The sequence below is a fragment of the Mya arenaria genome, chromosome 12 (genome assembly GCF_026914265.1).
Source record: "Mya arenaria isolate MELC-2E11 chromosome 12, ASM2691426v1".
NCBI lineage: Eukaryota > Metazoa > Mollusca > Bivalvia > Myida > Myidae > Mya > Mya arenaria.
In genome coordinates, this window is record NC_069133.1 from 67,625,955 (window position 1) to 67,698,043 (window position 72,089).

Genomic DNA, 72,089 nt, shown 5'->3' on the forward strand with positions numbered 1-72,089 from the left:
TAGTTCTTTCAGAAGTTCAGCACTTGGTTCTTCATAGGAAGCATTTAAGACCTCTTTAGCGGCATGGTTTTGGACTTGTTGTAATTTGTTTTTCAATTTAAACATATTTTATTGCCTTTTTTCTTTCAACATAATTGGTATTTACAACAATAATAGAGTATACAAAAAGCAAATGGGTTGGACACAAGTTCTAACAACATTAGTAACGTCTTTCCCATGAGCACATAAACTTGATAAGTATTTGGCGATAAATATGAATAAGATAAGAAAAAGGTAAGGAAATGGATAAGTGAAAAAAATGTTAGTAAAAGACAGGAAGTAAAAAGAAAAGAAGAAGCATTCTGACTCACTGCTACACAGGTGATATGTGGTAAACTGTTCAATAAAACAACCTGGTTCAGTTATATTTAAAGAACGGGCTAATCCGTAAACCGTTTAGAGTGTTTTATAAATAAGTGTACATAATGGAATAATACAATATTTTCATCGTCGGAGAGTAAGGGTTTTCCAAATAATAACGACGTAATGCTAAGTGGGTGAAACGCACATGTTCCACGAAACATGGATATTCGTTCCTGGGTATAAAGATTACACCTAAAGAAATAATGCTCTGCATCTTCAACTGGGTAACCACACTGGCATCTAGTGCTATTAAGCAAATGGTTATTATAGAGGTCAAAGTTAAGATTACTACAATGGTTCCTTATACGAGCATTGTAATTTGTTGATTGGGTAGGCTGGAATTTAGGTGAAGAGACCGTTGGCAGAAATCAATGTGAGAGTGAACCAATTTATGCACTAATGATTCCATTCATTTTCTTGTGAGGTGTTTACGTGTAGCTTTAAAGGGGCTGTCTCACAGATGATAAAATAGAGGGAAAAAAAGAAAATTGTCGAAAAATGGCATACACTTGGCATCGATGTGTACAATGCATTGAAGCTTACTTACTGTAGTACCACATAGTTTACAATTTATTTTAGTTCAGCAGTTATTTCGTATTTTTCCATTAAAAAAAGATTACTGGGTATGTCTACCAGGTAGAATTCATTCCTTATGCGTGATTGGCTAGTCGGTGTTATCAGGTGATATTACCGAGGTAGGTATATAGCTTAATTAAGTCTCCCGATTAGAATAAGCCTTAATAGCTCAGTCAGGAAGACGCTGGACTATAATTTTGGCGACACGGGTTCGAACCTGGTCTCCAACACATTTTTTTTTTATATATTTGGTACTTTTTTTTACAATAATGATATCAAAGCATAACACATTCTATTAGATAATTGTCCTGAGATTCGTTACAGAGAAAAACTTGTTTTGGTGCCAATCTGTGACACAGTCCCTTTAAGATTCCGTAACTGCACACGACTTTTGTGCTATTTGACATTTTTTTTCTAATGTGATGGTCAAAGTTAAGCGTAATGGTGATGTGAACACCAATTTCATTATTGTCATTGGTTGGACAATCGGGGTAGATCAATATTGACAGATTTATCTAGAATTACCTCTCTTCGTTTAAAATTAAAATGAATACATCTTTGTAACTAATCTTTGTAAATAATGAAGATACTGATTTGAAATTTCATAGTATGGATTGTCAAATCATAAAAATTCTTTTAAAAGGCATGTATTGGATAGTAATACCAATAGATTAATGTTCACTTTGTATTGTAAAAACATAATTGTAATTTTTCAGACAAGGAGGTCTACATCATCTGAAGATAAACTCCCATCATTTGTCAACATAGTGAATTACTCACAAGCACCATCGAATGACCAAGGGCTGTATAGCTGTTTAATCAGGATACAAAAGAATCCACAATCTGGCCGGCCGCACCTTCTACTAATGCTGTGACCAATTCCCAGACAGTGCCCATTTCTTCGCCAGATCCCGAGGTAAAAGAATGTATACACATATCTTTAATCACTATGCAGAGCACTATGTAGCTGAAATTATTTATTACCAAGACATTGACAAATTTATATTAATGATTTCTTTAAAGGTGATAGCAAAAATTTGATTTGTAAATATCTCAGAAAAGATAAACATAACATGTGGTGGGAATATATCAAGAATGTATGCAAGTTAAAATAGGGCAAATCAACTGACAATACATGTATGAGTTTGAATGTTTTATATGCCTTTTATACATTGATAAGTGTACAGCAGACAATTGAATAATTCCATAATTCACCGATTACTTTAATATACAAATATGAATGTCATGTTTTGAATTATATTATATAGGTGATGTTTCACCCAAGACATTGTCTAAGATAACGCTGGGGTTTGGCAACATCAAACGCATCAATCTCATCCAGCCGCAGTGTGGCAACGACGTATGCAGTTACTCACATGTTCACAAAAGCCCTGTGGTGTAATTGTCAGATTGAGAACAGTTTAAATATAAAAACATAGATTTTAGATATGGTAATTTAAGTTAACATCAAGCTGACAGGTTCAATAATGATTTTAAATGCAGCATGGACATGATTTTATTGTGTTATGAGGATTATATTTATGTTTAAAGCCTGGCTTACTGGTAATCTATTCAACTATCACTATATATATTATTGTCTGAACCACAACTTGGTCTACTTTTTTGCTTTTTATGCCCCCGAAGATGGGCATATTAAAATCGCACCGTCCGTCCGTGTGTCCGGCTCAATAACTCGTGTCCGGGCTGTAACTTTCCCTTGTATGGACAGATTTTAAAATAACTTGCCACATGTGTTTCACATACCAAGACGACGTGTTGCGTACAACTTAACTGACCCCTGTCCCTACCTCTAAGGTCAAGGTCACACTTAGTGTTTATTTACAATGAAGTGCTGCATATAAGGACATAGAGCATAGGTTGTTGTGTCCGGGCTGTAACTTTCCCTTGTATGGACAGATTTTAAAATAACTTGCCACATGTGTACCACATACCAAGACGAAGTGTAGTGTGCAAGACCCGTGTCCCTACCTCTCAGGTCAAGGTCACACTTAGTGTTTATTCACAATGGAGTGCTGTAACTTTCTCTTTTATGGACATATTATAAAATAAATTGCCACATGTGTTCGACATACCAAGGGGACGTGTCACATGCAAGACCCATGTCCCTCTAAGGTCAAGGTCACACTTAGGTGTTTATTCACAATGAAATGCTGGGTATATGGACATAGAGTATAGGTTGTCGTGTCCGGGCTGTAACTTTCTCTTGTATGGACATATTTTAAAATAACTTGCCACATGTGTTTGACATATCAAGAGGACATGTCACACTTTGTGTTATTCACAATGGAATGCTGCATATATAAGGAAATAGAGTATAGGTTGCCATGTCCGGGCTGTTACTTTCTCTTGTATGGACATATTTTAAAATAACTTGCCACATGTGTTCCACATACCAAGACGACATGTCGCGTGCAAGACCCGTTTCCCTATCTCTAAGGTCAAGGTCACACTTAGTGTTTATTCACAATGGAATGCTGCATATAAGGACATAGACCCATGTCCCTACCTCTAAGGTGAAAGATACACTTAGTGTTTATTCACAATGGAATGCTGAATATAAGGTCATCAGAGTGTAGGTTGTCAAATATGGGTGGTATTTTTTTTTACAGAGGCAATTTAAAATAACTTGCCTGATGTATTTGACATGTAAAGGCAAGATCAACTTTTCATGTACTGACCTTGTTCATAAATCAATGTCACATTCGGGGGCATTTGTCACATACTGTGACAGCTTAATGTTTTTTTTCAAATTACTTCGCTCGAATGTTCATCATGTGGCGCACACATGGCTTAGAGCAAGGTCAAGGGGATCAATGGTAAAAAAGCATGTCTCATGCATAAAACAGGTCAATAAAATAGATTCTAAGGTCACACTTACAGGTCAGGACAAGAGCATGCATCTGCATTTGTATTTTTGTTGAGCCCTTTTGTGATGATCTCAAATGTTTACCATGATGTGTCACACACATGAACAATGACATGTCTGTAGTTCAAAGGTCAGACTTAGAGGTCAAATATATAAAACCTTTACTATAATGTTGTAGAGGGCTCAACAGGATTGGTGTTAGCCCAAAACATTTTAGCTTGACTATTCGAAGAATATGGAAAGCTATACTACTCACCCAAGCATCGGCGTCAGTGTCGGCGTCACACCTTAGTTAAGGTTTTGCATGTAAGCACCTTTAAGTTATTATCTCAGCAAATACATCATGTATTGCATTGAAATTTTAGATATGTATTCCCAACTATCTAACCTACTAAATTAATGAAGTAAGTTAACACTTATTTGAATTTAATGCAAATAATGGGCCTTTATTATTTGACTTAGAAATTCTGGTTATGGTTTTGCATGTAAGCACACAGGTTAATATCTCATCAACTACTTGATGTATTGCATTAAGATTTTATACAATGGTACTCAACCATCCAACCTTCCTTATTAACCAAGTTAGATTACTCTTGTTTGCATTTAATGCAAATAACGACCCTTTATTATTCGACATAAAAATTCTGGTTAAGGTTTTGCATGTAACCACATTTAAGTCAATATCTCAGCAAAGACATCATGTATTGCATTGAAACATAAGATATGTATTCTTAACTAACTAACCTACTAAATTAATGAAGTGAGATAACACTTTTTTGAATTTAATGCAAATAATGACCCTTAATCATTCGACTTAAAAATTCTGGTTAAGGTTTTGCATGTAACCACATTAAGTCAATATCTCGGCAAATACATCATGTATTGCATTGAACAATATCCTTCATTCAATTGACTTAATACTTCACACAGTTGTTCAGGGCCATCACATGATGAGGTTAGATAACTCCATATTATTCTGTACACAGATTATGGCCCCTGATTGACTATGGAACTAAATAGGTTAAAGTTTTAGGGCAGGTTGGGATATTTATTAATAACTTCTATACCCTTTGTTCAATTGACTTAATACTTCACACAGTTGTTTAGGACATCACACAATGAGGTTACATAACTCCATATTATCCTTAATACAAGTTATGGCGCTTGATTGACTTAGGTTAAAGTTTTAGGGCAGGTTAAAGTTTTAGGGCAAGTTGGGATTTTCTCTTAAAACTCCAATACCATTCATTCGATTAGCTTAATACTTCACACAGTTGGTCAGAGCCATCACATAATGAGGTTAGATAACTCCATATTATCTTTTATACAAATTATTGCCCCTAATTGACTATGAAACTAAGGTTAAAGTTTTAGGGCAGGTTAAAGATTTTGGGCAAGTTTAGGATTTTCACTTAAAACTCCAATACCATTCATTTGATTGACTTAATACTTCACACAATTGTTCAGGACCATCACCCAATGAGGTTACATAACGCCATATTCTTAATACAAGTTATGGCCCCTGATTGACTTAGGTTAAAGTTTTAGGCAAGTAAAAGTTAAGGGATTTCGATAAAAAAAAAACTTAATAAAATTCAAAATTATTATTTATGTCCATCTTACAACAAGAAACATTACTCCATTTTATCCCTAAAAACAAATTATGGCCCTTGAATTTTTATTTTTTTAAATTTCTTCTGAAAGACATATTTGTATATTCTTAGCCACATTTTCATAATGGGAAATCAAGTTATTGAATGACTTGCGTCATTGTTGGGGCGGGCTGGTGGAAGGGCAGCATCAAAGTCACCTTATGTATCGAATAATTTTAGTTAGGTTTGACATAAAGAGACCAAACTTGGTAATATTACATTGTTATTGTATTCACTTCTAAGTCAAAGCGGCGTAGTCGAGCCCGCTGTCTTAAAGGCTCTTGTTTTTTGGATTTTCTTCACTCATGGTCTCATGGTCTGAAGGTTTGTTTCTATGAAATCTAGGTCAAGTTTGAAAATTAGTCAATCTTAGTCAAGTTTGAAACTGGGTCATATGGGGTCAAATACTAGGTCACATGGTCAAATCCTGGATGTCAGTCTTTCCAATTGTCTTTAACAAGTCCTGCTATACCACTAGGTGGTTTCCAATGAACAAAACAAATTCTTGGTTTATTTGTATATATTGAAAGGATGTTCTGTCAGATTATTTTGGCAGTTTTACCAATGCTCTTAATAGTTTCCAAGTCATTCTCAGGTGAGTGATGCAGGGACATCATGGCCCTCTTGTTTGAAATACTCATATCAAAAGCTATGACTTTTTATGTTATGGCACGGGCCGTTCGTCCTTCTATCTGTCTGTTAGCAACTTCTTGTCTGCTCAACTCTACCTACATGCTTTGAAGGAATTCAATAAAACTTGGTCAGAAGTTTTATTTTGACAATGAACAGTACATTTTCAGCATGCAAAAAAAATTGAATATAACATATGCATACAAAAAAGTTTATTGGGATGGGTTGCCTTTAAATTGGACTACATTTTAATCAGCAAAAATACCAATTTAATTACTTTTTTGATAAAGCAACACTGTGTGTCAATTAGATTCTTCCAAAAAAGTATATATTTATATGTTTTACTTTCAGAGTGATTCAGATACTCAAGAGCAGGCATTTCAAGATAGGTTTATCAAAAATGATCACACAAACTGTGTGATCTCCCGGGCCAAGCCATAAGATAGTTCGATCCGAACATTCGAAAGGAAAACAGTAAATCTCCAAAATAAATTGTTTGTGAAGTTCTCTGGTGAGATAGGCGAGAACCATGGCGTACCTAGAAGAGAATTTTTCAGGTATGCAATAGGTGATTTTGTGACACTTGTGTCCCTATTTATAGTTTATTTTTTATTTAAAAGAAAATTGATTGTGACAAATTCGCAACAAGCAAGATTGTTTTAAGTTTATTGAACAGTGGCCAACGAGCAACCCCAGGTATAAAACCCGATTTAATGACTTTATCAACCAAATATCTGGGCAGAAGGCTAATCTCGATTGGACTCCTTGCAACTTAATAACTTCTTTACATATCAGCACTCCAGACAATTTGATATACATTATTACAACAATTATTATATAAAGTTAAGGTGACATTACATTATTACCCTCTGGGATTGTTGATATTATTGGATGTTCGTGTCATTACTTGACATTATGTTATTATATAAACATGAGTTTTATGCATTGGCCATAATGTATAATTCTCCCCTTCTTTGAAATGCAGTAAACTGTTCAGTACTGAGAACTGACTATGTTTATGTATTGCTCAACGTTAAGGTACTAAGTGACAGGCTGGGTCGAACTGGTATGGATGAAGGGAAAACGTAACACAAGCTTTGAATGAAAGTAGGCCATTTTTTAATGCCATTAATTGCATGTACTAGAATCTACCCACATTATTCAAGTTTAATGCATTTGCAGACTGGCTATACCAGAGCTTTAAAATTCAAATTTTTTCCAAGATATTCTCGCATGACCTCTAACTGTTGGAAAAAGGGCACTACAGGATTGTAGGGAACCTGTTGGCAATGTCACTTTCCCAAGAGGGGCCAGGTTTCCATTGCATGAATGGACAATTGTATTCATTGATGACTGGACAGGCAGTTTAAAAAAAGTTAACTAACCACGGCTAAAATGTTCCATTGAGGTATCCCTTTGATACTTACATATTTGTTTACCAACATGAACCCAATGTGCAAACATTGAGGTATCCCTTTGATACTTACATATTTGTTTACCAACATGAACCCAATGTGCAAACATTGAGGTATCCCTTTGATACTTACATATTTGTTTACCAACATGAACCCAATGTGCAGAGAGGAGATGATCGCACTTTCAAGCATTTTGACTGAATCATGGCTCTTGTTGGACTAAGCATTTACATAGAAAATGTTAAATTTACTTACCACCCCTAATATTTTCTTAGTCCATCGGAATATTGCTTTTATATTTTGCACACTTGTTTACCAATATGACCCCAATATGTAGGCAAGATTAAGCAACTCTAGCAAGCATTTTGTTAAAATAATGAAACATTACTCAAATATATAAACAAGTGAATGCAACTCTAGCAAGGTTTTTGTTAGAATTATGACCCTTTATTCACTTAGAAGATTGATATATTACTGCGACCTTAATTTCCCAAAGATGGATTTTTTTTAACTTACAAGCACTATGAATAGTTGAGCGGTTTGTCGTCCAACAACTCTTGTCTTATCACCTAGATGGTTTTGTGATCCCCACAAACACTTTATCGACATAATAATACCACACAGATACACACATTGGTGCATATGAGCACACTACCAATGCAGGGAGAAAGGTTAATAAGGCATTGAACAAATATTTTAAGAGAAAAACTTTCTAAATGAACATTATTGTTTTTGTCAGTTAGAGGAAATCACTACAATAGAAAGATGAGACCAGTTTCTGTCCAAGTATGGAGACGAGCTAATTGACAGGGGCATTAACGCCTACAGAATTACCCTTGATGACAAGAGGGCTATGACAGAGAGGATTACCAAATATCATGTCTTCTAAAGTTATAAAATAATAACTGTTAAAACTTGTGATTTGAAATTCACTTATTAAGTTCAAACAGTTGTCGATATGTCAATTTGACCAAACAATGAATAAAGTTTAATTTCACTTCAGGCATAACTTACCGGTATACCTGATAATTTATGGTCATGAAATTCCACCTTCAAATTATTGTATGGATATATACATGTCTTAAACACTCACACTTCAGAGTATATACTACTTCTCCAATGAAAGAAATTATTTAAGATATAAATTGCTAGTTTTAATTTGAAGGTATATTTTGACAGTATTTTTTTCAAAAGCTACTGATAATTGAGTTATTCTCTAGAATGAAATATATAAAGGACTTTAAAATGAAATCCAAGTCCTGCCAAGTTTATTTGAGCTTGTGACCGAAGGACAAGGAGAAGGACAACACTTTAACATTATATCCACCTCCAGAAACCTTTGATTTGGGGGGGGGGGGGATATTGTTTAAGCGTTGTCCTTCTGTCTGTCCATCTGGAACCATATCTTGGTAGGCATTGATAAAAAATAATAGTGGGTCACATGGCGTCAAAAACTAGGTCACAAGGTCAAATCTTGGAAAATTCTTAGGAACAAACTGGAGGCATTATTCATGGTCAAATATTTATGAAACTTAATCAAAATGTTATCATTAAGTATGGTCTATTGACATGTTTAAACTGGGTCACATGTGATTGAAAATTAGAAGACTGCCTGTACGAAATTTCCAACTGTAAAAGACCTGTAAAGGACCTGTGATTTTTCATGATTTTACATCTGTAATTCTAGAATTACAGCTGGAATTCACTTTAATCAAAGTTCATTTACAGGTGTAAAAGACCTGTAATACAGGCGTAAACGACCTGTAAAATTGCGCGAAATATTTAAATTAGGCGTAATTCTCAGCAATATTTTACAGGTGTAATTTGAGATTTACAGGTGCAGAATTTACAGGCGTAATTTGAGAATTACAGGTGCAGAATTTACAGGCGTAATTTTAGATTTACAGGTGTAGAATTTACAGGCGTAATTTCAGATTTACAGGTGTAGAATTAACAGGGCTACAATAATGCAGTTAAAACAAAACATTTATTCTTGTCTATAATTAAAAAAACACACACATAAAACATCAACATTACAATTTTTTGCATGCATTTAACAAGAGTATTAATCTTTATTGAATTACAAAACTTAAAAAGGTAAGGAGCTCACACAATGAAATTAAACATCCTAAATTTGTATATGCAAACAAAATCAATGGCATTTCTTATAGTCACTTTTTATAATTGGCACTACACATTTAAACGTTTATCTGAACTATATTTATTCCCCTAAGCACAGCGGATTGAGGCATAACTCATTGGATAATGAAAATGCCAGACGAGATCATTATCAAACAGAGTGCATAAATGTTAAAAAAATGTTGGTCCACTTTTCAGTTGATTATGCACTGTCCTTGCTGCAGAGCACACCTCTCTTTTAAGATGGCCTTTCTTTTAAGATCTCCGTCTATCAGAATATGACTATGGTCCAGGCGTTTGACCTGCGATCACAAACAACAACAATGCTATCATTCCTCATCACTACTCATTTACTGCCATGATATATAGCTAAGTACATAAATTAAAAATGTTATTAAATTAGAAATGTTATTGTTATAAAAATATTTATATTTCTACTTGAATTTATCAGGGTCAATTGTGATAATTTTTTTATGTCAAATCTTACAAAAATCTTGTCCAAAACCATTTCAGGGTAGTGATTGGTCGGATTATGATCATACACGTATGACTGAACACATGATTATACATATATGTATTTAATGATGATTTACTTCTATCAACTTCCATTTTAATCGATTATGATAGGTTTTAATCAATAATCACTCACATGAAGCTCCTATGAGCTTGAGAATAACACACAGTTAACATGATCAACAGGTACCTAGAAATGTCATTTTGCACAATTTACTGTTATAACTTCAGACATATCTGACTTTCACATTGAAATCATTTAAAGTTATAAAAACTAGTACAAATGTTACTCTTTATACCAAACTTTTATTTCAAATACTTCCAAACCCAAACTTATATCCAACATTCACAACGGTCCCTTTCTCTGCAGCCATATAACATGTTAATAAAGGAATATTCACCTACTTTTCATTTCAAATCCATGAACTTTGCCTAATCAGGCGGGGGATATCAATTCAACAAATTTGCTAATGTTTTGATAACACTAGCAAGTATTTAGTTATACACACCAAAGATATCATGAACTTGGGGGTTTCACTGATAGAGCAAACCCCTGATATAACGAATACCTTTGTTTTGTCCTGTGTATTTTCATGAATATAAAAAACTAAAATTTACTGCATCATAATAAAAGCATTTTAAGCTGAAATGTCCTTCAAAGAAGTTAGTCAAAAATCAGACAAAAATCAAAAGCAATATGCAATTTAAGTATGCTTTATTTACAGAACATCAGAGATCACACAATTCAAGGATGGAATTAATGATGTGGGCGACATGTGGGGGCTAATAACGAAGAACGCTGACACCCAAGCCTTTATTTTGCCATCTTTCAAAAAACCTTGGTAAGTAGAGCTACTTAATGTTAATGTAATAGGCATTCAATGCACTTTACAGAGCTTTCAAAACAGTAAAAATACAATCATTTGCAATAGGAAATTGTACAGGATATTTTTGCTATGGTGCCAAAAATAAAGTAATGTGAGATACACCTGTCTAGCTCTTCAGACCTATATATGACTGTAATCAGAACAGCTGAATGATTGGGCCTAGCTTCAAGGGATAATAATGAAATTTCTTACTTCTGAGATATATTTTCACAGAAATAGCCGTCCCATTGGCTGTCAGGCTTAAACAATTTTAAGCCAGTTTCTTATGATTAGCCAAGACAAGAAAATACTAGGCACTTTGCACTCACGCAGGGGAAACAATTTCAGTGTTGCTTTGGGCTTATACTACATTTTTAAAATTAAAAACATCATTTAGATAAATCATTTATATAAGTGAGATTCATAATATATATAATAATTTGTGTAAATCAAATCCTGATGAAAAGATAATCAGTTCAATACTAAATTTTCATTTATATATTATTAAAAATATAATTTATATAAATCTTTTATATAAGTAAGAGATTCAATATAATAATGCACATAATGCATGTACATAAAATCCCGATGAAAAGATAATCATTTCAATACTAAATATTTATATATTAATTCATAACATGCAAAAGTTCTTAAAATTGATGAATAATGTATAACTCATAAAAACATTATTCAATAATTAGCAATATTTCATAGTGCAAAATTAATGACCATATGTACATTGTTCCTCTATTAACCTGCATCTGATAATTTTTTAACAGGTAACAATTTATAATTCAGATCAGACTGTTCCTGCATCCATGGGAGAATTACTAGCATTCATGTCCGGGGCGAGTACCATTCCCGCCTGCAACCTTCATAAGCCTATTGATATCCATTTCTACGGACAAGAAGATGGAATGACCCATCTTCCATCTGTATTGACATGTTCTTTGGAGATGTGCTGCCGAGGGGACATGGGCCCTTCTCATGTGATGTTTGCAGGAGTTGCAGGGCTTTTTAAAGATATGATTAATAAGCTGATAAGCTGCAGAAACTATTACCTATTGAAAGGACAAAAACTATGTAATTTTAGTGTTTCTTAAGTAAATAAAAAAGATTTGTCTAAGTGTTAGCTCACCTGTTAGTGGTTTTTTTTAAAGGATGAGCTAAATATACCATAACCTGATCGGCGTCGGCTTCCTTGTCGGGATGTTTTTGCCATTGCTTTCAAACTGAAACACCTACTCACTATCATAAAGTTATTGTGTTGTACAAGTAACATAACTCAGCTAGAGTCTAGCTTTTATTTTGTAAGACATCGTGAGCCTTTTTTAGACTTAATAAATCCGAAATCTTGTTCAAGTTTTCTGTTTAGGTCCACCCTTTTCTTAAAATATTAAAGCTTTGGCTCTCAATTTTGAACATTTACTACCATAAGTTGACTGTGTAGTGCAAGAAACAAAACTCTGGCTTTCATTTTGTAAGAGTTATAAACATTTTATTTTACTTTGAAATTGACCAAAAAAACCCAGATGCGATGTCTGCACCCGCAAGGCTGTTCTCTTGTTTTAATGTGTTTTACTCACTTGGTGTCAAGGTCGTCTTCGCCATAATATCTGGTAGTTTTTGCGAGCAAATTCATATCTTCACAAATACTGAAGGTATTCCACTTTAAATCTCACATGTATCTTTGGTTCATAATGTAAGGTTACTGGCAAAAGGCCATTACCCTGAGTTGCATTTAAGCTGAATTATGACCTTATTTGTACTTAATATATCATTATTAAGTTTTTGCTTGCAAGTTCTTTTGTCAACAACTACTGAGGATATTCACCTGTGCCTTGGGGGTCATAATGTATGGTCATAAGCCAAACCCCATAACCAGCATTTTAGCAGAAGTATTCTCCTTTTGGTACTTTGAAATTTCTGGTTAAAGTTTTGCATGCAAAATCATATCTCTGTAACCACTTAAGGTATCCGCTTGAAACTTAACACATGTATTTTGGGTCATGATGTAAGGTTATATGCCAAAGCCAATAACTTAAGTTATACGGGAATTATGACCTTTATGAATAATCACTATCTTTTGTATTACAACTTGACAGTAGCCTACCAAGTAAAAAAAACAACCAATTCAAACATGAAAATGGGGGCTACATAGATATAGCAATAATAGTTGAGCATGGCTTCCGTCTTGCGGCGCTCTTGTAAACAATAATGTTAAATATTCATATATATTTAACAATTTTCTTTTTTCTGATACTTTGAACGTTCTGAGATGCATAACCTTTAAGAAACGCCATTTATACTGATTCTATAGTTTTATACAGACCAAACATCAAGTAATAGGAGCACCCCGGCATCTGCATCGTTGATTTTGTTGTTATTTTCTTTCTTTTGGCAGAAATTTTAATACTGATCATAGCTTTAAATGTTATCAGGATAACTAAATGAAACTTGCTATACATGTAAATAGAAACAAGATCAATAATTTCAGTCTTTATTGTTGTAGTTATGCTCTTTTATCATCACTAAAAACAACAGTAAAAGATCAGTGGCTCTCTTTATGTGTTATTTTGATTAATTCTAGTTTTCTTAAATTTATATTACTTCAGTGGAAGTTTATAAACTGATCAGTCAATCTTAGTTTTTTATATTGGCTGTTGATGTTTAACTATTACATAATGTTAATGTTAGTTTTTAGCTCACCTGTCACATAGTGACAAGGTGAGCTTTTGTGATCACAATTTGTCCGGCGTCCGTTCGGCGTCTGTCCGTCCGTCCGTAAACTTTTACTTTAAACGACATCTCCTCATAAACCGCTTAGCCAATTTCATCCAAACTTCACAGGAATGTTCCTTGGGTGGTCCCCTTTGAAAATTGTTCAAAGAATTGAATTCCATGCAGAACTCTGGTTGCCATGACAATGGAAAAGAAAAACTTTAAAAATCTTCTTCTCCCAAACCACAAGGCTTAGGCCGTTGATATATGGTAGGTAGGATCACCAAATGGTCCTCTACCAAGATTGATCAAATTATGGCCCTTGGGTCAAAATTGGCCCTGCCCCGGGGGGTCATGGGTTTTCTCTATATGTTTATAGTGAAAACTTAAAAAATCTTCTCCTCTGAACTTACTTGGCCTAGAGCTTAGATATTTGGCATGATTCATCGTCTAGTGGACCTCTACAAAGTTTGTTCAAATTATGGCCCTGGGGTCAAAATTGGCCCCTGCCGCGGGGGGTCATGGGTATGCTCTATATGTTTATAGTTAAAACTTCAAAAATCTTCTCCTCTGAATTTACTTGGCCTAGAGCTTAGATATTTGGCATGATTCATCGTCTAGTGGACCTTTACAAAGATTGTTCAAATGATGGCCTTGGGGTCAAAATTGGCCCCGCCTAGGGGGGTCATGGGTTTTCTCTATATGTTTGTAGTGAAAACTTCAAAAATCTTCTCCTTTGAACTTACTTGGACTAGAGCTTAGATATTTGGCATGATTCATCGTCTAGTGGACCTCTACAAAGATTGTTCAAATTATGGCCTTGGGGTCAAAATTGGCCCCGCCCCGGGGGGTCATGTGTATACTTGATATGTTTATAGTTAAAACTTCAAAAATCTTCTCCTCTTAACTTACTTGGACTAGAGCTTAGATATTTGGCATGATTCATCGTCTAGTCGACCTCTACAAAGATTGTTCAAATTTTGGCCTTGGGGTCAAAATTGGCCCCGCCTCGGGGGGTTAGGGTATTCTCTATATGTTTATAGTGAAAACTTCAAAAATCTTCTCCTTTGAACTTACTTGGACTAGAGCTTAGATATTTGGCATGATTCATCGTCAAGTGGACCTCTACAAAGATTGTTCAAATTATGGCCTTGGGGTTAAAATTGGCCCCGCCCCGGGGGGTCATGGGTATACTTGATATGTTTATAGTTAAAACTTCAAAAATCTTCTCCTCTTAACTTACATGGACTAGAGCTTAGATATTTGGCTTGATTCATCGTCTAGTGGACCTCTACAAAGATTGTTCAAATTATGGCCCTGTGGTCAAAATTGGCCCCGCCCCTGGGTGGTCATGGGTTTTCTGTATATGTTTATATTAAAAAAAATCAAAAATCTCCTCTGAACTTACGTTGCTTAGAGCTTAGATATTTGGCATGATTCATCGTCTAGTGGACCTCTACAAAGATTGTTCAAATTATGGCCTTGGGGTCAAAATTGGCCCCGCCTAGGGGGGTCATGGATTTTCTCTATATGTTTATAGTTAAAACATAAGAAATCTTCTCCTCTGAACTTACTTGGACTAGAGCTTAGATATTTGGCATGATTCATCGTCTAGTGGACCTCTACAAAGATTGTTCAAATTATGGCCTTGGGGTCAAAATTGGCCCCACCCCCTTCGGGGGTCATGGGTTTTCTCTATATGTTTAAAGTGAAAACTTCAGAAATCTTCTCCTCTGAACTTACGTGGCTTAGAGCTTAGATATTTGGCATGATTCATCGTCTAGTGGACTTTTACAAAGTTTGTTCAAATTATGGCCCTGGGGTCAAAATTGGCCACACCCAGGGGCTGATGGGTTTTCTCTATATGTGTTATAGTGAAAACTTAAAAAATCTTCTCCGAACTCACAAAGACAAGTAACGTCTTAATTTAAACTGGATAACATATTTAGTACACATACCAATTTTCAATATGGGCCACATACAAAAATTAATAACAAATATACTTATATAGATACACACGTAAAATCAAGTAGTGACAAGAGCTTAGATATTTGGCATGATATATCATCTAGTTGACTTGTACCAATATTGTTCAATCTTTGGCCCTGGGGTCAAAAAATGGCCCCACCCGGGGGGTCATGGGTTTCCTTATATATGTATATGATGAAAACTTATAAAATCTTCTTCTCCGAAACCAAAAGGCGAAGGCCTTAGATATTTGGTATGAAGCATTGTTTATCGGACCACTATTAAGATTGTTCAAACTTTAGCCCTGGGGGCCAAATTGGCCACGCCCCGTGTTCATAGGCTTAGGTTTTCAATATTTTTATATAGTTTTATATAATAAAACTTTAAAAATCCTCTTCTCCAAAATATAAGACCTAGAGCTTTCATATTTGGTATATAGTGTTACCTAGTGGACCTACACCAAAGGTAATCAAATTATTGTCCCGGGGTCAAATTGGCCTTGCTCAGGGGTCATTTGTTTTTACATTGTCTTGTCACTTAAACATCTTTTCCTCTGAAAGTAAAGGTCAGAATGACTCCATACTTGATATGTAGCATCCTTACATGGTCCTCTCTCAACTTTGTTCAAATGGTTTTGTTTGGCCCCTTTTAGGGGTCACCAGAGCAAAAAATAGAAAAACCTTTAAACAACTTGATCTTATTAACTGCTTGATGGATCTTCAAGTCTGAAGCATCCTAGCATGGGCCTCTGTCAGGTTTTTTTCAAATAATTTTGTTTGGCCCCTTTTAAGGGCCACCAGAGCTAAAATTAGTAAAAAAAACTTAACATTTTCTTCGCATGAACCCCTTGATAGATCTTCAGCAAATTTGGTTTGAAGTGTCCTTGCATGGACCTCTCTTAAATTTGTTCACATAATTTTGTTTGGCCCGGTTGCCATGGAAACCTAAAGGAAAATGTCAACAATTGGTTATAATCATCTTCTTCTCCAAAACCGCTTTGACAATTTTGATGAAACTTCATTGGAATGATCCTTGGTTGGTGCTTTTTCAAAATTGTTCAAAGAAATTACTTCCATGTAGAACTCTGGTTGACATGGCAACCTAAAGGAAAAGTGTCAACAATTGGTTACAATCATCTTCTTCTCCTAAACCGCTTGGACAATTTTGATGAAACTTCATAGGAATGATCCTTGGTTGGTGCTTTTTCAAAATTGTTCAAAAAAATTAATTCCATGCAGAACTCTGGTTGCCATGGCAACCTGAAGGAAAATATAGGGTGTCGTGTCCGCGCTGTGACTTACTCTTATATGGACAGATTTTAAAATGACTTGCCATATGTTTTCGACATACCAAGACAACGTGTCGTGTGCAAGACCTATGTCCCTACCTCTAAGGTGAAAGATACACTAAGTGTTTATTCACAATGGAATGCTGAATATGAGGACATAAAGAGTGTTGGCTGTCATTTAGTATGATTGGGTTTTTTTCTATGCTCAGAGGCAATTTAATATAACTTGCAATATGTATTTGACACATAAAGGCAAGATCAACTTTTTATGTACTTGTTCATAGATCAATGTCACATTGGGGGGCATTTGTCACATACTTTGACAGCTCTTGTTCAATATTCTTTGAGAAACAAGCTATATTAATAACAAAGGTTAAACTCTTTTACTCAGGTGAGCGATTTAGGGCCATCATGGCCCTCTTGTTTATGTTATGTTAGTTTTTAGCCTGACTATTTGAATAATATGGAAAGCTATACTACTCACCCAAGTGTCGGCATCGGCATCAAACCTTGGTTAAGGTTCTGCATGCAAGTATCTTTAAGTCGTTATCTCAGTAAATACATAATGTATTGCATTGAAACTTTAGATATGTATTCCCAACTATCTAACCTACTAAATAAATGAAGAAAGATAACACTTATTTGAATTTAATGCAAAAATTGGCCATTCTACTTAACTTACCAAGTAAGATAACTCTAGTTTGCATTAAATTCAAATTATGGCTCTATTTTATTCAACATAGAAATTCGAATACATCATGTATTTCAATGAAATTTTATACATACATGTAGGCTCCCAACCATTCAACGTTCTTAATTAATCAGGAAAAGTAACTCTATCTTGCATATTATATCATTTTTGGCCCTTTATTATAAGATTTAGAAATTCTGGTAAAGGTTTTGCATGTTAGCACACATCGGTAAATATCTCAGCAACTACTTCATGTATTGCACTGTGACTTTATATAATGGTACTCAACCACCCAACCCACTTGAATAACAAAGTTAGATAACTGTATTTTGCAAAAAAAATGCCCTTTATTACTGGACTTAGAAATTCTGGTAAAGATTTTGCATTTAATTACATTCATGTTAATATCTCAGTAAATAAATGATGTATAGTATTGAAATCTAATCTTATTTTACAGTGATCTATGTTTCGCCCAAAACTTTTAAATTCTCACACTGAAAAGCGGCATAATAGTCGAGCGCGCTGTGACAGCTCTTGTTGATGTTAATGGTAAACCACTTTCCAGTACATAATGTTAATGTTGATAGTTTTTATATTGATGGTTTTTGATGTAAGTGGTTAACTAATACATAATGTTAATGTTTATGGTTTTATGTTAATGGTTTTTGAGGTTAATGACTAATACATAAAGCTAACGTTGATGGTCTTCGATCGGAATTTCATCTGAACATAGTTACTGTACAAATGATAGCCAATTGATATTGGAATATAAGTGTAGTCCTGTAATAGTGATTGAATGAATGTCTTTCTTGATTTTGTATAAATGGATTTTCATTTGATAAATATACATTAAAAAAAACACTGTTAGGTTATTTAGTAAAAAGAGGTACTTGCTGTAGGAAGGATCTTGTTATGTCAGTATTTATATTTTTGATACCATAATAGGTAATAGTGTTGAGATTACACAACATAATCTAGATGCATACTATTTAATAATTGGTAATTTCCTCGCCAAAAATGGAAAGTTATCTCATATTGTTGACTTGTATATTGAGCATTTTCATAGGCATTGGGTTGTGTCTCATGTATTACATGTTTTTTATCACTGTTGATGTTATCTGTTGTGCATTTTTCTTTAAAAGTATGTGCCATTCTGATCCACTATGAGACATAGTTGTGTGTCTCATATTTTGTAAATAACTTCTTACTTTTAAATGTTTGCACAATTCATATGTTTGTTCCATTAATACATTCACTAGTCATTTTATAAACATTTGTGTGCGTCTTGTATATAATTATTATTAGAATTACGCAGGATGTCCCAACGCGTCCCATTACTTGTCTTTTCACTACCAAGAAAACCCTTGTCCAATCATCACTAAACTTGCACAGTAGAGAGCATTAGTGTAGGGGAAAATTGGTATATATTTTGGGTCCACTAGGCTCAAGATCAAGGTCAGTGTTACTAAAAATAGAAAATAATCAGGTTCTGTTCAGTAACATGTGTTCTCAATTACAAAAGAACTCTTCGTCTAATCATTACCAAACTTCCACAGCGGTTTCTGTTAGATAACATGATTTTGGAGGAATGAACATATGAAACTTTTTGTATATGTAGCTAAGGGCAAGAGTAAGGTTAGGATGTATTTTGGGGTTAAGGTCACTGTTATTAAGAATAAAAATCAGTTTCTACTCTGACAACAACTTGACTATATACTTAAATAACCACACTTTTGTTCATATATATTGGTGTCAGGACCAGATGTGTGGAACTGCCTCACTTCTCAATAAGAAATGACCCATTTAATCTAACTTAATTAAACCAAAATGTTTTAAAAGTAAAACATACTGCGTCAAAGCGGGGTGTGGGGGTAATCGTCACTCCTGTGACAAAACACTAGTTTTCATTAGTTGCTCTTCACAAATCTACACTGTCTACATGATTGTTATCTAGTTATTTTAGAAATTTATTTTAATGTATTATTTTAATCGTCCTACAAACCGGATGGTCTTGTGAATATAAAAATAAACTTTTTGAATTAACCTTACGGTATTTTTTAAAACTGCTTTGTAGCAGTGTAAATAATAATCATTCTCCAATCATATTGTTTATGGATTTGTGGTTAACCTAGTACTAGAATTCAATCATGTGCTCCTGCGTTTTTTGATAATTTTGTTATAACTGACTTTGATTAACTATTTCATTGTTAAAACCAACATGTTACATACATATTTCTTTAATTGAATAAAAACATGTACACATTTCTAAAATGAATTTTTCCCCTCATATTTATATGTGAATGACATGTATTCGTCTCCTCAAATGTAAATATAGCCCAACAGCTTCATCAATAGTGTTTTGTGGAAGAAGGCTGTCTTCTGCCATTGAATGTCTATACACACGTTGTACATATCAGGTGCGCAGCATACTGTCGAACGAAACTGGACTCTTCCACGACAAGCATCAATGTCATCTCTCGCTACAGGCCGCAAATAATCTGTAGTATTCCATAAACCAGGGAAAGTGTGCATCCTGTTTGATTGACCACAGGGAACGTTGTTTCTTTACCTTCTTATCGAATGGCTGTCCCACATTATTGCTGCCAATGAATGTTCTGTCTGAAAATGCATACTAGTACACTTGGATCACGAGACGACATATTGGGAGGGAAGTGTTCCTAAATGTTTTAGCGCATTTTTATTGGAATAAAAAGATCGAGGTAATAAGATCACTATTAGCGTTACCAGTGCGAACAAATATATTGACCATAAATTAAAAAGTTATTCAGGTAATGAACATTTCTTGCATACTTGTTTTCTTCATGTTGCGAACACAACAAGCGCGCCCACACCCGCACGCGTACGATATATATTTCACTAGTCAATAATGTTTATAAGACGGGCGTTGGTGTAAGCTCTGTGGCATTCTTGCTTTTAAATTGTTGTTAACATAAGTTTAGAAACCAACTCGAATTAATACCATTTTAGGTACAGAAGGTTGTTTGCAAATGGACATGGTAGACACAAAATTGAAGCCCATGTTTCTAACGGGATACATATGACGTGTTGTGTTTAGTGATTCGCACGTATATTTGTTAATACACAATATGTTAAGCTAATCCACGAATCTTATTTGATAAAATGAACTGGGGTACAAATTATATTATTTGGTCAGAAAACTACCTGACATATAATAAACACGTTTAAACTGTCCTTTTTAATTGGAGTTTAACATTTTAAAACAACGAATCGGTAAAACCGAAAGATAATCCCCGACGCATGTGCTTGTCCATTATGGGGAATAATATATAAGACTCTTCAAGAAATAAAACTAAATAAAAAAACACAAAAAGAGATAATAAAATGAAGAAAATTGACTAAAGGGAGGTAATTCATAAACTATGTAATGTAGACTTATGGGTCTTTGACATTGCATTTACCGGGGCCTCTTAAATTTTGTGAAGTTTCAACGAAATGCTATAAGTAGTTTTCAAGTAATGCTCGGGACGTACAAGCCTTTTTTTATGATAAAGGGACATAATTAAAAAAGGTAGAAGGTTAATGTAGGGTTATGCCTTTTTTCGTTTCGGTTAATCGCAATGACGTCTACGATAATGTGAAGTTTTCATCAAATGCCATTAATACCTTTTAAGTTACACTCCGGACAAAAGTGTGACGGGCAGACGTTCCTACATAAGTGTATTTAATATTTATGTGGCTACCCTTTTGTTCTCTCTATCGTTCTTTTAGCCACGTAAAATATAAAAAATAGCCACATTAAAGCTTACTGAATGAATGACATCAAAGAAAAAATATAGTTACTTATTTTTGTACAGCCACTTAAGTATGTAATTGTGTAAGTATATACCCGCCCTTCGGGGAGTATAACACATATCGGTAGTGGCGAAATCGCCTAATTTTGTACAATTGTCAAATAGAGAATCTTGAATAAAATGTTTTTATTAAAAACATTTAAATTAATGAAAAAAAATACTATGATAGATTTTTAAATAGAAACAGGAAAAATGGCAAATGCAACTGAACAGTGCAGTTGTCTTAATTCTTAAACACGCGGACATTAGAATAGAAGATATTGTTTTTACTTGTAGTAACGCCATAAAGCAAAACTGCACAAGGCACTGAGTCGATCCCTGAAAAGTCACCTGCATTTGGAGGGTTTTTAATGTGTCCATCCAATACTGTATATGCTGACGCCGAAGTTAGCCCCACCAGCTCTCAATCCGCTGATAAAGTGTGCTAGAACCTGAGATGTATGCACTATCATCAGCCCTCAAATATCTTTGAAGATCTCTCACTACTACATTCTCCGTTCCAAAATCCCATCGAATCATCCTAGGGCTGCCACCGTACTCATCTAACGCTTCCACGAAATAGCAAGCTACAATATTTGGGTTGTTGTTTGGGTGGTAAACATTTAGCAATAAGACTTTCATTGAAAACCCACAGATACAACCGTGTATGCACAATCCATAAGGTTTCAGTTTAACATATCCGTCGAGATGCCAAATAAAGTTTGGTCCAGCTGCAAAGCTATTTCTTCTTTGAAAGCGTCTAACAGTCCGTGCTTCAACACATATAAATAAATTACAATAAGAAAATGAGAACATTTCGGTTACTAGATATATACGAGAGGTGATCAAGAATTAACCGGCCTTACTGAACCTGTCACTGCTTTAATATATAATATTTTCATACCTTCTTTGTTAAATATCAGTTGAAGGGGTTTTGTCCGGAAGGGGGTTTGTCCTGCTCCCGAATCAAAATGTGCCCCTTAATCACAGACTTAATAATGAGATAGATACGAAAGTTCATTGCAATTTCATCAAAATATGTCAGAAAGGCAGGGTTGCTCACTTAAATTGTCAGTCAAGCAGCCATATCTCCTTTCTGATGTTCTCTGTTATAACTGTGCAACCCTAACCAGTGATGTTGCAAATCCCCTTCCATTACCCGTCATTAATAATTTCAACTAACGATGCGTCCACTCAATGCTCAACCCTTACGGCCGTGCCCCTTCTCATCTTCTTGTGGTCGCCTTCCATCACAGAATCGCCAATACCACTCAAAAACTTGAGACTGTGACATATTCCTTCACGTATATGTGTATTGCATCATATCAACTATCTTAACTCAGTGCGTTTACAAAGTACTATAGAGGTTGTATATATTAAATTCTTATGGTGTATCCATTTAATTTCAAAAGGAATGTTAATAAACAGTCTGTGCATCGGTATTTTTATGTTTTTTTATTCTCATTCGAAATTATATAACCCGTTTTTATTATACCGTAATTATATAACACCTTAGAACACCCCCCGTTTAAAAAATGAAAGGCGTTTCCCGATTCAGCGATGGCCCAGAAATACAGCTGCAAGAGGACCAAGTCCACGCACATCGAGAATGAAGCACTGAGTGGGCCCCGGGCATTTCCAGCAGTCAGTCGAGAAACTGTCGCGAGAACAAGTTCAGTATCATGATCGATGAGTTCAATGATCGGGGAGACAACAAACTCCTCGCGGTGCTCGTGTGCGTGCATGATGACGTAGTCCAGCACGTATAGACACGCATACTTGGTATTCCAATTTGTTATATCGGGACCAGCGAGTATTTCTGTGATATGCTTTCTATGAAATCCGTTTTTTTTTATTTAAAAAAAAATTGCCATGAGGGCTCACCATTGTAACGCTGCATAGCGGCATCGCCACATAAACGTGTTTTTTTTCGTTTATGAGGTGATTTTCAACGCATAAACGTTTATGCGGCGACGCTCAACGTATGAAGCAGGAATTGCTTATATGGGGTGCAACTGTGCCTTTTTGCCACATAAAGAGGATTAACCTAACCATTTATTATAAAGCTAAAAAATATCTCAACAAAAACGATGGTGATGAAGTTGATGATGATGATGATGATGATGATGATGATGATGATGATGGTGATGATGTTGATGATGATGATGATGATGATGATGATAATCATCATGATCGATGATGATGATGATGGTGGTTGTGATTGTGGAGATGATGGTGGTGGTTGTGATTGTGGAGATGATGATGGTGGTTGTGATGATGATGATGATGATGATGATGATGATGATGATGATGATGATGATGATGATGATGGTGGTAGTTGTTTTGATTGTGGAAATGATGATAGTGGTTGTGATGATGTTGTTGATTATGGTGATGATTAAGATTAGGGCGTTGCATATTACTGTCATTTTAAAGAAAATATGGGAAAAGTTGGCATGCAAGTTGAGCCAAAATGGAAATTGAAAATAAACCCTTAGAGTGTTCAAATGACTAGTGCATAAAACAGTAAATATATCATTGTTTTCGAAGAACAGGCATGTGTAATGCTTTAAAATAGCTGACTACTTTATCGACATTTTTGAAAAACAGAGTTGATAATAGCTTCAATGTGTTAATTTGTGCATAAAAACAGTTACTATGTCATTGTTTTAAGAGAGAATGCATGTATACATGCTTTGAAATAGGATTCAATTTTAGGCCGCTAGGCCGCCAACTTCACGCCGCTAGGCCGCCAGGCCGCTAACTTCAAGTTGCTAGGCCGCTAACTTCACGCCGCTAGGCCGATAACTTCACACTGCTAGGCCGATAACTTCACGCCGCTAGGACGCGTGGCCGCTTACTTCACGTACATGTTGGAAGTGCGCATTGTCAAGGGTACATGCCCGTCAGTCTGACAATAAGGCAAGAATAATGTTACGTCATAGGACGATTCAGTTTTCTGAATGTCCCTAATGACGGTGTTGTGCTTTGTCGTAACATTTAGTCCATCCTTTAGTCGGGTTAAACGTCATTTCAAACGTTTTCGCAGAAAGATCAATTGGTTTGGTTCACTTTTAAACCGATCTTACTAAATCTTTGTCAAAAATAACGTCTCTAAAAGTCTAGTTCAAAGCTTGTTTAAGTGGACATAAAAAACTAAGACCGATCTTGATGAAACTTTATCAACCACTATTGTACTAGTATATGTTTAATTGCTTTTTATGCGGCGAAAGTGTGCCTTTTTGCCCCATAAAAAAAACTTTGATTATGCGTTGAAAATCACCGCATAAACGAAAAAAAAAACACATTTATGCGGCGATGCCGCTATGCGGCGTTACACACCATAAATGGAGTGATATCTCGCGCATAAACCCCAGAGGTCAATGTTACGCTTAGAGGTCAAAAGTTTATCCGTGTCCGGGATTCATCTTGACCATGCATTATAGGACAGTTGCATAGCTACATGTAGCTGCATTGTCGGCCATGGCCTACACCTTTTTTGGAGAATAACAAAATTAAATAACCCGAAAAAAAACAAAAAAACTAATAGCTACTCAGACACATAGAATGACTCAAAAGTTTGTTTAATTATGACCAATGCAAGTTCGGTGCATATTAAAAGTACTGTACGTACAAGGTGATTTTATTTTAATCATTGCATATTAAATAAAGTATGGGTAATTTGCATATGAAATGGATGCACTTGTGCTTTTGGTTTTTCTCCTGAAATGTTTCTTAATATCACCATTTTGCTTCTTATTTATAAAGAAACTTTGGAGTGGAGAGGGGGACTCATCCCCAAACTCACATAGATCCATCGGGCATACAAGTTATTAAGGCCTAGCTACGCCCCTGTAGGATTTTCAAAACAACCCGCCCCTTCTGGTTCATCATGATGGGGAGGCGTGTCGAGCACAAGACACAGTACCTGAACGATCAAGGTCTTACTTTAAAGAGGTTAAAGCGGCTGTCTCACAGATGATAAAAAAACTAAAAAAAAATAAAATGGTCGAATAATGACATAAACTTGGCATCGATGTGTACAATGCATTGAAACTAACTAATATTTTACAATTTATTTAAGTTTAGCAGTAATTTCGTATTTTTCCATTAAAAAAGATTACTGGGTATGTCTACGAGGTAAAATTCATTCCTTATCGCGGATGGCTAGTCAGTGTTATCACGTGATATTACCGAGGTAGGTTTATTTAGAGGTTAATACACGGTGTAGCCGGTCCGTTGAGTGATAATTGGCCCGAGTGACTCATAATGATGGCCCGAGACGTAGTAGGCCATTATGAGCACGAGGGCCATTTTTCACTGAACGGCCCGGCTACGCTGTGTATTAACCTCTTTAAAACATATGTATGTTTTTCTTATTTGTAAGTCTACAGTTTGCTTTTTAAAGTTTACCTGCTATCCAATTGTGCTTATTTTGCTCTCGCTTGACAACGATGAGTTAACTCATTCTCAAATTAATTTTACTTTTATTTCGTTTTTGAGAGTGAGCCAAACAGGCAAACAGCATTTTGTTGTCACTTTTATGTTCCCATTCCAATTTCAATTGATCACTTTGAACAGTCCACGTCTATCCGATTTTTTTCTGTACGAATCACTGACATCTTTCTGTTCATGGTCTGAATAACTGAATTCAATTCAATAGACATGAACACCTAGCAAGTAGAACGACTGTTTGTACTTAGATAAACCAATACCTCGTATTAATGATGTCAACATGTATGAATAGTCCAAATAATTGTACGTTGTCGGATTTTTTTAGATTTTTGATATGGCAAATCCTTCACGTACAAATTGTTTAGTATCAAAAGTGGGTAGTTGTTCCGATCAGGATTCCGGGTTAAAGCATTTAGCGCCTATAAAATATCATAAAAACAAGAAATATTACCAGATAATGTTATTTTATATTAGTTCCGTACATAATTTTTTTTTTATCCAACTTATAATTAAGAGTTTGACGGCCTTTCTTCATTTCATTCTGTCAAAACATAACGATATATACATGAAGGGCACCTGCAAGGCTTTCAGGGCACAGTTTTAAATTGCTCGGAACATTTCGGCCATGGCCGAGTAGTTACGATTGTGTAACGAGGTCTATTTCGAAGCTTTGTCGGAGGAGGCCGAGTTATTACGATTGTACCGAGTTGTTCCCCTTCGCATAATTGTTTACTGTCAGTCAACTTTCGTTTTATTGGCAAGGTAAACGACTTGTTTTAATGCATTAAATGCTTGTTTAGTGCAAAATAACATTTCACTTACATGGTAAAATATGAATATAACTCTTTATGATCAATTTCAACCATAAAATACTTCACTACACACAATTTCAATATTTTTAAAACACCCCCGTTTTTTGCACATTCCCGTTTAGACGTTAGGGATTGGAAGAATCCCGTATAACTCGTCTATTAATTTAGACTACATGTATGAATTGTTGCTGTTTTTCAAGTAAATTCAAGTAAATGTAATTTTGCCGCTCCCTTTGTTTTGTTTTTTGAATGTCAACGCAGAATGAAAAACGCCACCCTAGCGGTCCACACTGGTTATCAAACACTAGCATATCTTCCTAAACTGCGTTCGCGTTTGCCTCCCTTTAAGATTTTAACAATAAATATGTTCAAGCAGATCAATAAATTTTTATTTATTTAGTCAAGGCATTATTTTACAGTCCCGAAATTGATTTTAAGGCAAACATTGAATTCACGTGCAAAAAAATAATCGAAAATCGGCCCGGGCCGCAAAACTGATAATCGCTGAGTCATGCAAATAATCGCGAAATCCCTGTACAAATGTGTTACTATATATAGTAACTTGTGTGTTATAGCTTAATTATGTCACCTGTTTAGTGTAAGCTTTGATAGCTCAATAATGAAGACGCTAGACTCCTATTTTGGCGACGTGGGTTCGAACCCAGTCTCCAACACAATCATTTTTTTTTTACATTTTGGTAATTTTTTACAATTATGACATCAAAGTATACACATTCTATTAGATAAATGTCCTGAGATTCGTTACAGAAAAACACTGTTTTGGTGCAAATCTGTGACACAGTCCCTTTAAATGTCAAATGACTACTGTTTATAGGACTGGTCTGCACTAAATCTTGGCCTGGATGTATCTTTACCATACATCGTAAGGTTTTGAAAAAACTTGCTATGGAAGTTAAACAAGATGAAGCTTTGTCCCAAAGGTCACACGTTTTTTGAAACTCCATGGTATTCTGTGTTACAATGGCATGGAAGAGCATTGTGTCTGTGTCAATGGCTCTATCAACGGGCTCGTCATGCCGCCGTTTTTTGCGTCTAGTTATTTGATTTTATCACATTATCTTACTTTCATTTATTCATGTTTTGTTTCGTGTAGATTATTGAAATGTTACAGCACATCACAATTCAGTACAGAAGTATACATAGCAATGCAGTGCAGGGCAAACTACGCACATTAGGAAGATACTATTCAGTGTATTCTTAACAAATGACATTGAATCAAAGCATGGTTAGACCAGTTTGAAAACTGAATAGTATGTGATTAAAAGAAATGTTGAGCATTTATTTTCACAACATTGTTGGTAAACCCTGCATCGGATGTGGTAGCATTATCGAAAAAAATAGCGGTAACGTTAAACCAATTTTATTTTACTTATAAGAAATATATTGTTTTTGTTACATTGTTTAGGTGGGTTAAGTACAGAGTTGGAACTGTGCTCCCATATATGATGTTGGGGTTCGTGAAACAGTAGAAATTAGTGTAAATACGCGAGCAAATAGGTCAACTATAAAATAAATAGGCAAATTATTAAGAAATTGAAATTGGTGCCTCATATATACATTATATTTGTCCTGTTTTAAGTCATTGCAGGTAACCTCTAAGTGCACGGGAAGTAGGAACAAATTTAAGTTTCTGCATTGGTTGGTTAGACATGACGCAAAAGGCCCTTACAGCCTGATGGCAGAACCAACGTATCAAGTATTTCCATGGCTTCCAATTCTAGTGGCGGTCAATCGGCGACACTCGAGGTGTTATGCTGGTGTTAGATAATTACCAACTTTTTGCGAATTTCATTTGTCACATTTGCAAAGAACTGTGTGCTAGTACTGAACAGTACCACACTGGTGTACAGCAAGTGTCAGCGAAGGCGGTAGCTTTATTTATCAATGTAAATGTTTTCAGAATTTTAAAGGTACTCGCTCATGTTTTTTTGCAAAATGCTCTTTTTAAGCATGACGAAATACTTATGGCAAACCTTAAGGTGTGTTAAAACTAAGATACCAAAAGTTGGAACCCTAACTTACGGGCGTGGGTTCTAAAACCAGAATACTTTCGATAATATAACTGTATTTTTTTCTGCAATTTCGATATCATACTGTAACAGTAAAATATAATAAGTGTTTTCTGATGCATTACCGAGAACCCCCCCCCCCTATTTTTTGGGTCCAAAAGCATAAGCGAGTACCATAAAATGTGTTTACATTATACTCATGTCTTAATATATGTTGTGTGCTTGATATTTTTTAGCTTGATGCCCACACGAGCCCGTGACACCAAGAGCCGGTGCCACCACAGTCCAATAACGAGAATTAAAGGCTATGGCGACGACGACAGTGAGGTAGAAAGTACTGGGACCTCTACAATTCCAATCGGCAGCGGCGTCCAATAAATTTAGAGAAAGGAGTTCCAGTACGTGCATAAATAAGTGAAAATATCAACTTTCAGAACTACTGTTAAATTCCTTTGTTGTTACATGTACTTGCCTTGATAAAAACAGAACACTGGACTTCAGTAAATTATGTCAAAAATGTAAAAAAAATAAAGAAATATTTTATAAATTTAAATAAATATATAATTGGAAATTAACAACTTACCGTTTATTACCGGTTATCCCGTTTATCAAACATTTTACTGATCTTTGAAGCATTCGGAACTCCTCGGCCATTTTTTCAAAAACAACCTCGGATGTATGCCGGTACATCTGTTGAAGTAGTCCGTATTTTTTTGAATAAAAGCATTAATTAAATGTAGTGTTTAAGAGTTGTATTCATTGCTCTCAGTTCAAATTGATTGCCAGTGAAGTGTATTATTGCAAACATAATTACGATTCCCAAGAGTTAAGTCATAAATTTTAACTACTAAATAAGATTACTACGCGATCTATTTGCAGTGGACTTAAACGTACCACTTTTCAAGTATGTAAACCGTCCATATACATCCGAGGTTGTTTTTGAAAAAAATGGCCGAGGAGCTCCGAATGATCTTTGAAGCTGAATGTTCGAACATTTGCTTTCATACCAAACAAATTACAGACAAAAACAACTGTTCGAACAGAAATAAAATTTTATATCATCGTTCAAATGTATATTGAACTATTAACCGTTGTAGTACGTAAAATGAGCTTCCTGGAGAATTCACACACCAATTTACAGATATATCCGATATTTTTTACCCCACCCACATCTCAAAATGTGTCAACAAACTAGCGTGGCATTTACTCTTGTTCTGGAAAAAGAACATTTTAAAGCGAAACAGACTGGTCTCTGACAGTAAGATGACTTAATATTAACTTACTATAAAAACACGCGTGCATACAGTCTTAAACTAGGAAGAATGGTTAAAATCCAATGAGTATCCACATTTGTTTTGCTATTAAACACATTTGACCTTCCAAATGTTCATTCTTTCAATAGCGGCGTAGTAATTTGGTTATGTATTCATGCCCATCTTAAAATAAAAAGAGTTTTCATTATTTTTTTTGGAACATATGTACACTAATAATACTTCATTGTTTACTGTTTATAAAGCTTTGCAATAAAAAACGAGCGAATATTAAGCTATAAGAATGAATAGCAGAGAAATATTTCTCAGCAAACCGAAAGTAGAAAAGTTGACAGCTATAATTATGCATGAGGGGCGCCCCACGGGTAGCGGCGTAAAGCCCACCCTTTTCAAAAAAAGGGGGTAATTCAGAAATAAATAAAAAACAAATAAAACTCCGAAAATAAGCATAAAAGAAACAGAAAATTTGTTTATTTCAGTGTAAGATCGTACTTGATTTCACTCGTGATCATAAAAAAACTACATTTTCACTCGTGGTTTCGCCTCTCGTGAAAATATGTTTTTCTATGACACTCGTGAAATAAAATACGATCTTACACTGTAATAAACAAATGTCCTCTATTCATTTAGAATGATTTCAGGTGTAAAAATACTTTTTTTAAATCATGTTGTTTTTGTCTGCCAGATTTTACATATCGACTAGAGTCTAAAACCTATGCCCTATAGTTTTCTAAGTTAAGTGCACAACATTAAAAGCGCATCAAAATATAGTATATTGCTTATTCTAAAATTAATGAAATTTATCTACATGTAACAATATTGAATCATAATTGGGCTCTCACTTATCATAAATTTATAAATATTACAGCCTTAAGGCAGGTCATATGAGGCTCATTCAGAGTTAGTCCAGTGATACCAGGGTTCAAGATGGGTGAAATTATTATTTTGTATCCATATCAAAGCCATTAGAAGGGATGATACATTACTTTGCCTCTCTTGTTACTATTAAGTGACTGTTTGGCAAATATGTAAACATTTTAATACTTTAAAAAAACACACACAACTTTACACAGTTATAAGTTATACAAATTAATATGAAAAATACTGTGCACAAACTTTTGTTGTGAAGTATAGAACAGCTGCACTCTCACAGAATGAACGTTTGACAACTTGTTTTGTTTGTTTTGTCTTGGAACGAGCCAATGTTTGCAAAAATCCATTGAATCCAGTTATATAAGACTGCTGACAAAAAATTAGATCGCAGATTTTTATATTTAAGTTCAAAAATTGATGTTATATGCATTTTTCTTAAACCGTTAGTAACGGTTTAGGCCATAAAACATAATTTTCGAACGGAAATATGAAAATCTATTATCTGTTTTTTGTCAGTAATCTTATATCATTGGTTAACAGATATTTACGCAAAAATTTGCTCATTCCAGGACAAAAAATAAAAAAGTTGTAAAAATGGTAAATCTTTGAGAGTGCAGCTTTAAAGGTCATGCTCGTAAATAGGTTGTATTTTGGTCAAATACAGCATGTGACAGCTGCCATTTTGGATGCAAAATGTAAACAACAGACGATTGAAACAGATTTTATTTTTTATTTTTTCTGCGGCGGACGAAAACAGGTTGTTCCGGGATATAATTATTAATCATGATTTGTCAACGATATTTCAACATCAAATAATTTACAAGTGAAGAAACTTTCAAAAATATAATTCGTCATGAAAACGATAAACATCCAGTCGAGACATGAACATGTGTAATTAATAAGTTGTTGAAAAAAGAAACAAATATAGCTTGTTGTGACAATAAATGCATTGGCTGCTGCCATTTAAAATGAAATAATCAAACGCAATGACATTTGTATTCTAATAGTATCATCGCAATCACCCGGCATTTGTTTTGTTTCAGATCCAGGTGATGGTGAACAGCCTTATCCACCGGGGCGCCAACACTTCCGCCGCGGACGAATCCCTCAAGACACCTCTGCACTTTGCCGTCGATCTTGGTGTGAATGTTTTAACTGTTGCTTCTCATAAAAAACATTCCTTTAAATCTTTATTAACGTATTGAAAAGTTATATTTGCACCGAGTATTATTGGCAGGGCTTCTAAAAACCGGCAATTTGCCGGTCTGGACCGATTTGACCAAGCCAGACCGATATCAGTTTCAAAAAGTGTATTTTATAATTTCGGTCCAAAACGACGGTCAGTAAAAGTTGCAGAAATTGTAATACACAAATACACAAATATTCATGGGTCATTCACACTTTCAAAACTAACCCCAATAGGTCATAAAAGTGTCTTAGTTACCATGTGACTAATGCGAACAGCTGCTTTTTCCGCAACACTGATCACTCTATAACCTATCTGTTAATTAGCAGACGCTTGCAATCGGTCCAATCACGTGTATTGGTAGGTCACAGAAGACACAATTAAACAAACTATGTGTTAATTGTGTACTTGCAGAGCTCTATCCTGATTGAGTGTTAAAATTGGTCCATATTTATAAGCTATTGGTCTAGTACCGTAAGTCCATTTGGAACTCTTCTGGCTTTTTTTATCAGAAAACAACCGCAGATGTATTTGGACAGTTTGCATACTCAGAAATCTCTATGGTTAAGTCCACTGCAAGTAGATTGCATAGTCATTTAATTTAGCTGTTAACCCTTTAGCGCATGTATACGAGATTGGCAGACATTGCCCATTAGCGCATGTATAATCATTTGGCTGCCTCTATCCATTACTAGATGCAAAAGCATCGCCCACATTTCAGAAGGGTAATTTCAATATTTCAATTTTGCACCTTTCTTTTTGTTAACATTATCCCGGATGTTTATGAAAGTAAAGCTTAGTATTATGGGTATTAAATTTCCCTTGGAAATAATGTCTCATAAAATTTGAAGGTAATTATTTATTTTGCCAATCACAGACCTGTGTGATATTACATTGTGACGTAAGAGCACGAGTCTGATAATGGAAAATCGCCCAAATTCATTGATGCAATTAAATCATCCAATATATTAGTGATGGGCCGATGATCACCGATAATCGTTTATATCGGCAGACATTCGTAACTCGGCGATCGGCGACCTCATTGTTCCATAATCGAATAATCAGGAAAAAAATGTTTGCTTATATCTCGTATTTTTATATATAGCGCAGTAACTTAGAGCTAAGGAAAGTAACCGCTACGTAGAGTTTTAACAGTACTTTCATTTTTTTTTGCGTTCAAATCGCTTTAAAAATAGAGTAGACGGTCGGGGGAAATCGATATTAACATATTTGATTTCTATGGTTATTTTTTAATTTCTCGTTATTTTTTTTTATAGCTAATGCCTAATCCAAAACCAGTTTGTTACGTCTAATTTTTGCAATTTAATTTTCTAAACCGGTCGAAGTCATTGACAAATTTATCCAAATGACAAACCTTATGTATTATCCAGGATAAGACATGGTTGATAATTGTCCCAGTGAAAAATAATTACCCTCGGGCAGTATTCTTCGCACTGGGGCAATTATCAACCAAAAGCCATGGTCAACCATGTATTATTTTGTCAATAACATAATATAATGTAATTATATAACATTTTAATAACATTAATGAATTAGTCAACTGAAGTAAACCTCACCATGAAATGTCCCCTTATTTCATATTCCTTTGAATATTTTTTTTTATTATTTTTAGAATTACTTAATATGCCAGAAATAATACCTGTTTTCCGACTGAAGCATTAGAAATGAAATACACATGGAAACTGTAAAGTCCTTATTGATATATACATCAGAAAATGATGCTTTTGTGATACTGTCCGCGATCACAGCCGATTAATCGGATAATCTATCGATCATGGTCTTTAATCAATTATGAAAATCCAAGCCGATTGCCCATCACTATCCAATATGTTACGCGAGATTACTTAAGCATTAAAACAAATAAAGATTATAATTATTTTAAGATCGAATTTTGTTTTTAAACAATACAAATAATATATTTTTATGAAGCTGATAAAATTGGCATTGAAACTGACACATTTCCAGCATAATTCCAGCCGTAAAATAGGTTCGGTGAACATTATGTCTTCTGCTAAAGGTAAAATCGGCTGGATGATCCAGATTATTATTCAAACTGTGGATATTAGTCGTCGGCTTTCATTTTGTAAACGTATTTTAATGAGGGGGTCATAGAGTTGAATGAGATAACCTGGATCGATCTCTCTGCTGGATGACACAGGATATTCCTGCCATATTTCTGTGTATTATACACTAGAATATCAATGGTCAGCTTTTTAATCCGGATTGGTCTTTTTTATGATTGGGGTAATAAAATTTAGATCGATCCCAGCATTTTTTATAACCTCTTGATTGAATTAAATTATGACATTTTAAAGTAATGGTACAAGCCCATCATGAAAATGCATTTACAGATTTATGATTTTTTTATATATATTTCGCCATTGGCAGCATTTATTAGATAATTAAATTATCTGTAAAAATATTTTCACATAAAAAAGATCTGCCCACAATCATTGGGAGTAATATCGATGTAAATGTCATACTACTGCTGTATAAATTTGCACTTTTCCAATACCCCTTAAAAGGGCCTATAAAGATAAGGACAGCTGATCAGTAAGTTGGCTATTGACCGGGAGTTGTAATCTGGCCACTTGCCTTTGTGCTAAAGGGTTAAATAAACATTTCACTGGCAAACAGTTAGAGCTTCTAAAGATCAACAAATACAAGCTAAAACACTACATTTAATTAATGATATAATTCAAAAATGAAGATTTTATGAACTAGTTCTACTGATGTTCTACATTGGCATTCATTCAAGGTTGTTTTCGATAAAAATGGCCGCAGAATTCCGAATTCCTTAAGTGTTATATATAATGTTGCACGTTTGATGAGTTCAGGGTACCTATGCATATAACTTGCCTCTTCAAACCTTTGTATAAGAAATTTGCTTTTGCTCCTTCTTTGAAAAAAATTATTATGGCTTATTGTTCAATCCAGAATAAGTTAACACCATCATAGAGCATAGAGAGAAACTCACATACGCATTTAGAATGGAAGTCTTTAGATCTATTCAGACTCACTACTAATTATTTTATGTTTACATTGTGCATATATGAACTGAATAAATTTGTTTTAACTAATGGTTCCAATTCATATACAGGCGTGGCTGGCAAACTACTTGAGAACGATGCTCTTTCGCACTTCCGGGACGAAGAGGACACCTCGCCCTCGAGACTGCACTCAAACTTGAGATTAACGAGCTTGCTGCCCTCCTTCTGGCCTACATGCCCAACAGATTGTACGCAATTGTATACTAACGTTAGTTAATTCCTAACTTGTCATTTACTTCTTAAGTGGTTTAGTTACGATGAATTCGAGCACTGTGATATTGGTTAAAAAAACAAGGTTTGAAGGTCAATATAAAAAAAAATCATTATCCAATCCGAGTTTACCAAAAACTGTTTCATCAGAGGGTGTTTAACCAAGACAAAATGCTGGTTGTTGCGATTTTGAAAGAGTATTTAGCCAATCCTGGAAGTGTGATTCTCACGTACCCTCCTCGCTAATTTCCCGGTTATCACACCAAGTTAAGTTCATTTGTCATTGATCAGTGCACATCATTTAATCCGTTAATGTCATAAAGTATAAATCCAAATTGGCACTAATTGACATTTACAAACAACGGCAAGTGTAAATTAGTCCTTAATCGCCTAGGTCACGTGGTAGGCTGTAAACCCGGATGGGTAACCAGTTTAGCATCATTCAGAAATGATGGACTTTGTTTTTTGTTTGTTTTATGCACACCTGAGCACAAAGTGCTCAATGTCAGCTACTGTGAACACCCGGCTTCGTCCGTCGTCAACAATTTGAATGTTAACACTCTAGAGGTCACAATTTTTGCGCAATCTTAATGAAACTTGGTCAGAATGTTACCCTCAATAAAATCTTGGACGAGTTCGATATTGGGTCATCTGGGGTTAAAAACTAGCTCACCAGGTTAAATTAAAGGTAAAGCTTGTTAAAACTATAGAGGTCACATTTATGACTGTATCTTCAGTGGTCAAAAACTATGTCACCAGATCAAATCATAGGAAAAGCTTGAGAACACTCTAGAGGTCACATATATGACTCTTTGTTCAGGAAACTCAGTCAGAATGAATATATTGATTAGCTCTAGGCCAAGTTCGAATCTTGGTCATGTGCGGTCAAAAACTAAATAACCAGGTCAAATTTAAGGAAAGGCTTGTGAACAATCTAGACGTCACATTTATAAATGCTTCTTCATGAAAGTTAGTCAGAATGTTTATATTAATAATCTCTAAGTCAAGTTTAAATCTAGGTCATGTGTGGTCAAAAACAAGGTCATTGGGTCAAATCATAAGTAAAGCTTGTTAGCACTCTAAGTGTCACATTTATAACTGTATGTAAAACCTGAGCAGAATGTACTTATTACAGCAAGGTACATGTACAGCGGTTTGCAACTGGGTCATTCATGATATTAAAAAACACTCGGTCACTAGAAAGGATCGAAGTAGTATATAATTTAATTCCAGCAGGTATAAATGTTTTGATTCAATACATCATGATTATATGCAGATTTATTGAAAATATACTCTGTAATTTAATAAAAAAAGTCCTTCCATGATGTAGTCAAAAGTATGTCTAATAAGTTTTCAATGTTTCGTGCATTTTCATGTAGAACAAGTGTTTAAATCACACTTACTGCTAAAATACATTCTGAATTAAATGAAACAATTTTCATGTTTATTCTCCAACCATAACAAGAACAGTAAAAATGTACTAACAAAGACAAGTATGCATCTTTTCTAAGGTAGCAGACCACCAGACTGACATTTCAAATTCTCAAAAACTGTAGTACCCTCAACTTAAATATTTAACATGTAGCATTGAAAACTCGTCCTAAATTTGTTTTAATTAAGTACCCTCTCGTTGCATTTTCCATCGCCCTGAACAACACTTATTCCCTCCCCCTGTCACAATTGGCCTCGCCCTGAAAACTCTTATTTCACACTTTAATTGGATTAGGTGAGCGATATATTGCCTTCATGGCCCTCTTGTTTAAAATGTTACTGGTATTCTTCTTTTATCAATTATAAGTAACAGTTAGACCCCAAAACGAGGGTCCCATAGGAATACTGACTGGGGGAAAGTAGGGTTTCCTCATTAAATTAGGGATCCTCGAGATCCCAGGACCCAATTAGTGTCGACACCTAGGTATTTGTATCAAGTGCCGTCAGTGTGTTAAACTCTTTTACTCTGTTGAGGGATTTAGGGCCATCATGGCCCTCTTATTGTGTAATTTATCCTCATCTGGGAAGACTCCTTTGATTATATATAGGATGTGCTATACAATATTGCTGAGAATAATTACTTGAGTAACTCATAGCACAACCCTGTTATTTTAGGGGCCTTTCTCTGGGTTTGAAACATATTTATTGAGAGGACCAGCTTATTATTTTGTTTGAATACAGCCAAATGAAGTTGCACATATTAATTGATGGAGTCACAGAATATCTGTTTTTATTTAAGGACCTCTCCTGTGTAAAATGCATGTTTGAGGACACAATATTTATTTTGGGTACTACCTGAGGAGTGTCTCCATGAATATTCGTGGGGCTATCCTTTTGGTAATTGTGTACTTTTATTTGTAGGACTACCAGTTGGGAAGGGCTATATTTAGTTGTTGTCAATTATCTTGGTACCAGTCATGCCAACATTTACATACCTGCAGCAGAGGCCCTACCGACTTTAAACAACCATAGCTGGTAAGAATGGTACAGACATGTACAGAAACAGCATATATATAAATTCCAATAGAAGCTTGACTTTTCTGGAAAATTGTACAGAAAATTCCAAAGATATATATTCCTTGTCTGCATGCATGTGCTCATACAAATCTTAATTTTTGGCAAAGATGTCCTGATTTTGTGTTTAATCCTCATTTGGGTGGACTCCTTTCATAAAATGGGACGATTGAATCATTTTTGAAAATGCTCTTATGTTTTCGATTTAGAATTGTAGTACACTTAACTTTACGAGGCAGAACATGAACACACAAATAACACTCCTATTCAGCCATTAATGTAGCATGGAATATCAATAAATGAAATTTAACATATCATAGCAAAGAGTCTGAATCTTTGTTTGTCACTAAAATGTTGATTAAAACCACTTTGAGTACATAAAATGCATGTTTTCTCTCATATATATGATAAAAAACATTATTAAATCCACCCTGCATGTTCTTGTCATTACTGCTGGTTTAGTATTGACGATTACTTGTTCAAATATTTAATCGAGCTTGAGGCATGCAAAGTTTTGTGACGCGCTGTTCTTTGAATAATGTCATCTTTATGTAACAAGTCATTTTTTTTTGTGATCGGATAGAGGTTTTATTTTGTTTAAATGAAATTATATCTGTACACTTACCATGGTATGACATGCCTCATTTATTTTTAATTTGATACTGGATGGTGTTCTGGTGACTGGACACTCAAATATTTAAAACTGCGTGATTTGCGTGAGTATTTCATTCCTTGCTATCTCGGGTAAGTTATCATTGTTGTGTGTTCAGTAATGAAGCTGTCAAGTGTAACCATGGCCCCACAGGTACGGTGGTATACTGAGGATAGCAGGTGAAATGATCCGTGTTTGTACCTTTCAGGTGGCCCCTCAGTGCCGTGTGAATGCGGGGGGTTTGGGTGAAATGGGCCTTGCCTAGAATGTCCTAGGGGTGCAAGGGCATTTGGCTGGAACTGTGTCTCTCCAGGGCGGGGTTTTTACCTTGGATTGGCTAGACCGAAAGTCCCCTCTTTTCCCGGGACCTGCTCGGCTGTGGTAACAATTTACTGGTGCATAAGAACCAGCCATCCAGGTAGCTCAGTTTGTAAGAATGACATGCTATTGTCACAGGGTCAGAATAATGTGCAGCCAGACCGATGATCAAACCTGGGACAGCTCCACTAAACGGCTTAACGTTACTGCCACAACCCCTATGCTTGGCGCCAAATGTCACAAGTTGAGGATAATGTTCAGACAGTTTGGGCATTGAACCCGGTACAACTAACAAAGGTAGGTGGCACCTGTATTGTGTCGGTACTGTAAACAAGTGTTTGCCCAACCCCGGGCATCCAAGGATTAATTGTGTCAACAGTCAATGGCCAGAGTGCCTACATTTGTAGATTGCCTAAAATCAGCTGCCTCACATAGGGGTCATTTTCCCTCCCAGGTTTCTGAGTGTTCTGCATAAACAAATAATATTTGAGTATATTTAGTATTTACATTAGAAATTGTTCCTGAAAATATAATATGTTGACTGTAACACTATATATCACCTAAATAAATGTGAATTTTATATTTGTTGATTGAATACGAGAAATAAACTATGCTACTGTAGTTTTATTGCACGTGTGTGAAACAGTATTCCTGCAGATATGCAAAATGATTTTGACCCAGTGAACTGGCACCAGACTGATATTTATAATAAAGCTGCTTGCCTTTGCTACTGATATCACTTGAAATGCTTACGGTTTCTTTTTAATGGTCTCGTGAACACATTTCGTGAATAATATGAAGTAATATTTCCTTGAATTAGCGATAATTGGCATTCGTGTCGCTATTTAACTTAATGTTCAAGAAACTTTAAGGAAAAAAAAAGCATTTCCAAACAAGTTGTGCTGAATACTCCATAACTGTATTACATACAGTCATGAAACCTTAGGGGAATGTCAATGGGGTGATGAAGTTGTGCCTTTGGAGTTTTGTTTCCGACTGCACCGAAGAACCAGAGTATTGGCCCTCGTTGTCTTTTTCCCTTTATTGCATGCCGACATTGAATGTTGGTTATGTTGTTATGTCAACATGATGTCATAAACATAATTAAGGTAGGCAAACAATGTACGGAAATATCATTTGACACTAACATGTATCATAATTTAAAACTCAACCTCTTAAATAAAGCTGACAATTTTTGGACTCATGAATGCTATATTCAGATTGTATGTTCTCGGAGGGACAGCTCCTGGAATAGAGAATGTTTTGTGACTTCAGTGAACATTACATTTTATCCTCTAAATAACAGGTAGAATGCCAGCATCGGGTGACATGAGCCAAACCAAGCCCTGCAAGAAGTTGCTTTACGACTGCTCAACAGAGGTAAAATACCACCACCACCACCTCAAAACAAAGCAAAAAAATATAACAATAAATTATATAACATTTAAAGCCATCTGTTTGGACCTTTCATTTTATATTTGACAAATTTTGTGTACATCAGAATTCTGACCATTCTGGAAAAAATACTCCCAAAACAATAGCATCAAATATCAGAAATATAAAAGTTAACTTTCTGTTATTGTTGAATGTATGGAGAACTAAAGATAACTCCTTGTCTTTTTAGGTAAAATATTATTCCATGATGTTAGAAGACATTCGACCAGAGCTGATGGTCTCAAGAATTCCCTGTGACCCAGATATGTCACCTACGTGATCTGATGATTTTCTGTCCAACCAAGAGCCCAGAGGATAACGCTTGAGCCCCTTGTGGCCTGAAATATGTTCTATTGTGGTTCAGACATGTAAGCGCGGTTTCTATCATGTTTTGTTTATCTGATCTTAAAGCATGATTTGCTACAGTGTTTATAGTCAAACAGTGGTATCTGTATAGGTTTTACAATTTTTAACTGAAGAAGAACACTGTCAATTAAATTGATGTACAGTAAAACTGCGATCGCTTGAGGAAGCCGGGGTTCGAGCTGAAACCTCGAAGGAACCTATGTTTCGAATGATCTGAGTTTCAATTTTTTCCACTCTGTTAAAACACATTTTCTAAACAAGCAACATGTATGACAGTACATACGTATAATGGCATTAGTCAAATAGTTTCGCAAAATCAAGGATTGATGATTGGCGCATCGTGTCTGTCTCACGAAACTGTTCAAATCCATAATTATCTTCTCAAATGCCCATATCAATTATTATTGATCATGCGTAAACAATGATAAATGTTTTTTTTTCACACCTTATCAAATTTCCTTTTAACTTTTTCAACTGGAACCAGCTTAAAGAGCTTGACTCCTCGACTTATTTAGGTTTCGATGTAGCGTCATAATATTTTATATGAAAATAGAAAGAAAAATGTTCGGACCAGTGAAGCTCTGACCTCGAGTCAAGTGAAGTCAAAGTCAAACAACGTTTATTCTCTCATACCATAAGCTATGGCAAATGAGGTATATAACATGAACATAAATGACATGGCGGCAGATACATGTTTAAATTTAGAATATGATACCCAACATTGGTATCGGAGAGTCATGAATTTGAACACACACAAACATACACACATTACATATATTTTTGAATGTGTATTCCTGCAATTTCTAACAAAAAGTCACTTGCGGAGTAAAGTACTATATTTTCTATTCCTATATGCATTCATTTGTATCGTATCACATACACATTGACGTAACTCGTTGATTAAATCACGATACAAATAAGCTGTACATTTAGTATATGCTAAGGTGTACAATACAATTAAAAGAATAATACCACCATATAAATTTTCTGTAATTGAAAATCAGTATATTTATAAATGACTCAAAATTACAACCAACCAACTATCTAATCTTTGAAAAAATAGTAGTTATTAATCTAAACAAATTTGTTTGCGTTTGCTTGTTGCTTGAATTCATTAATATTTCTAACTTATATGTATTAGGGTGTCTATAGAAGTATGGTTTGAGAAACTGTTTTCGTTCGTCATTAAAAAGGTTACATTCAAACAAATAGTGAAATTCATCACCAACTTTATTAACACAATGATTACATACTCGTTCATTTAGTGGTATTCTAAGCCAGTTGCCAGTTTTAATAGTCATCCTGTGATTTCTTGTTCTAAATTTTATAAATGAAAATAATTGCTTGATTGGCGTTTTACTAAGATATTTTTCAAGGCCAAATTCTTTTTTGAAAATTCTGTAAAAAATACTATTACTAGCATTTGCTATATTCGACGCCCAGTCATTTAAAATAGATCATTTAACTTTTGCTTTACATTGTTTCTTAACAACGTAGGATTTATAATCTCTTGACTAAGCCATAAGTTATTTAGACCGCATTTTATAAGGATCGTTTTAATGAAGTATATCCAAGGATTTTTTCTTTAAAATGATATCATCTAAAGGCAATGCTATATTGTATATTACTCTATATATCAGGGATGAGAGCTGGTCATGAGTGTTATTGTTAGAAAAAAAGTAATCTCCCCCAAAATGCTATACTTTTTTCTTCTATATTAATCGATAAAGGTTTCATTCCTGTTTCGCCGTATATCATGTTGTTTGGCGTTGAGCGTTTCAATTTGAGTATATATTTTAAATATTTAAGTTCAACTCTTTCCAATATTTCATTGTTTCCAAACCCCCAGATTTCTGAACCATATAGCAAAATAGGTTTGATTGTATTATCAAAAAGTTCTATGCGAAGGTCAATGGGTAAAGATAAACGATTGGAATTTCGGATCAGACTATACATTGCTCGGTGGCCTGAGCAGCTATATGCTTTTTGCAGCTAGAAAATGAACCGGTTCTACTAAAATAGATCCCGAAATATTTATATTCATTAATAACCTCTAGAGTGTTATCTTTGAATTTGAAATTATATAACTTTTGTCGGCCTTTACTGAAAACAACTATATTTGATTTTGTTGTGTTGACTGTTAATTTCCATATATCACAGTAGTTGGAGTATGTGTTTAGAGCGTTTTGTAACCCATTTTCAGTTTCTGACATGATTATTGTATCATCGGCATACAGCAATATAAATGGTTTTAGAAAAGTGTGCATACTGTCATTATGAGCATTATCTTGAATGTCAACACCATCATTTATTATATTTTGAGCAAAATACGAGTGTAAATCGTTTAGAAATAGTGAAAAAAGAAGCGGAGAAAGATTTTCACCTTGGCGGACACCAATATTACTTCGGAAGAAGTTTGAACGTTCTGAGTTGTTCGATACACATGACTTAATATTTTTATACATATTCTGAATCAATTTCAGACATTTTCCATTTATATTTGTATTAATCATTTTTTGCCACAGACCAGATCTCCAGACTGTATCAAATGCTTGTTTCAAGTCTATAAATGCACAAAATAATTTCTTTTTTTCTATTATGTAAGTACTGTATTAAGTTATTCAATATAAACATGTTGTCCGTAGTGGAATAACCTTTTCTAAAACCGGCCTGACTACGATCAATAAGGTTATTAGATTCAACATATTTATCAATTCGGTTATTCAGTATGCAAGTAAACAATTTACCAAGGCAACTTAACAATGTAATTGGTCGATATTTTCTGGCGACTGGGATCTCCTTTATTCTTATATATAGGATTAATAATACAAGTTGTCCAGCACAGGGGAATAACTCCTTTGTATAGAATTAAATTGAATAATTTAACGTATATATCCTTAAATATGTTAAATGTGCTTTTGATATGTTCATTTTTAACTTGATCAATCCCACACGCTTTATTATTTTTTGATGTTTTAATTGCTTTTTCAATCTCGTCAGCAGTAATTCTTGAATTTATTTCTTCATTGATTTCATTATTCGCCATAGTTTCTTCATTTAGTGAATCTATCTCTTGCGAAAAATTTACAGTTTTGAAAAAAATTAATAAAGATCAGAAAAACTGGGGTCGTTTTTACTTTTAGATTTATTACCTAAACATTTCCAGTATTTGCGCGGATCTGTGTTTTTCAAGTTTATACATATATTTAGCCCGATGAAAATCCCTGCGAGCTTTTTTACATTTATTTCCAAACCATTTTGGAACATTCGTAGTATTCTGATCGTTTGATTTATTGCAGTCTATATATCCAAATGTACTTTCACATGATTATTTGAATACGGTATTAATAGACTCTACTATGTCATCTGCTATTTGTTGAGTAAACACGTTTGTTTCAGAACAACTTATGAGACGTTCAAGTATAATTGAGACTTCTTGTTGATCAACATTTTCGACGAAATTATTACATTTTTTTATTTTCCCATAGTTTCAGTTTGACTCATTTGCATACAGCGTTATGTCTGTCATTGTCTATTTTAAAAGTGTAGCTCAAACTAACCGGTGTGTGTGCATCAGATAGCATTGAACAAAAGTCCATAACATTAAGACAATTTATGTACTTAAATAAGCTAGCACTACACATAAAATAATCAACAGTACTAAATCCCTTACAGGTAGGTTTATCTAATACATCACCATTTGTACGGCCATTCATTATATAAATATTATTTAACAATAGAAAATCGATAAGCCTACTTCCATAATTATTGCTTGATTGGTCACTATTAGTTCTTTTAATATAAACATTCTTTGATTGTTCAAACATATTTAGTTCACACTGGAACTCTTCGTAAACAGTTTCAAAATGTTGCCTTTCGGAAAATTCCTTATCAACAAAAATAATATCATCAATACATTTTGTTCGTGCGTTAAAATCACCAAAGATGTATACATATTTATATTGATTAGACAATTTATCGATATCACACTGAATATCCGAGAAGGGATCTTCATTTGAATATAACGAATTTTCAGGTGCAATGTAGACAACACCACTTAAAATGTCAGAATCTGTCTTTACTAGATCCTTACCTATAGAAAACCAAAGTACTAATTTACAATCAGTATTTAAAACCGTTATATATTTGGAAATATCATTTTTGACAATATGTGCAATTCCACCTGATTTGCGTGATTTGACGACAATATATTTTCTATTTTGGGTAAATATGTCATAATCTTTAACAGCTATGTAATCTAAATCATCAATGTGCGTTTCTTGTAAACCGACAATGTCATATTGATTTATTAAATCATTGAATTCGGGACAATGCATTTTAGATTTTAAACCGAAGACATTTATAGACCAAAAAAATAAATTTCTAGTACTGTTATTTACAGCGTTATGTGTAATATTTGTATCTTCATCAACAAATGAATTATCTAATGAAACATTGTTATCGCAATCACATTTTTTGAACAGTAACCCATTCGTTGTGATATTTTCTTTGCCGTGCAAAAACGTATCATTATCAGATAGTAAATCCGTAATACATCTAAATGGATATCGCTTTGAATACAACTCGCTATGTGAGCTATTAGTTTCTTCATTTTCATTAGAAAAACAATCATTTTGCATGTAGCTATTTACTAAAAAATTCAAGTTGTATCGATTAACACACAAATATCTAAGCCAGCCTGTTTCTTTTCCATTATCCAAACAATTATTATACAAGTTACAATCATCTGAACAATTTATATTGCATGTATTCACATGTAATGCTTTTGTATTAGGATAGTAACTAAAGCTATCATAGGTATTACATTTATACAAATTTTCATTTATCAAAAAATCTAAAGTTGATTTATGCACTTTCAATTCATTAACCTGGTTTGTATCATAACAATTTAAACCAAAATGATTAGCGCTATTCAATAAGACGCATTCTGAATAACTGGAGTGCGAAATGCACGGGTGAACATAATCTCCTACAAATTCACGGGCATTATAGTGGTTATAGTAAATTGCATAAGGGCAAACGTACACCTGGTCACTATTGTCACTTAAGGGGTCAAAGATCAGCAATGACTCTCCTTGCCTGTCCTAGTTTCGGGGAGCGTCCACTGTGGATGGAGGTTCGGCGGGGGTTTTAGTAATTTCGATGACGGCACTGTTGTCGGCAGCTGTAATGTCCTCGGGAACTGACGGTAGTACAGGGGAGACGGCATCATCGACGCGCTTTGGGGCAGTTTCAAGATCAAGAGGCGACACAGCCTTGCGTTTACTGTCCGTTAGTGCGGTGCGGTTGGGGGTCTCAGCGGCAAGTACCGAATAGCGATTCGGCGTTTCAAACAGTGGTTGGTTATCACATGGGCGGAGCGTTTGGGCTTGTGTTTGTTGTGCGAAGTACCCTGGCGGAAATGACGGCCGTGGTCTTACATCCTGTGGTCTGTTATATCGGGGATACGGGGATCCTCTCATCGATATATGGTCGGGGGTTTGTCTACGAGTTTGGGTGGGGCGATATGCCATTGACGGCGCGGGTGCATACTGCCGTTGCGGGCCATGAGATAAACTGCCTTGATTCCATCGCGGGACCGATCTTCGGGAATCACCTTTATTCTGGGTGTCAGACGCAGTGGGTCCATACCCATCAAATTGGCTTCCAGGTTTGTTGAATGACTTAGTAGTTGTATCATATATATGACCGCTCACATAAAGCCTATCGCGAACCAAAGAAACCTTATGGCCCATTTCTATGTACTCCCTTACGAGCGGATACAGAGGGAAAACCTGTTTGAACGACCGCAGTTTTACTGTGATTTGTTATTTAAAGATATGAAGCATTCTCCATAGCTGTTTGTGTTGGTTATGACATAGAAAATGTTCATATAAAGATGTGCATATGAAACTTGATGTCAATGTCCATCATGAAAAATGAAACAATTGAAGTAAGTTCCAATAATATGGCCTTTTCTCTCAGTCAACAACTTAGTCAAAATATCAATAACCGTTGTCTGGTTAGTGCAGTGGTTAGCACACTTGCTTCTCACCAAGGCGACCTGGGTTTGATTCCCGGTCTGGGTGCATGGGAGTTTGGTTTGTTGTTGCCAAATTGGTCAAGTTCTGTGGGTACTCCCGTTTCTCCCACAACAGAAGACCACACTCTTGTGCAACATCTTTCTATCGAGAGTGAAAGATTATTGTGTTTAAAATTTAACATTAATATAACATAATAACCTCTGTATATGCATTTTTTCAGTCTCCAAGGGCCTGTGAAAGCCACTGGTAGTCTTAACTCCTCTGCTATTACGATCATCTGGTCCCTGTGCAGTCTTCCCAATGGTACCCAGCTCTTCTAAGACATTTCCCACCCTCAGTTACCCGCTTCTGAGACCGATGATCCTGGATATGGCTACACCCTCTTCGCACCAGAAGCCATCCAAAATAATGTGGATTTCACTGGTTTGTCTTTTTGAAAAAAACAATAGATTTTCATCTTGGTTTTTAACCAGGTTTTCCTTAACCTTAGGAAATCCTGTTATTTAATATTTGGCTGGGCATGTGGGCGGCAACAACAATTCATGTTTGTACTGTAACATTCAGGGATTTTAAAACCAAACTTGGCACAAATGTTCTCCATAACCAGACAGTGTGTCTTGTACAGGACCAAGGTCTGTATATGAAAAGGCTATGGTCATACTAAGAAGCAATTGGTAAAAACGACTTGTCTTTTGTATTTAGGCTGTAACTAGAGATATTTAAAGATCTGATGGCACAAATATCTCCATGACAAGACAGTGTGTCTTGTACAAGATACCATTTCTATTAATCAAAGGTCATGGTCACTTATAAAGCTCTAGAAAATATGCCTTTTTTTTGCTTTACCTTGCATAGAAAATCCTTGTGTATTGACTTGTCTGAGTTGATATTTTGCCATGCATTGGGAAAATTTAATATAACTTCATGTTGGCACAAATTTTCACCATGACTTCACTCATGTCCATAGGTTGAAAGTCAAGGAAGATCATGGCAAAAATTCTTTATATTTTTTGTGACAATCTGGATAGGTGCCAACTTGAGGGGATTGAAAATTTAATGAAAGCCCTTACTTCAATTTTTCACATGTTTTTTCCTATAAATATAATGCAGAAAAGAATAGACACGAGAATAAAACTCATTGAATTGGAATTTAATTATCTTCAAGCTTTAAGCTTAGATCTCACTGTCCCAGTTCTGGTCTCGAAAACTACCCGGGATACAGGGATAATCCAGCACCATGCGTTTAACGTCTGGTGAATCGAATCATCAGCCAACATCTCCAGCCTTGAGTAGGTCTTCAACTGAGCATAAATCACCATCACCATCACCGATGCAGCATCGGCAGAAAAACATCAAGGAGGTGAAAATGCCCAAGAACCCACCTGTTACTGAAGAATGTGGTGAAGGTGGCAACAGAAGAAGAACATTCATCAGTTGACTTATCAGTTTTGGGCCAGCACCTACATCCCAGAGGGAACTATCATTTTAATATCGTCATAGATATAGGATGATCCGGCATATACCCTGATGTTCTGTAATTAAACTGGGATCAACCAGCCTCACCTGGTGGAGTGCCAGCACAAACCATTACAAACCATCTGCTTAGACGACTAAGACCATGTCAGTCACTAACTCAATCGGTGCAATTTTAACAGGGCGTTACTGACAAACACCAGAGCCCTGGTTAACCAAGGACTATCATATTAACAGTAGAGACCCAGTACTGTGCCGTCATTTGATGGCGTTTCACTGGACCTGCTTGGATAACACCAGTTCTTTTTTTTCTCATTTATTTTTCACATAGATACATATATCAGTACAGTTTTAAATTCTCAACATATACAACATATCTATGTATGTTGATAGGAAATACATATATTCAGAAACAATAATGCTCTCACACATGCACACGCACAAACACTCGTTCCCACACGCGCACACACGCACGCACACATACACATTTCATACACACCCGATCGTATGATGTTTATACGATCGGTGTCCCCTGTATTAGATTCCATTAATGTTGTTGTTGTTTTTTTAAGTCTAAGAGTTCTTTGTATGGCTAATTGTGTCTTTTTATTGTTGAATTATAATGTATGTTTAAGTACTTCCCATTTTTTGTTGTGGGTTTCAAGTCATTGTTCAACGCAATTTGTTCTTCTATTTTAATCCTTAATCTCAAATACGTCAAGTATGCATCAAAGGATAGTGTTCTTTTATTATACTTGGTTGAATGTATATAAAATTTCATAAGAATAATAAGAAAGTTGCATATGTTGTTGTATTTGTTTTTTGTCACTGTTCCCAATAAAGCTTCGCGTTTACCTATAATTATGTTAATTGTTGTTGAAGCTATGAAGTTGTTTAATTTATTCCATAATTGTTGTGTCTTGTAACATTCCCAGTATAAATGTTCAATAGATTCAATACCCGAGTTACAGAATGTACATAAGCTACAATCGACAAGTTTCAATTTAAAAAGCAGTTTGTTGGTTGGTATTGTCTTTAGAAGAAATTTGTAGTAAAAGCTACGTAACGTAGTATCTATTGTAGATATGTATATATTACAGTATATTTTTTTCCACTCAATGTTTTCTTCCAGGGCTTCATTCCATTTTAATTCTGAAGCTGGCGATGAAATTGTTGCTTTGTTCAATATTAAGTACAGGATATTATTTCTTTGCCTAGATTCTACCATTTTTTCTCGCGACGTGCCGTTTATGTGGTTAATTCCATCTTTTATCAGCTGTTGTTTCGTTTCTGCAGAAATAGATTTAATGAGGGTCTGATATCTTATGAAATCGGTGTTTACTATGCCGTATAGATATTCAATTTCATTAAAAACATAAAAATTATTGGTTCTATAATCGAAAATGTGTTCAAAAAGTTTTATACCCTTTTCATACCAATGTTTGTAGAAAAGTGTGTTTCCTAGGTTTTGGACGTTTTTGTTATTCCATATAACTGTTTTGGCTATTTTTATTTTATTTAGATCGTAAACTTGTTTTATTTTGCTCCATGCTTCAAGCACATTGTTCAGAAATGCACATTGTCCTGACACTTTATCAATGAAATATTTATCCATTTCACATTCAAATATTAGTTGGTTGCCATGTGTTTTCAGTTTATTTTTAAAGAAGATTTTCCATTGGCTTTTATTATTATCATCCAAGTATCGTTTAACCCATAACGCTTTTATTGAGTCAAGAAAATGTTCAATGTTTGTTAGTTTTAATCCTCCATATTCGTAATTTTGATACAGTATTTGTCTTTTTATTTTGTCTGGCTTCCCATCCCATATAAATTTGACCTTTTAACATTTTCAATAACGCGTTTGCTTGGATTCGCCAGCACGGTAAATGGATATATTATCTTTGGTAGCGCATACGTTTTTACAACTGTTACTTTACCCAACAAAGTTAGTTTTCGATGTTCCCATTGTTTTAATGTCTTATGTAGTTCGTTTAGCTTTTTGTTGATATTTGTGTCGATTGTTTGTTGCTTGTTATTGTAGAATGTGATGCCTAACGCTGTCGCATATTCTGAAGTCCATATAAAGGATTTAGATTGACATAATTTAATTGTAGTATTCTTTAACGTTCCCACTCTTAGGATTATACATTTATTAATGTTGAGGTTTAGGCCAGAGCATTTAGAAAAGGACTCTAATGATTTGATCAAGGATTCGAAAGATTTATCAGAACCATCAATAAAGTAAGTTGCATCATCAGCAAAAAGCGATTGTTTGATCTTGTTTTATATTGCTAGACAGTATTTGTAAGCAGATAATAAATAAAATCGATGAGAGTGGACATCCTTGTCTTACCCCTTTTTCAATTTGGAATGTTTCAGACAAATGACCATTGTTCGTTATTATGCTTTGTATATCGTTGTAGAAGAGTTTTGTCCATTGTATTATATCCGAGCCAAAATTTAAAGTTTTCAAACTGTCTAATATAAAAGAGTGGTCGACGCTGTCAAAGGCTTTTTGAAAGTCGGCGAAAAACAGGAGTCCAGGCATATTATTCTCTTCAAGGTATTGCATGACCTCAACTATTAGACGGACGTTTTCACCAATATATCTGCCTTTGATAAAGCCCGTTTGTTCGTTATCAATAAGTTCAGGTAAAACTTTTTTTATTCTGTTCGAAATTGCCTTCGTTGCTATCTTATAATCAGTGTTTAATAAGCTGATTGGTCTCCAGTTTGAAAGGTTTTCTAAGTCTTTATCTCGTTTTGGAATAAGAGAGATTATACCTTGTTTTTGAAGTGGTGTTAAATGACCATTTCTGAAGGAGTAATTTAAAGAGTCTATTAAAACTTTCTGAATATCGTTCCAAAAAATCTTATAGAATTCTGCTGTGAGACCATCCGAACCGGGGCTTTTATTATTTTTCATGTCTTTTAGTGCATTTCCACATTCATATATTGTAAGTAAGCCTTCGCAGGAGTTGCTGTTAGTTTCGGAAAGTTTGTTATTATTATCGTTAAGAAATAAGGCTCTGATATTCTCATCTAAGGTTGTGTCTTTTTTATATAGTTGTTTATAAAATTTGACTTCTTCTTTTAGTGTATTTGTTACGCCTGTGACTATTTCATTGTTTACCTTTAATTTATACACTGTTTTTTTCTCTGCATGTTTTTTCTCAAGGTTTGCGAAATATTTTGTGTTTTTCTCATTATTTTCAATGTGTATAGCTTTTGCCCTTAAAATATTTCCTTTTATTTGATTACTGCGAATATAGTCTAGTTCTTTCTTTTTTGTATCATTTCTTGCGTGATGATGTCGATATTGTCAGATGAACTTTTGTCTAGTTTTGATTCAATATAACTTATATCGCTTATTAGTTTTTTTTCTTTAGATTGTAATATTGATTTCTTATGTGATGCATATTTTATTGTTTCATTTCTGATTGAACCTTTTGTTATTTCCCATAGTGTATTTGGATTTGCTTCATTATTTAAGTTTATTGTTTCACGGATACAATTTCTTATTTTTGTTTGATATTCTATATCTAATAAAAGAGAGCACTAGTGTACAGTGTAGAACAGTATTGAAATCACCACCAATGATAAAGGTTTTTTCATCATTCTCTAGCAGAAATGTTTGTAAATTTTCAAAAGGGGTCGGGTCGTCGTTATTAGGTCCATATACATTTATTATGGTGTATTCCTTTTCATTTAAAATTATGTCTAAGGCTATGATTCTACCTTCTATAATTTCTGTGTATGTGTGTATGTCTATGTTAGCTTTTGGATATATAAGAATTGAAACTCCTTTACTGTTTGTACTATTTCCACTGAAAAAACAGGGTCCCTTCCAATCATGTTTCCATTTTGAATTAGATAATTTGGAACAATGTACTTCTTGCAACAATATGATATCATAGTTATTATTAATAGTCCATTCGAATATTTGTTTTCGTTTCTCTATGTTACCTAAACCTCGAACGTTTAATGATACTATTTGTGTTTCCATTTAACCAATTTATAAAAAAGTCTTAGTCCTACGACACAATCTAGCCATAACAGAGAACAGGTTAATATGTAAAAAACAGATACTAATGACATTTGTAAAGAAATATAAATAGAATGGCAAACTCATTAGATCGATAGTTAAGTTGATTGTTAACACGTGCTATACATACATTTTGTTAGTATTGCAGTATGTTCTATGTGTAATGACATTCGTTTATGACATAGTACATTATAATAATGCATAATAGAGGTAATGCAATACAAAGTTACAGACATTATAATTGTTGTGGGTATCAACCCCATAGGGTAGTAGCAATATGTTTAAGAAGCAAAAAACTAAAGACATCGTCAACTGTCAAACTAATAATTAAACCATCAACATCTCAAGGTAAAGTTAAATTGTACTGGAAAAGGCATTTTATAAAGTGACAGTGGTAATATTGCCTCTTGGCATTTAAGTATGAGCTTCGGAATCAACAACAAGGTAGTGATATAATATTGACAATGATTCATCAGCACTACATGACATCGTCTTCATTTATAACCACGTATTTAGTGAGTAATATTATATAACTGATGGTTCTGGTATTGTCGATGTCTTTAAAAAAGAAAGACTCTATTTTAGATTGTCAATATATAAAGGTGTAATACTCTGTCTGAGGGCATTTCCGAAAAAGACCAAAACGAAATAAAATGTCCCTCTGAAAGTATACAATTGTTAGTTCATAATTTAATTAAGCTATCGAGACCTTGTCAGTACCAATACCTTCAAGTTATTTCCTTATAAAGGTTTTCAAACCCTTGAATTATGATATGAAGAGACTGTACAAGGCCGTGAGAAAAATAAATACGCTTGTATTATGGTTGTGGTATTGTCGATGTTCTTGATATTCGTCCCAGTGACCCCTGGTTGTGTTTAACATTTTAAAACTTCCCAAGACGGTCTGCCAAATCGAGCTGGATCAACGCGGTTCATCACGGATCATCCCGATTCACTATAGTGGCGCCACGGTAGTCTTTCCGGTTTAACACAGTGCCCCCTGTACCACGATTCAGGACAGACAGGGGTGCCAAACCGTAACAGTATGAACTTGGCTTTGCTCGATCAATTAATTGATTAAACCAAAAGAAATACATGTACTAAAAGAATATGTTTGAAATGCATCAAGGTCATTATTCAAATAATCTACCATAAATCCATATGCAGTTAGGGCTACTAATAGAAGCTCCATATCTATTTGCTCGATTGATAATCAATGTACTGATAAACCATACACTGGATGGCCTTATATGGCTTCGTTTGACATGGGAGTAAACTTACATATACAGTATTTCCACCAATTTATGGAGTAGAGAGTTTACAGTTATTCTCTTAAGAAGATGTTTGTAATAATGCTTAAGTTCAAAAATTCTAAAATCCATTTATGGATGATATCAAAAAGATCTTGGAAGTTTATTTTTACAGATAGATATACTGATGCTTTTTTAAATGGGCTGTCTCACAAATGATAAAACACCGAGAAAAAAGAAAATTGTCGAAAAATGACATAAACTTGGCATCGATGTGTACAATGCATTGAAACTTACTAACTGAAATACCTATTGGCCTAGTTTTTTTTTATCTGAGGTGACCCATATTCACAAATGTTTAAACCATGTAGACAAATATTCTGACCAAGTTTCATAAAGATTTGACAAAAATTAATGAATTTTTATGTCAATGGAATTCTTTCTCCTAAGATTTGACCTTGTGACCTAGATTTTGACCGGGGATGACCCATATTAAAGAACTTTCAAGATATTATGCAGACAAATATTCTGACCAAGTTTCATACAGATTTGACCTAGTGACCTAGAATTTGACCCGGGATGACTGATGTAGAAAATAAGCAAGATAGTATGCAGACAAATATTCTGACCAAGTTTCATTAAGATATGAACAAAAATGTTGAATTTATGACGTGGAAATATTTTTCCTAAGATTTGACCTAGTGACCTAGATTTTGACCCGGGATGATCCATATAAAAATATGCAAGATGTAATGCAGACAAGCATTCTGAACATGTTTCATCAAGATTTGATAAAAATCGTTGAATTTATTACCATGAAATATTTCTTCTCAAGATTTGACCTACTGACCTAGTTTTTGATCCAAGATGACCCATATTCATACGTATTCAAGATAACATACCAAAAAATAGTCTGACCAAGTTTGATAACCATTGGATAAAAACTCTTGATTTTATTACATAAAATGAAAACTTTAACGCAGAACTGTTACCGCACACCCGCCCGCCCAACCGCCCGCTCGCCCGTTTTTTGCCATTCTATAAACCGTAATTTTTCGTTGAAAATTAGGCTATAAAAAGATGGATGACTTTAAAGCTAACAAGGGCACTCATAGACTGCCATTTCCTTAACATAAAAAACAGTCATTGCTATGTCATAATACATCACAATATATGAATTGGTAACAAAATTTCTGTGATAGCTGTCAACCATGGGAAATACAACATAATGAAACATTATTATACCTCTTCGGTACTTGGATTTTTCAGCCCAAACCATTTTTGTAATAATTGTCATATCACTTTTTTTATATATTTTTTATCAACATCTTCGGTTGGCACCAGTATCATGCAGGCTTCTATTATGTATTTTAATTAAGAATGATATCACATAGCTGTGCTATTACATTGAATTTTTATAACTGTTCTTATTTTCATCAACCCTTTTTATGAATTTATTTTATATATTATTATTTTACAATGTTATTATTAATGCAATCATCACTTAGTTTTGCCATTGCAGCTCTTATACAATTGTAAAACCTTGGACTGTATGTTAAAACATAGTTGGTTAAAAGCTCACACTAACTAATTTTGTCATTGTTGCTATCTTGCCAACTCAAAATAAATCTTATCTTATCTTAACAGTAACGACTTTGCCTTATGACAAAGGAAAACAATGAAAATTAACAAAAACAATAACTAAATCAATATGACAGCCAGAGTTATGGTTCTGTGCACTGCACTTAACCTAAATGAGATCTATCTGTAAATCAAGTTTGAAATTAATACCTGAAAGACTTTTCAAGTTATGCTCAGGACATAAAATAAGTAAGAAGATTTACAAAAGGACAATTTCTAAAAAAATACTGCATACATGCCATATTTTCTGGAGACCCTTCAGGGGGATTTTTTCAAAAGGCTGAAAATTCAGGGGGATTTTGGAAGTATTCTGGGGGATTTTTAGCAGGTCTAATTGGCAAATTTTCAAAGTATTTCTAGTTGCAAGTACGAAAAAATGTATTCAGTATTTACATATATTTTGCTATGAAAAACTTTTTCTTTATACAGAATTATTTTGTCATGATTTATCATATTTCTATGATACACTGTCTTGCCATTCTGTAATGCACTTGCAGAATAAAATATTTCATTGGAAAAACATGTTTCGAGACAATTAAATTAAATTACCTTCCTCCAAAGTCTTTTAAAAAATCGGCTTAATACTATTAATTTCTTCCTTTTCCAAAATAGAAATATTTCTTTGCCTTTGATCATAACTACAAATAAATTGATCACTTGTTGAAAAAGTTTCCTTTTGGCATTCATGAAAACTTTTTTAAACAGTCATTTCACCCTTGTGAAGTTGTTTGTTTACATTCAGTTTCACTCACATACTGTAGTTTCACTTCGTCCTCATTGCCTGATGTAAAATCTCTCTCAAAAAAAATAAATTATGAGGCATTTTTCACCAAACAGTGGATATGGCAGGTATGCCAGTGTAATGGTTCTTGTGCACTTTACTTCTCATAAATGAGATCTGATATTATAAATAGGGGACGATTATTAAAAGCAATAATTAATTGGCTAATTAGCAATATAATGAATGAATGAACGGAAATACAAATTGAATAGAAAAATAAACCCGAACTAATGATTTAATGAACAAATGAACAATTATATTAGCACATAATGTCGCGTTCACATGGTGCCTGAACGTTGGAAATGTTTTCAACAAATCAGCTTCAGCTGGTGCTGAATGACAGTGAAATCAATGTCTGTCTTGTCCCTCATACAGAATACTGTTTCCGCCTTGCTGGTATGATCCACACTACTGACTTCCTGTATTCATTCCTGGAGACACTCTATGCTCTTGGTCAGTGCACCATTTGGCCCGAATAAGACTTTCTCGCCAATCACATTATAAACATTCTTGGCCATTGGGTCAGGTCAGGGTTGTACAATTCATGCGTGTTTGAGTGTACCTCTATTGTATATCACAGGTCCTTGATTTCCAAGTCTGAAAAAAACAACAACGAAAAAATAATTTTGTAAAAAATGTAAACAGACATGTCTGTGGTAACTCAAGATCTAGTGAATCTATACAACTATTATGACACCTACATGTAGTATCAACAAGAGGGCCATGATGGCCATATATTTCTGACCTGAGGTTACTGCCTACTTGGCTAAAATGGTTACCTACTTTTCGACCTGAGATGGCCATTACCAGGTATTTAAATTAACCAAGATATCAACACAATCATATTACCAGCCTCTACTGAAAAAGTTTGAATTTTGTTATCTAAAAAAAACATCACTGAAGCATCCACAATTAATTCCTGTCAACACCACAGATACTATACAAGTTCATATAAATGGCTACATTCATGGAAAAGAACACATTTTTGTCAAAGCAGAAAACTACTTCCACAAAATATCTTTGAAGTGAAAAAGTGAACTTGTGGGGAATTAAAAAAAAATAAATGTCTGGCCTAGACTTGAAAGATGTTGTATAGACTATAGACTGTTGAAATAAAAATACCATACAAAAAATTATGTTTCTTATACACAGCACTTTTCCTCAACACAGTCAATATGTGTATGAAGTTTAAAGTCAATACCTCAATATATATGGAGTTATGGAGAAAAGTAAACTTGTTCAAGAAAAAAAACAAGACGGTTGTTTAAGTAATCAAAACCTAATGCTGTTCCCTCTGAAAATGGTGGAGTTCATTTGTGGCCAGATATTTCCAATCCATCAAGAGGTTCGAGATATATGGAGCAGACATGAAATGTAGTCATATGAGTGTGACCTTGACTGTGAACCAAGCTGGTTGTAAAATACCTTCTGCATATTATCTAAACATGGGTAACATCTGTGGCCTGAGTCATTTCAAAATCATTCAGGGGGTTCAAAAGATATTGAGCAGACAAAAACTGTGGTCATATGTGACCTTTGATCTCAAAGTGAGACCTTGATCCGAGCTGACTGTATAATGCTCTCTACACATCGTCTTAATATGGTGAACATCTCACATGAAATACAGTCATATTATAGTCAAATGACCTTTGACCTCTAAGTTAAAGTATGGCCTTGATCTAGAACCCAGCTAAATAAAACATGGGCTCTGCACATCGTCTCAATATGGTGAACATTTATGGCAAGTTAAAATCCTTCAAGCAGTTCAAGGGATATGGAGTGGACACAATTTGTGACGAACAGACAGACAAAGAACTCGCGAAAAAACAATATGGGGGGAGACGTAACAAGTATAATGAATCAATAAAAAAATCAACAGTAATCTTTAAAAAACACATATATCCATATTACAACCTATATTCTATGCAAACTTTGGACCACTTGTACCAGAATGCTATGTTTTTATTATAAATAATTAGTTTTATTTACCTTTCTCATAGCAAGAATATGAGCCTTCTAGTTGGTAAGCTGGCTCGTTGTTTACGTCTTCATCAGCATGTGTAGCTTCATCTACATCAGAGCTGTTTTCATCCACGGCATGGTTATCATCCTCAAGTCTGGTTTCTGTAGATAAAACGTTAAATGGACTGATCTCTATGTTTTAAATGGTCAAGAAATCCTTATCAGAATAGATTAAACATTTTAAATGTCAGAAACTCGTCCCATAAAAATTACATCCTGATATATTAAATTTAAAAAGAACACTTAATAAATACATATAATATGTATTGTTTGATATTCAAATGAAACAATATACACATGTTAAGTTCATTCTGTTTTCTCATACAGTCTCTTCATGACACTGTTTACTAATTGATTGCTGTTTATCTTTTTTAAACATATTTCTTGTTCATTGTTAAGTTAATAGTTAAATGTTACCCTAGAGCCTCTTACCTTTTTCCATGTCGCTATCATCATTTCTCCGTACTGCTAGAAAGCAACAGAATGTGCTGGTATTCCTGGGATTGCCTGTCTGCTTCTTGTGACTGGAGTTTGAAATAAATCTTTACGTATACATGCATAAATGGAGTGGAACTAACAACATCTTGAAATTCATAAGTCATGTATGATATTGTCTTTCCTCAAGTAATTTTTGCTTGGCCTTAATTCTTATCTTTTAAAAAAGGACCTTGGTTAAATTTGAGGCTACTGGGCTTGTCCTTGTGGTTTCCATTTATTTTATAAACAAAATACTTCATGTGCCTATGACAGTGCCTGACCTCCTCATATTGTTATTAGGTCCAAGTATCTGTGTCCTGACCTCCTCTTGTGATTAGGTCCAAGTATCTGTGTCCTGACCTCCTCCTCTTGTGACTGGGTCCAAGTATCTGTGTCCTGACCTCCTCCTCTTGTGACTGGATCCCTGCATCTGTGTCCTGACCTCCTGCTCTTGTGACTGGGTCCCAGAATCTGTGTTCCGACTCCTCCCCTTGTGACTTGCAGAATATTGGCAAAAATATACCAGCTTTAACACTATTTTCCCACAAATTATGAACACTTTGTTGAATTAACACCAGAAAACCATATCAAGACCATTCTGTTTTTTTGCTATCATCATTTTTTTTCAGTCATTGTCTATAACGTCCATATGACACAGTCATGGCCGCATCTCATTCTCTGAATCCATCCACTCAAGAAAAAGGTCCTGCAAAATTTCATTCAAAACCACATTAATGTCTTCAAATATTATGTAATAAGTGTGTAAACTTGAAAACACATACAAGAAACCAATATACACATCATGAAATGCTACATAAATGGGGAGAAACATTGTTTTTAGAACTACTTGAAGGGATAAAACAGCAATTTAAAGACAGTGATACTCATTGATGGAAAAGGCCTTCAGATAGCTACTTTTTTAGAAATGGAGATCAGACGAACTTGAGCAAGTATGATGTTTTTCCAGAGATAATAAGTAGATTTACATAACATAAAACTAGAAGCGCCGCAATGCGACGAAACCAGGTTTTTGTTATGGGCAATCAGAAATTATAGCTAATTAATTTGTTGTATGAGCAAGTTTAATCTGCAGCTTCATATAAGCTATATTCACACTAAGATTCATCACTATCCATCAATTCTAACTAAGTTGTTGGGCAGAAAAAACATTTTTCTATTTTTAGGAACAGTGACCTTGACCCCACCTCCCAAGCTAGCTCTTCACATAAGCTACCTTCGCTCTAAGTTTCATCAAAATCTATCAATGCTTACTAAAGTTATTGGGCAGAAACATTTTTTCTATTTTTAGTAACAGTGACCTTGACCCCACCCCCCTCAAAAGAAATTCCAAGCTTGCTCTTCACATAAGCTACCTACACACCAAGTTTCATCAATATCTATCAATGTTAACTAAAGTTATTGAACAGAAACCAATGTTTTGACGGTTTGACGCCCGCCCGCCCAACGACAACCTCATTCTCATAACCCGCTTTTCGTTGAAAACCTGGTTAAAAACATGATACAATTTTTGTGTTATACTTGTTCCTTATCCCTGATTTAGTCCCATCACACCATTTGAAATTTGTTTTATAGAGCTTTTATTATAATAAAAATACTTTGAATGTTCAATAAGAAATCATGCACGTGGAAAGAAGCTGCAATAAACAGGTTGCTTGCTTCTCAGGGCTTCAGGATGAGACCTGGTGGAATTACCACGGCAAATATTCTTCTCACATCTATAGATATTCCAGCTCCTGCAAGAGGTCATATGCAGAGACTTGTTCATATAGCCAGTAGAAAACCTATTAAACTCAATGAGGATGACTTGGCAGCTGAGTGCCAACTTGTCATTGAGCACAACCGAAAATCAAAATCACTTCAGTCTGTTTGTGGATGGCCGCTATAATTCCAACCACATGGTTTGTTCATACAAACCTGGACAAGCTGCTTCTCATTTCTATAGTGTGGCTATTGAAAATCACACTAGTCACAAGTATGTCCTGGCAGCCCAAAACAAGCTGTGCTGGGCATACTTGTGCAAGACAAACTATGAAGTTGAATGTCAAGGTGACTATGCTTGCTGTATAGCAAATCTGCAATACATGGAGCCACCTTAAGACTAAAAGATGGCTCATGCTCATATACTGGTTTGCATACAGACGACTGACAGCGATGCAAAAACTCACCTTGTAGTCAAGGCTACTGAGCCTCAAAACAGGCTGAACCCAGACAAAATTGATACAGAAATGATATTGAAGTACAGGATTTAAATGAGGAACTTGACTGTACCTGGAATGTCTGTAGGAAAGCTGATCCACAGCGTCTTGGATCTCGGCAAATTAAAAAGCCAGAAGTACTAATTGGAGCCCAAATTTTGTTTCCAAAACTGCTCACCAAACTGTGACATAAAGGACATAAAGGCTTGCTGTTCTAGAATATAGGCCAGATTTACCGCTTACCTTAAGTTCTGAGGCTACAATTGAGTGCTATTCTGGAAACTCCAATCACTGTCCACACAAGTCTCTCGTCTGTGAGGGGAAAGGTGGCTTAGGTGACTGGTGGTACCACTCTGCATTTCTGCCCACATATGACATAGAGTACCTGCAAATGACAGAGAAAGACAGTGCGCTCATGAAAACTATTCTGGATATTCGTCTCAGTAAACTTTGCAATTTTGAGCGTATCAGGTGACACTTCCACACTAAATACAGGAGTACTGTCAAAAATGCCGAAACGTGTAAATCTGTTAAGAAACATAGCTGGTTTTCTGACGTCGAAGACACTGCAACTGAACAACTCACTAGACATTTGATTTAATTCATATTGATTGACAATCAAAAGAATTTAAATCTAATTATGAAGTTTAACTGTTTACACTATATGAGCCGCGTCGCGTGATTTTGGGCCTTCGGACATATATTTGGTATTACAATGTTTTAAAGTATTTAAACGAGATGATATTTCAGGAAGACATTCTGAAAATGTCATGATGATATCACTTAAATTGCGTAAGCTACGTGTGTACAAACGAGAGCATGTATTGCGCAATTTGAATATTAAATTTGACGTAATTTACATGACGTCGTTACAAAAGCCCATTATCCAAATGATGAACAATTAACGTATCAATATTTAGCTTATAATTTAATTATTTCCTTATCGCAGAATCTTTAAGGAACATATATTCAGATAAAAATAATGAATCAGTTTTGTATTTTTATTACATTTTTCTGTTTTAAACACAGACTATTAATGCAGTCAAATATGTCGGGATGAAGTCCATGGTTGCTATGGATTTTCATAGAAAAAAAGCATTATTTTTGGCATTTTTTATTGATGATTATTTCATTTGTAATAATGATGTCCGAAGGCCTAAAATCGCGCGATGCGGCCCATATATTGTTGCCTTTGTTAACAGTAATCTTTCATATTTCAAAGACGTCAGTACAATAAGGTCAGGATACCTGTCATGTGACCATTGATATAGACAGATCTGGATTCACTCCTTTCAGTAAACCATCTCCCCTAATAAACCATAATGTAAGCAGTGTATCATGTACATAAAAATAAATAATAATATTTCTATACCATACATCATTTAAAACGTGTTTATAACAAAAGAATGAAAGGATGATTTCTGCGGATGATTGTGTTTGACATGTAACATTGTTAATCCTCAAAGTATTTCTCAAGGGCATCTCTATCATGCTTTGGAAGGAGTCCCGTTGGAGTGAGGGAAAAACCACCACACCAAATAACACTTCTGGAAATTGCTTCAATGTAAGGTTCCGTCTTTCCCCGCTGGTTTGAATTAATTTTGTTGCTGGGGTCCATGATGAAATTTTTGCCCTTGTAAACCATTTCAAAATGGCATCATTCCCCCCCATCCTGACTACTCACGTCCTGTGGCCACTCATCTGCATAGCGAACAGTGTCTACAAAAACCATGTCCCCTGATTGCAGGTCACAGGTGTCCTTCTTTTTTGATGACCTGTAATGTTGAAGATTATATATCCAAGGCTAAGTTTCAATAACTCATGTCCAAATATTGAATTGACTGATTATTTAACATATTTATTATAGCCTTGATTTTACAATGAATATATTCCATTGAATAGTGTTATTGTATTGTTAAGTTCATGTATTGAGAGATTTTGTGATTGAAAGTTTGCAAAAACTAATCACTTATGAACTGATTTCAGTGTATCAATATTCTGTGATGCTATTTCAACTCTTCTAGTTTACTTAATATTACTTCTTAGTGTCAATGATATTTGAAGTGAAATTTAATTGTATAATTTTTTGCATATTTACCAAAAAGCTAAAATGTGATCTTTGGAGCAAAGAAATTAAAAAAAGATGTAGCCCTTGAACATGACTCCATGCTAGTATTAACCGGTGGAATTAATCCCTTTGCTTCCTCTTGCTCAACCTCTGTTTGTTGATGGTGTTGTTCGAACTGTACTTTGGCCTTTGGCATTGTGATAATATCATCTGCTCCATACTCTCTATCTTCTGTAATATTGTTTCATGATATGGAAGTTTATTGTATATTGAATATTTATTGCATTCCATGGTTCACAAATTTTATTTAATTATGAATATCCAAATTCCTTTCCGGCCTTCGTATTGTTTATTTTTTATGTACCGGGTCCTGAATATTATAGTTATTATATATATTTTACAACCTGAAATTTAAATTGTATACTCAGGGGCGGATTCAGTGTTTTATTTTTAAAGAGGAGATGAAAAGCAATTGACTTGCAAATGGAGGAGGTATCATTTATCACTTTTTATTCCACCTTATCACAAGAAGGAGGTATTTGTGGGATGTGTCAACACTTCTGGTGTCTTTTAAGAGTATCCCTTACATTTGGTCCTTTTCAGTAACATTTTTGTCAATGAATCATCTGATTGCCACTATGATCTCAGTGTATTTCCCTTACTCATATTATTACCGTAATGGTACCCGCAACTAGCATATTGAATGCAAATAGTTTAATTTACTTTAATATCAAAATCAAATCATGGCTGCACCAAATGTGTCCTTTAATTAGATACATGGAATTAGGTAATATTATGTTGTTTAGGGTAGATTTTAATTCGTATGCTTTTGTTAATGAAACAATAACCTGATCAGTGCTCCATTTCTTGTAATATATGGCGGTGCCACTGTCCTCTGATGACTTTAAACAGATCAGGTTGTGAATGATTTCTGATGGCATTTATGTCCAGCACCTCCAACCAGCTCCATATGCTTGTTGTCCTTATGGCTGTAAATTAAGAATGTAATTATTTTTGAATTGTGGATGATTATTCTTCTCACTTAGGCAACATTTCATTGCCCCCAATTTATGAATGAAAGAATGAAACTGTAAAATCTTCTTTTCTTTTTTTAATTTGGAACTATTTTAAGTAGAGAGAACAAGTGGAATGAAAATCAAAGGTTTTTTGTGCGCACATAGTTTAAATGCCCTTTTGGGGTTGACCAATATTTCAAGGATAAGAAAATAGGTATATTAATGTATATTTCAACCCCAATATTTCACAGATAAGAAAATAGGTATTTTTGTATTTCATATAGATGACAACTGAATATTGTTTTTCTAACATAATCGGCGATGAGACATGTATCTTGAGAATAATTGTCCAACCATCAGGTCAATGAAAGTTTAATTTTTTTGAAAATCCTGCCTGCACAAGAAGGGCAAGCAATGATTTTTACTAACAATTTGACACCGAATATCGGCCTTTTCACAATCGCCAAAAAAAGCTAAAATTCCCAAAAATGTGAATAAAAATTCACAATTCCCAATAGCTACTTGTGAACAAAGTGTGTTTTTTTTCTTAAATCGGCGTCAAAACTCGTAAAAGTTGTGTAAAACTTTGAAGATTTACGTGGAAATCGGCGATTGCGAATTCGCATACATATTGAATACCGAATGACGGCTTTTATCGATACCGATCAAGTAGACGCACGATCCTAATGTAAAGCGCGGGCCGTAAAGCGCTCAGTCACGCGGAGCAAAATGACTCAGCCAAATTTGTAAACAATTTGAGATGTAAAGGCAAAATGTCAAGAAACTATCATGCGTGTCACTCATATTCAACATGATCTAGATGACGAAACATTAGAACGTCTTGTTGACAGTTTCAAATCAAATAGGAATAGGAAGTTGAAGTTGTAAATCAAAGCTGTTATCTTAACTCTTTGCATTAAAAGATGTACTCTTACTCCCATATATATATATATATATATGTAAGATGAACCACACTTAATAATAGTGTTTGAATATTCCAAAAAGGATGAATTAATGTCTAAAACAATGTTTTTTTTATGAAGGATGCCGAGTTTAATTTGATAGAAATAAGCATAAAACATGGCATTTCTACCTTATTAACATATAGTAGACCACCGTAAATCTTTTAGCATTCATCAATCATTTCATATTTTTTCGCTTTCTGCTTTTAAATACACGGTTACAATCGTGTTATCAATTAATTCTTTTCCATAAGTGCATTATCTATTCTAGTAAGTAGTTTAAGGTTTATCAGTCAAAATTGAACTTTGTTATACACGTGTATGGATCGATTTTGAATAAGAGTGTCACTTTAATAAATATGCAATTATCAAAATTTCATTTTTGTCTATTTTCATTTTATTGTCAATACAGACACTAAATCAGACTGTATGTACGAGTATAACACTATTGTATTTCAGAATTAGAATTTTAAGATTTTGTTAATTTTTCACAATTTGGAACTTAAACGCGCTAAAATTTCACAAAAGAAAAGGCATGGGCCTTCAATGTAAAGAAATAAAAAAATGAAAATAAACTTTTATATTAAAGCATTTAGAATAATCAACACATGATTGTTTTTCATTTCTGCCAAAGAGAAAGTGTGTTATTTCGAAAGTTTTAACATGCAAACAGTCATTTATCAGATCATTACATGTATTTTCTCCAAAATTAATCATACCTATTCCTGTTTGCACCTAGGCAGTTCTCTTACCGAAGGCACAGCACTTTAGGTAAAGTGTCGAGCATGACGAAAATACTACACAATGTTGATATTGTATAGTTGCCACCATGCGACCAGTGGAAAGGATCGAAGAACCAATACATGCCAAACGCATGGACAATGGCACCCATAATATTGAATTGCACTTTCCAAGCGCTTGACCAGGACTTTGGTGTTGTTGGATGCGGGAGTCTTGTTTTCTCCTGGTCCATACCATCCTGTTAACAGAAAGTCATTATTTTTAATCTTTAATCATTTTAAAACTTCTAGTAATAATTATGAAGATTTAAAATCAGTATATGTCCCAATAATACACCAGTGTATCACATTCTGATGGACTGGAAGCTACTGACATGCATGACCTTTAATATTTGCCTAAATGTCCCAATAATACACCAGTGTATCACATTCTGATTGACTGGAAGCTACTGACATGCATGACTTTTAATATTTGCCTAATTGTCCCAATAATACACCAGTGTATCACATTCTGATGGACTGGAAGCTACTGACATGCATGACCTTTAATATTTGCCTAATTGTCCCAATAATACACCAGTGTATCACATTCTGATTGACTGGAAGCTATACTGAACTGCATGACCTTTAATATTTGCCTTATTTACAAACAGAATATTTGGAATCCCAGATTTAATGAGAAAAAGAACATTGTCTTTGATAATTTTATAGGCTGATACATTGTCAGAATATATGTATATACTGTATCCAAGTTCAAATAATAACTTCATTGGGTTATCTTTTGACATTGACACTCATTTATAAAGGAAAAGTTATATTTTATTTTATATTCATTGATTTGGTATTCCGATGATTAAAATATTTATTAATAGTAAAACAATGCATTTTGATCAATTTTACCAGGATTATGCTGAGATACTCAGCCTCAGACTCAGACTTGGCTTTCCTGATGTGTTTGTAGTAGTTTGAGTGCTCCATACTGAAAATATAACAAGATGGATATTTTGAAATGTACAAAAGTAATGAGATAATGTGTCATGTTCAAATCATATTATGCTTCATTTTGATGTAAGCTCAGTAATATGGACAATTAACTGGATATTAAGAGTATACTATAATGTAGAGCACCATTCATGCTTTCCACTATATATTGGTGGAATACAAAGGTTTTACATGAAGATGTTTAAGAAATTGCATCATTTGAACATTTTTTAATAATGCTGGTAACATTTCCTCTGCCATTTTTATCGAAAACAACCTCAGATGTATACGGATATATATCTGTTGAAGTAGTTCGTAAATTTTGGAATTATATCATTATTTAAATGTAGTCTTTTAGAGTTGTATTTATTGATCTAAGTTTAAATTGATTTGATTGACAATGATGTGTATAATTGCAAATATAATTTCAAAAGTTAGTATAACTTTCATCACAATTGCAGAAAATGAATACAATTTAAAGTAAACATCTTTCTAAATAATGATGCTATTAATTCAGACATTTTGAATATAATGACTGGTGTAAGTTTATATTACATATAAGTTTTTATTTATATTATGCTTACTTGTTCGGCATCTTGTCACCGTGTCTTTTCGGGAAGCTGATTAACCAACTGACTGCACTGTTGCTTGCCATGGACAGTTTTCCCTTGACATTTCCCGGTCCATTTATACTAGTTACACCGGCTTTAAGTAAAAGTTTACCAGATTATTGGCTTACATCTTAAAGTTCTTGTTCAATATTAAAGGATGCAATCTTTTATTTATCTTCCTGAATACATTTTATAACAATTGTTAATCATATCAAGGGAATGGGTCAGTAATGATTGTTTTGAAAATAACAAACACACATTTGTAACACTATTTCAATACAAATTCAAATGAGAAAAAAATTATATCATTGGTCTGATTTATTATAAACCATAAAAATTGAAGCAATTTACCCAGGAATGTATTCTCTATTTTGTAGTATGTGCTTCTTGGGCACCGGGCCCAGACGGACAGACCATGCTTTTAAGCATACATCTTTTCTTCCTATGAGGAGTGATGTTTAGTTATTCCTAAAAACAAAGGAATATATAACATTAACCATTGTACTGAATTTGCTCTTGAACAAAGCATGGCTTTTCTTATAATTGACTTAGTCAGCTTTCAGCCTGAATAGACTAGTCATATTGTGAAACAATTAAAAAATGGGCGCTTAGTGACTTTTGGTTATGCCTTTTTTGGTTACAAAATTGCTAGTTCATATTTGTTTTAATGCTGTTTTATGTAACAGACAGTACATGATATACATTTATCAGTTGTTTACATTCAAGGTTAATTTTTACTGGATATTATAGGGGCCCGGCCCTGCAAAATAAATTACCCCCCAGTGTATTATAATGTTAGAATTATTTCACTTATTCTATATAATTAGGATCTCAATATTCATATATGAGCTATATATATACTGATTTATAAATGTTGTACTCCATTTGTCCCCAACATGTTTGAAAAAATACCAGTACTTGTGCCCAAAACAAAAAAAAACAACAACATTTTTACCTGCTAAAAGGGCTGCCCACTGCAAAACCCATGAAAATCGTTGGTAGCAAATTAAAAGCTTTTTAAACATGCCAATTATAAAAAAATATGCCATCACAACCAAGTTTCCAAAGCAAGTGTCAACAAAACAATTAGTTCTTAGATATATATTCAGGAATAGCAATTGAAGGTTAATTGAGTGGTTAATGTGTGTTGTATTATCACTGAATGCTTTCAGGATCTAGATAATTCATTCTCACCACATTTTACATATATTGAAAACCAACTACTTGTAGATGAGAACTTTCCAGAACTAATTGTGTTGCTTGTCTTTGACAGTTTTTAATAATTGTTTTAAATAATCTGTTTATGTTTCTTAAGACAAGGGTTATATATCATGCCAAATGAGTGTTTTGTACAGCATCAGAAAGTGTTTATAGTCCATATACATAAAAATTTCTCCTGATAAGACCTATCAGGCTGTTTGCTTTGTTTACAGTCCAGTTTTGTATATTGTGAGTCAAAACTGAGGCTATTTGAGAAATGTTTTCCCAAGTCCTTTCAGAGACATCTTCTTCGATTTCAGAATATGTTTTTGGAGTCAAACATGACATAATCTGTGTTAACATTTTTGTAACCAATATGGAAAACCTTACACTTTTTTATATTAAATTTCAATCGCCTAACGAGGTCAGGTCATTTTTCGAATCACAAAAAAGTACAAAGTGTTATATACCATTGGAAAGGTATATTTAAGAGTAACATTATGCACTTTCATTCAGATATTCCTTTTCATTCAGAAGATATTACACATTGAACACCTAAGGGGTAAGCGGTCAACTGATACCAAAAATGACCATATATTCGCATAATAGTACATCAGATGCTATCACAGTTTTAACACTGTTTTCAGGTTTATTTGTTACATATATCTGTAGATTCACCTTATTCAGTTCACCACAATCTTCAGATTTCCTTCCTGGTAGTCCTTCAGTAGCTTGTAGCTGTAAATTGCAGCGTCATTCGCATAAAAAACATTATACCAGTCAGGAAATCCTGGGACCTGAAATTAGTAAAGACATACATAAGATGGTTATATCAATCTTTCTGCTTATACATGTGGGGCTTTTAAATAAATGCCATTAGTTTCAATTTATTTAGGACATGTAAACCTTTACTTTATGCTTTTCATATTTTAATAAGGCATTTACACAATGCAATCTAAAATCCTAAAATCTGAAAAATCCATATTCCAAAAAAGATATTTTAAGACGAAGAATATATCACTTTGCAAAGAAATCTTTGTGCATTAATTAAGTCATCATCATCAAATGTTAAAAAGCTAGTCTATAATAGTATAAGCATGATATAGTAAGCCAAGATATATTGACAGTGCTATACTGATATTAATGCTACAAGAAATACAAACATGACTACAACAACAGCATGTATTACAAAATGACTTTTACAGTCAACTTTCAATGTTTAGTAAAGAAATGAAAGAATGCTATTAAAATTAGTACTTATTCAATCCATGCAACTACTATTTCTGCAAACAATGTGTTCAGATCATGTTAATGTTAATGCAAAACTCACTTTGCTTGAGTAAGGTCATGAATACACCTCTGTTTAACTTAATTTCCGAATAAAGCTGTCTTCAATATTTATGATTATTGAATTTATTTTACCATCACCTATGAAATTACAGTGCCATTGTACCATGTTTCTTCTCCATCAACCATAAACTTGTGTTCAATGGCCTTTCCTTTCAGTAAAGGCATGTTGTTGTTGTTGTTGTTGTCAGCCGACTTACGTTCAACACTGTAGGCATGGCGAACTAATCTCTTCACCTGTATCACCAGTTCCTCCACCGATAAAGGCTTTCGCTGCCCATTGACCAATTTTGAGAAGCTATAAATATCTTTATATTCGTCCGTTTTATTTGGTTTCTGAGCTAAAATATAGCGCCTAATATTAAGCTGAGCTTTCAACGACTCTATTTTCTCGGTTTTACTATTTATAAGAGATAAATTATCGTCCACTGAATCCTCACTCTGCCAAAGTCCGTAAAAAAGTATTTTATCAGTAAACTTTTCAAGTTTTGCTACACGTCTCGCCTCTTCCTGCTCAGCTCTTTCAATGCTCTGTGCTAACAGTTCTCTCTGCCTTTGCTCATTCTGTTGCTTTCTCTGTTTGAAATTCTTCCTCACCTTTTCCACACTTTTACATGCATAGTCAATCAGTTCCTTCCTGCTTGCTTCATCTTTATTTTTCAGCCATTCCTGAGTTTTATTAGCAGTGAACATTATATAGGCTTCAGATGAAATAACAGATACATTGTTTTTTTTCCTTAATAGCTGGTCAAGAAAACCGAATACAGACTCAGCAAATTTGTTGTGCTTTTGCACACTTGCAGTCTTCAATTTCAATTGGTCAGTTACGTTATCCCACTTTCCATCTGTTAAATGGTCTACAAATATTTTCACAGACAGTTCACTTAATGCTGGAAGCATCACTTTTTAAGTCATTACTTTTGCATCATGTTCCCAATCAGAAGTTATAACTTTGAACATAGTGTCTTTCCGGATTCTGGTTGCATCACCAAAAGCCATCAATTGTCCTTTCATGAATAAGTCTAAATTCTGAACTGAATCTTTCAGGAAATTCACCAGCTGCAGATAGTGCTTATTCATCTCTTAAATATGTATTGTCTTGACCTCTATTAAACACCATAATGGTCCAGTGACTAACCGACTGATCAAACCTAACGTTTTCACACCTGCCAAGTACTCTGAAATTTGAATGTCGTGTAAAACTGACTTTAAAAGATTGTTTGTTTGGTTCGATACAAGAAATCCTTGGATCTTACGATGCAAGAAGAACACTGCAACAGCACTTTCAAACAAAATGTTAAAACGGTTACCACGAAACGGTTCAAGTGGCAAGCTGTTAAGCTGATTTTCCTTTAAAAAATCTTTCACGTACGAATTAAAGTCCCTGAACTTTCCACACTTCTCATCTGCCCCCTAGCAAGGGCTTTTGACGTCGTTTAAACTAATCTCAATGTTCGAGATTCAGAAGACTTACTAAATGAAGCATCTCTTATCGGACCTAGTACTGGGCAATGATTTTTGGCATTTTGGTCACATAAAATGTTTAGCTAAAAATCGATTGCCATCACGAATCGCTATTTATTATCTTTGATTTCAGTTTTACCATTAAAACATTTGAACAGCAAACATATACACGACCGTCTCACGCTGTCCGAATTTGGAGCAAGTTGCCTGTACTAAGCTAGTAGCAGACGAATTGTACACCCCTGGATACTTTATTGGTTTGTATCATCATTAATTGAAAAATATCATTGACATGCATAGAAAAGTATTAAGTGTTTTTAATAGCAGCAGAGTTATCAAGGACATTGAAAAATAGTCAAGATATAAGCCAGAAATCCACCGATCCCCAGAAATTATTTCTTTAGTACACAGGCGTATATTTATATTACCTCCCTTGCATTATTAACGCCTAAGGCCTCATTCGGAACTCCTCGGCCATTTTATCAAAAACAACGTTGTTTTTGAAAAAAATGGCAGAGGAGCTCCGAATGCTAAGGCCTAAGAAAAAATAACGGACAATAGGCTACACACCACCAACCGTTTCAATGTACTATTTTAGCAAAACTGTGATCGTATAATACATTAATATCTATTTTTTTAAGGTAAACTTGATATACAGCATAAACATACACAAAATTTTAGGGGATTAAAATCTGTTATAAACGCTTTGGGAATTACGTGTAGTTGGCATATCTTGTTTTCATGATCATTTTCCTTGCATTTTGTCCATCCACAATGTCAATAACACAGGTTCAAATTCACGGGAGACTTACCAGCCAGCCTTTAACTTTGAAAAGGCAGACTGGGGTGAATTTAAAAGATTGTGTCTGGGACTTTCTCTCTCTGACTTTGATCTGGAAGAGCTGGAACATTTTAATCGTCAGTTGACTGATAAAATCCTATCCATTGCTGAGAGTTGTATTCCCTCCTCTTCCGGTAAGCAGCCCAAACGTCAAACGGTCCCAT

At 34.5% G+C, this 72,089-nt stretch overlaps 1 pseudogene; it reads left to right on the top strand.

Annotated features, from left to right (window-relative positions):
- Positions 1-6,676: 6,676 nt before the first annotated feature.
- Positions 6,677-19,994, top strand: LOC128210912 (uncharacterized; annotated as a pseudogene).
- The last annotated feature ends 52,095 nt before the right edge of the window (positions 19,995-72,089 follow it).